We start from the raw sequence: 72,089 nt of genomic DNA on the forward strand, positions 1-72,089 counted from the left end.
CCTCTCAAACCTATCCCATTGCTCCCAGTTCTGCCTTCTGAGGCCAAGCCCTACAGATACTTGCAGATGGTTATTAGGTTTCATGCTTTCCATCATCTCTCTCATTGTTACACACACACACACACACACACACACACACACACACACACACACACACACATGGTATATTAAATATGAAATATTTACATAAAATGTTGACAATATATATCATACATATAATCACCGTAGTGAGGGAGGGCAGCGTCACTACCACCTTTTGCGGTAATTAGTTCATTAAGCTTGCAGCATACTTACTACAGAGAGTTTACTTTGATCCTGAAGCTGCCACGTCCAGTCTTCTGGGGAGCCCTCAGTTTACAGGTGTATCCTAAGTTGGGCTCCCCGTTTCTCTTTTCCCAGGTACTTCTAGGTTTTCATTGTAAGCCTGTCTGGCCATCATCTTTAATGGAAAGTGGAGCCTGAATTTGTTTTTGTCCACACTCACTGGAGCAGTGGTCCAGTGAACCACAGCTGCAGTGATAAGCAGAGACAGCACATCCTTCTTGAAGTGCAGTTCACCAGTTAATAAGCATCTACAGTGAGCAAGGAAGGGATGCAGAAGTCATCATGAGGCCTAAATCGGACAGCGCCTGGCAGTCTAGGATGTAGCTTCAGAGCAGGAAAGGACCTTACAGGTTAACTCATCTGACTCCCCTCCTGTTTTACAGATGGGAAAACAGACCTAAGCCATTAAATGACTCACCTCAGTTTATCTAACTAATCCATGCTAGGAATAGATAGGAAGAGGTCCCTGCCGCAGCCTCACAGAGCAGGGAAGGCATTTAAAGTAAGTCCCTTGGCTCCAAAGCCATTGCTTTTTCCTGTGCATGGCTGCCTACTTCTGCAACAAATTCACTCAAATGGGGAACAGAAAACAGCAAGTAGAATGTTCTAGGGGAAGAGTCAGGATCTAGATAAGGTGCCCTAGAAAAAGGTGTGGAAGGAGACAATACTTTCCTGTCCTGATCAGGCTAGGTACAGGACCTAGGCCCTTTCAGGAGCTGGCCCCTGTAGCCAGGGTGGGGGCAGGGATGGTCTTCAGTTTCTGGTCCAGGTACTTGTTCACTGCTGCTGCCCACCATGGCCGCTGCAGGGAGCTTGACTTTGATTTCCTGGCTCAGTGAGTGTGCCCACCTGTGGACAGGAAACCCTAGCCATGAGCTTCAGCATTTTGGTATAAAGCCTTGGTGTTGGGAGTTATAAGGTCTGCATTCTGGCCCTGGCTCTGCAACAGATCACTGGCCTTTGTTAGCAAATTTTTTTATCACAGAGCCTCACTTTCATCCTGTGTGAAATGGGTAAAATGACACCACAATAACACCCAAGTAGCTGCTGAGGGTGTCCACTGGGTGTCACTCTTGGCCCTCCTAATGGATTCTTTACTGGTTTTCTATTTTTCCCCTTTGTAGGAAATTTGTGTTTTTCAATATTCCTCAGATTCAGTACAAAAACCCCTGGGTGCAGATCATGATGTTCAAGAACATGACGCCATCCCCGTTTCTGCGGTTTTATCTAGGTGAGTGGGCAGGACTGGAGCAGTGGGCTCTCCTCCCAGCCAGCGGCAGACATTCTCATTGCGGGGCTGGAGGCCAGAAGCTCAGGTGTGCCCGCCATAGGTACAAACACATTAGGGCCTCGTTTTTGAGAAAATGAGAAGGCCTCATTCTGCCTCTGCCCCAATTCCTCGAACTAAGGTGCCTCCTCTTTATCACCAGGCCCAGCCTACTGTATTTTTTATAAGGCGCTTTAAGCAGTGTTCAGATTGAATCTGTGAAATGAAGCTGCCTTGTGGGGATTTTGTGGGGCTCATCTCAAACAGCAGGGCTTTAGAATGCAGGGACTGCACCGATGGGCAGTGGCCGCTCCCTTGGAAGATAACAACGTCCCTTCCTTCTCTGCTCCCCAGCCTCCACCTCCAGTGTTCCCCGGCAGTGCCCTGGGTTCTCCCTCGTATCTGTATCCCTGGCCTGGTGTCCCAGTGCCAGACATGTTGAGACTGGGCCGTGGGCTTGTGGAGCTGTCGTGGCTGGACGCCGTTCTGTGCTTCTTGTCTTCTAGATACTGGGGAGCAGGTCCTGGTGGACGTGGAGGACAAGAGCAACAAGGAGATTGTGCAGCACATCAGGAAGATCCTGGGGAAGAAGGAGTAAGTGGCTTGGTGCTTGATCAGAAGCCAGTCACCTTGTCAGCCCTGAGGGCCAGAGGAAAAGGCAGAAAAGAGAGTGGCTGGTGTGGAGAGGAATGGCAGCAGAGCAGCCAGCCATGTGGCAGGCTCCACGCAGCTGCATCTCAGCAGAGAGCACGCTGTCCTTAGCAGATGCAGGCTCCGTGTCGAGCCCCCACTGGCCCCTTGATAGGAGGCGGTCGTGCTCATAGTGGGGATTGTGCTAAGGAAGGGCTGTGTGTGCATCGTCTCATTTGCTCAGTCAGGCTGGTTAGCGTCTATTTCCCAAGTATCTGATAAAACCACGTGGCACTGTGATGCTGTCTAGCATGTTTTGCTTTACACATTTAAACTTTTGAGGAGTTGCTCATCTTAAAAAACCTGCCCAGAGCATGGAAGTGGGCCACAGCCACTGAATCAAAGCCATTAAGTCATTGGTTGATGGCATGCTTAATAGGAGATCATCATGCTTTTTCTACCTTCATTTTTATCAAAGGTACAACTCAGAGTTGTAAATTTTTTCCAGAAAGAAATGCCCCTACCATGCTTCTACCACTCCTCGTCCTAAATCTAGCTTGGAACTCCAACACAGGCTCTTCCAAGTGAATTCATCTCCTGTCTTGAAATTTTCTCACTATTAAAACATCCTTGACCTTTGACTCTTTAAAGATGATAATGAAAGGCTACCTTTCCAGCTTCCCTGATTCTAGGGCTTTCTACATGGAGCACAAGAAAGGGGAAGAGGGAGGGAAAGTTAGCGGGTGGCTTGATGCCTCCTTTTCTCTAGTTCAGAAGAGATAGTGTTCACTTAATTCACTTTAACTTTTCTTCTCCCATCAGCTTTTTCTAGCAGGGAGTGATTTGTATACAGTAGCTGATTTTACAAACTCTCTTATCCTAAACAGAATGTCTCAATTATAAGCGAAAGTTTTGTTAAAATGGATTTAAACTGGGTTGTCATAGGCATATAGGGAAAAGGAGTTGTAGGAAATGAGATTGGGCGAGATAATGCTTAGTGTTCATTCCTGTGTGCTTCAGGATTATTTGTGAGAGCTTCTAGATCACCTCCCCCAAGGCTGACACAACGTGTTTGTATCACCTCTAAGGAAGGTACCTCTGGCAGATGACGTGGTGTTCCCTGTAAACATGGGCTTGTTCCTGTGGCCAGGCAAAGACTGACTCTAGTCCTTGGTCCAGTGATAAACAGTGAGCGCTTCTACAAAGAGCGTAGTCGTTACCCTTTCTCTGACAGGGAGGATGTTGACAGGGGTTCTCATCACTATGTTTTAGAAGGGGAATGAGGCCGGGCTGTAGCAGGAGAACCTAGGGTTGGTACTCCTATTGCAGCCCCACCATCAGTAAAAACGTGAGGCTGTGGTTGGTGAGGAGGCTGCGGCACAAGGGTGCGCTTCCAGGAATGCCTCTTTTTGGTTATTGGCTCCAAGGAGAATTGTCTTCATTTCATTTCACTGGGTCTCATTGTCTTTGTTTTTTGATTAGGGAAGTCCTCAAGATGGAGGAACTAGAGAAAAAGAAGCTTTCTCACCCAGCTAATTTTGGACCCAAAAAATATTGCCTGCGGGAATGTATCTGTGAAGTGGAAGGACAGGTCCCATGTCCGGCCATCGTGCCTTTACCCAAAGAGATGACTGGCAAGTACAAAGCTGCTCTGAAAGCCAGTGCTCAAGACTGAGGGCACACAGTAGAGGCTCCTGATACCTGGGACACCCAAGCTTCTGCTAAAAGACAAAAGCCTTAAAGACCAAATGATGGAGAGGCAGGTACTCATGGGGTCTCAGCAACTGGTAAGCTCCCAGGCCCCTCCAGAGCCAGGGAAGCCCAAGCTACCTCGTATTTTGAAGGCCCAGTTTTAGACACTAGCACAAGGCAAGAGGAGCAAGAAGACAAAGGAAAACTGGGGGATTTGAGTGAAAAGACTTAGTTTGCTAATAAAACACTTCATATTGACTCGATAAATGTGATTTCCTAGTTCTGTAAGACAAGGGAACATTTACAATAAATTTATTACAATAAACATTTTCAAGAAATGTTTTATTGACTAGTGAAAATGAAAAGACTGCCCCATCACTATCCTTGTATTTAGGCTGTCTATAAGCCTCTCTTTCTCCAAAGCTCTACTTAGCCTGATTCCAAATCTAATTTTCCTTCTCTCAACTCCCATATTCTAGTCTTTATAACCACAACACTCCTGAGTTTTAAGGGCTGCAAGAGTAGCTACAAGACCAAGTAATATGGGGTTTCAACTATTACGGGACAATAGCATAAAGTCTCAAAAGTCGTCATGAAATTAAAAAATTTTAGTTGCAGGGCTGTAGGGATGATAGTCTAGTATCGGTATTTCAAGGTAAATTCAGTTTTCTCATCAGGGTGGATTTAAACTTCAGTCAGCAATATGTCACATGCTATTCCATATTACTGTTATCAGTTTGCTTTTAAAAGAGTGCTCCTTTACTCTAAGGCATTAAAACCTGACATATGTAATAAAGACAATGATTACGTTCTCTGTGATGACTGGGCATTGCCTACAGTTCCAGAGTCATCCGGAGAAACACAAAGACCTATTAGGGAAACTAGAATTGACCTGACCACTGTCATTCTAGGGGCATGACTGGAAGCCTTGGAGACCTGGTTCCTCTTTCACTGGCTGGGTTCCACCACCTGGCCTTGATCTGCCATAGGAGATAACTACTTTGAGGCCCTTCCCACTCAGTGGGAACTGTTGGTTTCAGAGTATCAGCAACAGGTAGGTAGGCCTTCCATTATATTTACCTAATCATGGCAGCTGGGTATGCATCGGAGAGCACATAAGCTTGGAGTTAAGAAGACCTGGATAAAATGGGGATGACAATAGCACCTGCCTCCCAGGGTCACTGTGAGGATCAAGTGGATAAAGTGCTTAGCGCACTGCCTGGCACATAATGAGTGCTATATCAGTATTGATGATTGCTACGTAGCAAAACAGAAAAAGGAACCAAGTAACAGTTAAACAAAGCTAGGGAAAGGTATAATGGGGGAGTGGGGCTTGATGGTGAGATGAATAGAGCTAGTGGGAAGAGGCCTGTTCTAAAAACAGACTTTTAAAGTGAATGAAGAAACAGTACTGTGTTCGGCAGAAGAGGAAAATATAAATAGAACTTAAACTTTAAACAGTCCAGTAAAATGAAAGTGACAGATTGTCTAAGGAAATAGAATTTGTGCCTTACAAGAAATATTTAAAAACAGAAAAAGAATAAAAATGAAGGTCTAGGAAAAATCATCAAGCTAATCCCCCAGAAAGCAGGAGTTGCAATCATACTATCAGACAAAGTGAAAACAGACATTAAAAAATTGAAAAGGGATAAACAAGGAAATGACATTATGCTAAAAGGAACCATGTCTGTGGAACCATGCCAATACCAGTATTAACATTCATGCTCCAAATGTCTTAGCATTTAAATTCACAAAACAAATCAGCATAAGAAGACATACAGTGATACAGTAGTGGCAGAAGATTCCAATTTTTCTCTGTCTTGGATAAGTCTAATGGAAAAAGAAAAGCGAAAGTTTAGAATTGAACAACAAATTGCTGGAGAAACTAGAGCTAAAAGATGTATGGAGTCTTCTCAATGGGACTGCTAAAGAATAAATGTATTTCTCAGAATCAATGGGATTTTTGCAAAAACATAACAGGACACAGTTGTCATAAATAGTAATCATTTCAGGGAGCACAAACAAAAGACAGCCCTCGATGGAGGCTTAAGAAAAAAAAAATACTAAATAATGACTGGGTCAAATAGCAAAGGGACAATTATTAATTATGTGAAAGAAAATGATAATGGTGAAACAACATACCAAAATTTCTGTGAATCCGCTAAAGCAGTATTCAGGGGCAAAGCTATTTTCCAACAAACAAGATAGAAAAGATTATACAATTTTTAAAAGTAAAAAGCCACTGAATAAATAGACTAAAAAAAAAACCACAAAAGAGAAGATGCTAAAAATTAATGGAGAGAGAAACCAGAAACAAAAAACTACAGGAATGAAAAATGAGTTCTAACTAAGTCTAAAAAACTAAAGAAAATAAAAGCTAATTCTTTCAAAAGATTAACAAAATTGATAAAACCAGCCAATCAGATTTACAAAGAAGGCAGAAAATCAAATTAACAAAACCAGCATAAAAAGAATCATCAGAAGCTATTACATTCATTTGCTAGGTGCACTGGGTCTTGAGTCAAAGATCTGACTATAATAGTATATATCTGAATATATCTGAATATAATATAATATAATAATAGCTATGTGACCCTAGGCAAGTCACCTATTTCTACCTCCATTTCCTCATCTATAAAGGAAGCTGAGGAAGGAAATGGTAAACCATTCCAGTATCTTTGCAAGAAAACCCCAGACGGGGTCAAAAAAGTTAGACATGATGGAAACGACTGAATGACAAAACAAGAGAAAGAGGAATACTAAAAAAATAGGGAAACATTCAAATTTCACTAGAGATCAATGTAATCTCAGAAAAAAAGAAACAGGACTAGCTGCAAAGGAACTAACAAAAATCTTACACTGATGGAATCACAGGAGAATTCTTAAAGAACAATCAGTACCAATACTATGCTATGCTAATTATTCTCAAAAACAGAAAGAAAAAAAAAAGATTCCTTTTATAAGACAAAAACGGTCTTAACATCTAAAGCAGAAAAGGAAAAATACAAAACTTATAGACCAATATCATTAATGAATACCGATTAGAAACTTTTAAATAAAACCCTATCAGACATAATACAGCAATTCATCCAGAAAATCATTAATCATGACCAGGGTGGATTAATACCAGGGATGCAAAAATGGTTCAAACATTAGAAAAACAATCATCAAAATTATATTGGAAATAAAAACACCCAAAACTGCATGGTTATTTCAATAGATGTGGGGAAAAGTCTTTTGCAAAATACAGTATTCATTTATATGGGGGAGAAACCTACCAAGTATAGAGGGACCTTTAATATTATTAAAAGTATCTAAAAAAAAGCAAGGATCGTGTACAATCTGGAAATAGACCAAAGCCTTCCCTAATAAACATGGGTTAAAAAGCAAGGGCGCCCACTCTTCCATTATTTGATACAGTTCTGGAAACACTTGCAATAATAAGATGAGAAAGAAAGGTGTGAGGAGGTAAAGAAGACATTAAATAGTTACTGATGATAGGGTGGAATTTGGTGATATTTGGAAAATCCAAGAGAATCAGCAAAGATTAGAAACAATAATTTAAACAAAGTTGCAGGCTGTAAAAATCTTCAAAGACCAACAGCATTTCTATAGAATAGTAACAAAATACGAGATACAATAAAAAGAGAAATCCCATTCTAAGTAACTACAAAATGCATAAAGTGCCAGGGGATCCACAAGAGCACACTCCAAAATCAAGAGCAAATTCAATGGCTGGACTGAGCCCTGTCAACACGATCAAAATGACAATGTTCTTAAGCCAGTTTATATTTTAATGCTATGCCAATCAAACTACCAAAGGGATACTTTATAGAATGGCATAAAATAGTAACAAAATTCAGCTGGAAAAACAAAAGATCTAGAGTCTCAGGAGAAATTTAAGAAAAGAGTGAATAGCACTTCCAAATGATAGCGGTTATCAAAAATATCTTCTATTGGCCAAAATTTAGAGGTAGGAAATTCAAAATGGAATTCAATGGTCCAGTGTTAAAAAAAAAAAACCTAAAAAAAGTATTTAGAAAAGAACTCCCTATTTGCTAAAAACTGATAGGAAAACTAGAAAGCAGCCTGGCAGGAATGAGGCTTAGATCAACACTATACCATATTTCACAATATATTCTAAATGATGTGACTTTAATATTACAGATCAAACAGTTAAAAAATTAGAAGCAGATTATCTCTCTCACAGCTGTGAGGAGATAACATTCTTAACCAAAGGGAAAAGACACAGAAAATTAAAAGGTAACTGATTACATGAAGCTGAAAAACTTGTGCACAAACAAAATTAATAAGCCTAGGATAAGGGAAGTGGCCAAAATGGGGGAAAATATACATAGAAAGTTTCTCTGATAAAGGTTTAGCATATACATACATATACCTTGTTCATTTATATATAAGACCAAAAGCCAATTCCCAGTAGATGTCAAAGGACATGAACAAAGAGTCCTCAAAAGAAAAAAATTATTTTATCAATTTGAAAGACTGTTCCACCACATCACTTTGGGCAGCTTAGGTGGCACAGTAGAGTACCGGGCCTGGAGTTAGGAATTCATCTTCCTGAGTTAAAATCTAGCCTCAGATACTAGCTGTGTGACCCTGGGCAAGTCACTTAATCCTGTTTGCCTTGGTTTCTTCTTCTACGAAGTAAGCTGGAGAAGGAGATGGCAAACCCCACCATTATCTTTGGCAAGAAAACTCCAAATGAAGTCATGAAGAGTTGGACATGTTGGACATGACTGAACAAGAAGTCACTGATAAAAGAAATGCGCATCAAAACAAACCTGGAGTTTCACTTGACACCCTGAAAATTGGCATAGTTGATAGAAGATTGGAAGTCACTGTTGAAGGGGATGCAGGGAGTGAGGCATATGCATTTTTGGTCGAGCAGTGAATCGGTATGCACATTTGAGAAGCCAATTTGGAGTTGTGCAAATAAGGTAACTAAAATCTCCAAACCTCTTTGCCCTTGACCCAGACACTATAACTTGGTGTTTTTCTTTCCAAAAAAAAATAATAAGACAGTGTCTTATTATCGGGGAAACACGGTAGCACAGAATTGGAAACAAAATTGATGCCTGTCAATTGGGGAATGACTAAATAAACCGTGTTAAATGAACATAATGGAACATTCTTTATTGTAAGAAATGACAAATATAGTGAATACAGAGAAACATGAAAATATCTACACAAACTAAGGCAAAGTTAAGTAAGCAGAGCCAACAAAACAAAATACATGATAATTATCACAATGAAAGTGCAATGAATCACAAAAAAAAGTGAGTCCTGCAGAACTACAAGGAAGCACGGTTGAAAAGAAGAGGTAAGAGCAGACACTTCTCACCCACCCCTCTCCACAAGTGTTTTGCATTGCACATATTTTCAAACTTTTTCAATATATTGACCAGTTAGTCTGATTTTTTTTTCCTTTTTTGAAAAAAATACTATTTGTTATATTTGATGGCTCTCTGAGGGAGAGTTACTGGTGATGCAAAGAAAAAACATCAATAAGAACTTATTTAAAATTGTTAAGATGTAGGAAGTGAGCACAGATGATCTTAATGTAGCAAAGATATCTTGCAGATAACACAAGACTTTTAGGATGTCAGAACGGAAAGGTACTTCATAACTCACCTAGTTATCCACTCTCCAGCTCCCAACTCCTAGCTCAGTAGTCTTTTCACTGTTGCAGTTTTTCATTTTTTTTCAGTTTGGTTCATGGTTATTTCCCCCAGAGATTCTTTAAAAGATATAGTTCATTCTTTAAATTTAAAACACACACAACCACTAAAATTTGTTACTTTATTGTTCTGTTTTTTTTTTAAGTTTCAGTACAAGGATGTGATGTAGTGCATGCAAACGTACAAATCAACACTACATGATTTCAGGAATGAGATGGCTTATTCAGCTCTCAGTCTGTATCCCCATATGGCCCAAGTACAAACAAATATGCTTCCAGCTTTTGAGATCTGTTACCTGAATGCCAAGGACTAGTCTACCACACTGACCACAATGATGCAGACCTAAAAAGTACACATTAGTGTCTTAGCAAAAATACACTGGTGCTACATGTACAATAACTATGCTTGATTAGTGTATTACACAGGAAAAATACAAGGCATAATACAGAGAAACCCAATTTTATCTGACATATAAAACCAAAATGTGTTTAACACATTCTCCAATCTTAAGAAGAGAAGCTAAAAACAAACCAGCCCCTTTGGCTCCCCACAACTCATATGTCTGCTTAGAGATGATACTGTCTTGGCTCAGATGCTTACAAAGGGGTGGAACATCCACAAGGAAGGCAAGGGCTTAAAGCTAGTTTCCAATCCATGGTCCATCACCCTTCAACCTTGTGCTGACATGGTAGTGGATTTTAAGGGGCAGTAATGGATAGGGAAAAGGATCAATCACAAAGAATTCTGATCTCCAAAATACCCCATATATATCACATGAATATGGTTCCAGAAGAACTTAGCTTTGGAGTAATATTGTTTCTGTGAGGAAACGGATTTGTTTTATTTAGTACATTCAATAAACTCAGTCTAAAATGTTCCCAATAAATGCATTTCAGTGCTCTTGGAAGTTTAGAGCCTGCTGCCAGTATGACTGATTTAAGGGGTAAATTTAGTCAATTGCTTTTAATATAAATTGACAACTAAAGCAGCCCTCTCATAGGAAAAAACAGCATCTTTATAACAGAAAAGAGGTATTTAGTTCTTGAAGGTTCTCTGGGAAACTTTCTGTCATGGAGAAATGACAACCCGAGACAGGTTATCCCTTCATTTGAAGAGTCCTGGCACCCTAAACATACATACGTATACCACTGGAAATCAGAAAGGCCCTTTTAGAGTTTACAGCCCACAATTTAAGTAACATAAAATTGAAACCTGATTAACACAGTAACAATTACTCAGCTGCTACTTTGTTCCCTAAACCACTTATTATTTGTGTTCACCCATCTCAAATCCCCCCCACCACACACACACCCCTTTTCCTCATTAATAAATCAGAATTACAAGGCAAAAAGTGCCTTTTCCTCCCAATTCTAACCCTTTTCATTGGCCAGCAGGGCCAGAATGTACTTCAGAGCTTCAACAATTGTTTTTTTTTTTTAATTTCTAGAAGAGATTCCATGATAGAAACAGTGATGAGCAACAGTTGCTCACTAAAAGCAGAAAAATGACTTTTACCATCTTTTGCAAAGAACCAGAATAACAGAAACTAGAAACTGGTTCAGCCCACAGAGTGGTGAAGGGCACTCGATTTCTGGTCAGTACTCCCAGTTTTAATGCTAGAACGCTACTTAAATCTGAACGTGGCAACAGCTCCAAGTTCTTGTTAGAGCTACGTTAAATTTAACCTTTAGAAGGTTCCATAGCCACCACTAAGGGGTAAATTAAACATCCTACTTTTTAGCCTTGACATGAGGCCTCTGACGAGTCAAATAATGCAGCTGTATTATAACAAGTGTATATTGTGCTTTAAAACATACAACTCTTGGAATACTAAAAGCAGTTGTGAAAATGTCTCATCTGCTTCACTACCTTGAGGGAGGAATGCATGAAGCTGACCAGTCTGTCCCAAAAGTTATCTGCACTCTTCCTCCATTTCAAGAAAATACTCCCTTCCCATAAGGACTAGAAGAGGCCTAAGTATAAGCAGTGGTTTTTTCCAAGTTCCATGGCAAGGATTCCCAAAGAATACATACATCATCATTATATCAGCCACTACATATAAAGAAAGTTTTAGGGTTTTATTTCCTCAGGATGGTGCTTTTGGACCAAAAAGCTTATCCCTCATTGCCTTCAAACAGTAGCAACCAACTGCTGGGGGCTCGACTTGCTGACATTGGGATGTGCAAGCCACTTTGGGTTCAGAAACAAGAAGAGGCAAGGCCTAGTTAGGAATTTTAACATTCCATTGCTCACCCCTCATTCCTACCTCCCCCCCCAAAATGTTTCCACAAAATACCCTAAAAAGAGAACTGTTGAAAGGTCTCCTGTCTCTAGTATCATGTTCAATGTTTCTATTAGAGTAAACAACTACAAAGTTGGACACAGGCCGTAGTGCCGGGGAATTTGGCCTGCTTAAATAGCTGGGCTCTAGTAAGCTACATGATGGAGCTTTAATGTGACCTATCCCCACTGAGGTCCCAGACCTCTGCCTCAGCACAACCAAGGTCTGCACTTGGGTTAATGGAAGGCCAGTTTTTAAGGCTGCCCTGTAATACTGCATAATGATTAAAAGAGAAGTAATAAAACTGACCCGTGTGACCTTAGCTAGTTCTACTCTGGCCCCCACAGACCCGCACAGCATTTAGTTAATTCTGTGGTGACTATTTTAAATCCCTTCTTAAGGGGAAAAAATACATGAACAGGAAAATAGCAACTGAATGCTCACTCACCTGTTCATGTGCCCCTTTTTATTAAGTTAGTGGAAACGCCTCAGTGAAAGTGCATAGCATAAAATTGCAGATTCCCTTTCTCAATGAATGCCCCACGTGCAGCCCCCATCCACTCCTGCTCTCTACTGCATTGCGGGGCCCCCAGACAGGCGGCATTCCTGGGCTTCCTCCGTCAGTGAGCTTTCTCTTTCTGCTTGACTAACGCCTGCTTCAGCTCTTTCAAGTTCTCAGTCAGCACCTCCACCTCATCCAAGCGGCCACACTGTTTAGCATCAAAGATGTATGCCTTGATATTGTCAATCTGCTGGAGAAGCAGCTCCTCCTCTATGAGCTCGTCTCCCTCAGTCTCACTATCATCCATCTCAAAGGGGTTGGTGGACACTGGCTCCCCAAATGGGTTGCCAGGAGTAGGAGGGCTAGAATGCTTTCGATAAGGAAGCTCGTCCACTTCAAAGGGATTGAGAGTGGGGCCATCTGTATCGCCAATGGGTTCATCTTCCTCATCTTCAAAAGGGTTATATTCTTTTTTAACACTGGGGACACCTGAATGAGGCGAGGAACCTCCATGAGAACCATCTTCAGCGAATGGGTTAGTGAAGCCTTCATCTCCAGGACTAGAGACTTCTTCCTCTTCAAAGGGGTTCAGAGAAGCTGCCTCATTTGGATGCACCCCAATGTTCTGCTGCAGCGTCTCCTGACCCAGCATAGAGAATACATGTTTCTCTTTATTTGGCTCCTGGCCTGAGCTGGGAGAAGGGCTCTTAAGAGCCGCATTGCTTCGGACCAAAGAGGGACCTCGGTCCAAAACATGTGCTGTCTGGTTCTGAGGTTCCCCTCCAGATTCCTGCTGAAAGAGCTTGTCTTTGAAGTCTAAAGAATGAGTCTGTGAGTGTTGGGCAATTACCTGGGACTGTTCCCTCTCCCACTCTTTCTCCCGAAGAACCTGCAGCTGCTCCCTCTGCAGATCCTCCTCTTCCGCCTGCCTTCGGGACAGTTCAATCGCCTTCTCTGTCTGCTGCTGGTCATACTCATCCTGGAGCTGACGCAGGTTCTCCTGAAGCATGCGTACTTCATCAGCCCGGCTAGCTGCCTTGGCCTGCTTGATGAAAGATGTGATGTTGTGGATCTGCTGCAGGAGTGGGTCTGACTCCTCACTCTGGCCTGGCCCACTGGACATGGGAAGCCAGCCCTCTGCTTTCCTCACAGCACCCTTCTGGACAAAAGTCTCTTCTCCATTCACTGTGCCTCGAGAAGCCAATTCTTTCTGCCTCTCTTCCGACCTTCGCTGTAATTCTAGGGCAGCCTAAAAAGTGCAAATGCAGGAAAACAAACAGTAAGTCCTGCACCAGAGCTATCACATTGGACTACACCTTGGAGGTTCCTGCCAGTTCCACAGTCAAAGATGTTTTATACAAGTGAATCACAGTCATGTGGGGAAAGAGAAAAATGACTACATTTATATGATCTATTTCTAGGGACTGGGAAGGCAAGGGTAGAAAACAGGAATGGGTAAGGGAAAACCCCATAAGCTGGAGAACAAGAAAACAAAGAGTGAGCTTATCTGCTTCCCTAAGTCTATGAGAAGGAGTGCTAACATGGGCACCACAACCAAGAACTCCCAAAGAGGCAGCACAAACCGGGCCAACCCCCAATCACGGGCCTCACCTGTCTTTCCATGATCAGTTTCCTTTCAATTTCCTGCTTCCTTTTCTTTTTTAGTTCTTCATACTGTTCTTTGGTTGGCAGTGACATCAAACCAAGTAACTTTTCCTACAAAGAATCACAGATTCCTTTGAAATAAAATTATTTGGCTGAACATAAACACTTAACTGTAAGGGACCTTAGATTCTGAACACAAGGTATAGCCTCCCTTAGACCATAGAGGGAATTCAAAGACATTAACTATATCAGCAGTTGGAACGAAAACATTTAACCTTAAATCTCTGCTTCCAAATACAGAAGTCTTTTCCTTACAAAACCATACAAATCATACGTAAGTTATTTCTCTTTCAAAAAGCTTTTTAAAATAAATTACTAAAACTCTACACTTCCGCTTATAATTAAGAATTTTGTCACTGAACTCCCCAGAGAATGGTTAAAGCATTTCTGTCTCTGAAGGAACAGCCACACTGATGAAAAAACATTTAGCAATAAAATGCCTGAAAACAGCTCTGCTAAGAGTAGGGCTTTACCTGTACAAAAAGCGTAGCTGAATATCTTATCATTCTCTGGAGCTGCAAAGCTCTGGGATGTGGCTGAGGCTCCTGGTTCAAGCCTAGTGTTAAAATCTTCTTACTGAATTAAAATAAACACATTAATGTAATGTGCTTCACCATCAATGAAAACACAAAGGCAGAAGCTTATTTCGCAAAGAGCAACTGAGGGAGCAAAGGAGGGAACCAATAATGACAACAGACATTCCGCACTTGGAAAACAGTGCCAGACATACAGACACTCAAACCACACATGCAACACTGACCAATGGAGTTATTACTGTCTCAGTTCTCCCAATGGATAGCTAGCTGTGTCCCTCCACATCTCACAGGCTCTCTTTGCTTCCTGACAACAAAAGCCCCAAGGTATGTGTGTGGGGAACTCATTATTCATAAGCCAAAGAGCACTCTTACAAAGCACCTAATTGGAAGCTGTCAGGACATGAAAGTATGAAAGTGCTTATCTTCACTTTTAATGGCACACACTGCCAGCACACAAACACCAGAAAAGCACTCCTTTCACTGGCCTTATAACGTTTAATTAAGTGCAGAACACCGTCCACGCAGACCAGCAACTAAATTATAGCCTAAGTGCCTCATTCTTGACACCTCCCTCCAAATGGTCCTTACCTTAAAGCATCTATTAACTCATACACTTTCTGCACTTCCACTCGGAGGTCATTAGCATGTTCCAGACTGTAGGTCGTCTCCCCAGCACTGAGGAGAAAGCATACATTCATCTACATCAGATCACATCTTGTCAACAACAAAAAAAACTACATAAAAAATTAGAGGTAACATCATTAAATGAACCACCCGAAGGAAAATTTCAAGGTGAAAGTGATGTTTCAATATATTTTATGTAAGTAGAATTTCTTTGCTGAAAAGTAAATAATGACTAATCATTTTAGAAGTGAGCCTTCAATTTATAACCCCCTAGTGGAATATACTCAGGCTTAGGCCTTAAAACAAAATCCATAAAAACAAAATTTAAGTGATCTAGTTTGAACTCAAAGGATCATATCCAAATGCCAATTTTACAGATGAAAAAACTGAGCCCCAGAGAAGTTGAGTTTTCTGAGAACTTATACAGAATTATGTAAGGTAAAGCTAAAAAGAGATCTCAGGCTTCCTGAATGCCCCATCACACTGCCTCCCTGAGCTGGGTTAAAGCTAGAAAATTACATGATGTCCTATAAGACACATGGAGAGATGCTCTGAAACAAGTTCATTTAAGTAAATAAGATTTGAAGGAAACTGTTATTTTCCCTCTTAGAGGCTGCCCAGCCTAGAAACAAGCCTAATCAGGGCAGTGCATGCTACTAGTAAGAAACAGTAGGGTAGATAGAAAGAAGGTAGGTGGAATCAGGACGTCTGTGTTAGAATCCTGGCTGACAGTAACTAATGGTGTGACGTAACATAAAGACTAAGACCAGCATTAATATCACAGTGGGAATGGTGCAGTGGATGGAGCACTGGTCTTAGAATCAGGAAGACTCATCATCCTGAATTCAAATCCAGCCTCAGAAACTTACTAGCTGTATGACTCTGGACAAATCACTTCATCTACTTGCCTCAATTTCCTCATCTGCAAAATGAGCTAGAGAAGGAAATAGCAAACCTCTGCACTGTCTTTGCCAAGAAAACCCTAAACGGGCCATGAAGAGTTGGACATAACTGGAACGGGTGAACAACAAAGTGCCTCAGAGTTGTGAAGAAGTATTGTGCAAGACTCAGGCTATGTAAATGTGGATCAATTATCAGAGCTGGAACAGCGGTGGAGTCTGACTTAATCTAACCTCTTGTCCAACAGAAAGAAGGCCCTCTCCAACCTCCCTTGCATACTCCTAGTGAGGGGAAGCTCACCACGTATAAACACAGCTCATTCTAGAGCTGGTCAGCTTTCATTAGTAAGAAGGAAGCTACCTTTGTATACTTTTTATTACTGATTCTTGTTCTATCCACTGGAGTCTCAAAGAACAAGTCAACTCTTCCACATGGCAGCCCTTTAAGAGAATGATCATGTCTCCCTAAGTCTGTTCTTTTCCAGGCTAAACCTCCCTAGTTCTTTCAAATGTTCCTCATATGACATGGTTTTTAGAGTCTTTGACATTCTGGCTGTTCTCCTCTTAACAAAAATCTAGCTTGTTAATGTCCTGCTTGCAGAAAAAGAAACACATTTCAAAGATCTTCCAGCTAATGAAGGCTTGAAAATGGCGACTCAGCTACTACTTGCTGAGTTTATGCTGAGCTTATGCTGAGCAAACCCAAAAAGGCTGCAGTTTTCTTTCATTTTATGGCCTAGAGGGCAAAGCTGACTATTTTTTTTTAATGGGAGTTTTAGACTTATAAATAAATCTGTGTAATGGATTTATATATATTTCATGATGTGATAGAAGAGTATACTGAGAATTAGGAGACCTGAGTCTTAGTACCAGCTCCTCCCCTCCCTGAGCCATAAAATAAGGGGTTGGAACAGATGCCCTTTTGATATTCTCTGAGTCTTTTATACTTGCAAATAGCCTTTGTGAATGTTGTGACCTATGAACTAAAAGTCTTTTTTCAGTTCTCCAAAGACATTAGTTATTAGAGAGTCAATCTGAAGAGATAAAAAAAAATCTCATCCACACTTATTTTGTCCCTCCAGAAAGGGGAAACTAGGGAAAGGTAAGGGATGGGTGTCAAGGGACCTAGAGGTGGAGAAGAATGAAGAACTGTGACAAGAAAAAAGCAAAGCCAGGATGGAGCAAGGGAAGACTTGGAAGCAGAAATGGTAAAAAGTCTCAGGGCTGAAGATGCTTCTGAGGGTGAAGTGAAAGGGGGCAGGGGTAAGTGGTGCAGAATAAAGGCAGAAGAACATTCCCAGTCTCCTTACCTCTCATCTCTTCTCCCTCTCCCTGCACCTTTTCCTTTCCTCCTCTTACCAAGCACACCAACAGACAAAGGCAAGAGGAAAAGGAAGCACAATGGTGAGCAGCAAGGAGAAAGAAGGCATGCCAGGATGTGCCTTCTCTCCCATCATCCCTTGCCACGAAGGACCCTATTCCCTACTAAGACACTTTGGTGAGATGAGAAGCAGGGAAATGAGGCTGGGGAGAGGCAGGGGAAGAATGTCTCCAGGGGCCACAAAGTCCACAGCAACAGAGTGTGGAAAGAGGTGAGCTCTTAATCCATATGATATCTGTAAACAAATCATTTCTAAAGGCCTCAATTTCCCCATCTGTAAAATAAAGGAATGTGGAATAAATGACCTCTAAGCACCCTACAGCTTTAACATTCATGAGCCATTCTATGCTGTAGTACTTCCCCATACAAACACACACATTAATTGTACATAGTTTTTTATTATTATTCTTATTAACTGATCTAATAAAATTTTTAGTTTTCAAGTACTGAACTTTATCTAACATAGAAAACCCAAATGTACCACCTTACCAACAAGGAAAATAGATAGCAAGGTGGCTTACTTCAGTGATGCTGCCATTTTAATGTACTCAGGAGCTTTCTGGTCAACTTTCTCCATACAAATTCGTAGTTTCTGAAAGAGGGGAAGAAAAAGGGGGGGGAGGAATGGAATTTTTCCATTTCAAGAAAAATTTACTTACAAACAGATCTAGGTCAAGAGGCTAAAATGTGCCAATTTCACCCATGATGAATACAAAAGCTATTTCTTTACCAACTGACTCAACAGGGGAAGAAAACGGGAGGAGTTTTGTAGCCCTGAGTAAAGCAGAGATGACTCAATTGATAAACTAGTTTGTTCAGCAGCATGGAAGAACTGATTCTGTCACTCCTCAACAATAACCATTTCCAGTGCTCCTGTCCCACCCTGAAGCAGGAAGATTATGAAGAAAAATTATGGAGTCCCTATTCACCTTTTATCAAAGGGGAGTAAAAATCTGAGTGGTTATTTACAGAAAAAAAAAAAAGCTGAGTTAAAAAGTAACAGAAGTAATAAAGTCCACGACAAGAGACAGACTGGCCAATTTTCCTTTTCTGCCAAAAAAAAAGAAAAAAAGGAAATCTGCAGCTCCATACAGTGATTAACACAGCATTTCCTCCCACAAGGATTTAAAAAATGTTTTCAATGCAAAAAACACAAACCCTAGAAAGAGAAGTGCAACTGCTGGCAGATGGGTTTCAGCTCTCTCTGCACCAAAGGGTGGTACAAACAGGGAAGACCACACCACAAGCTTGTCTGCTACTGGAATCATTAATAACCTTGAGAAATGAGGTATGTGGGCAACCTTAAACACGACCACCCCAGCATCTCATAATCAGTCCTCTGGCCCAGTGTTCCTTAATCTCTGCCCACAACCAGGAACATTCCCCCAGAGCCAAACCTCCATCCAGCCATGCCTCTGGCCCTCCATCACCTTCTTCTTCCCATGCATCCCAGCCATCCTGCCACCATTTATCATTGTCACCAACATATTCACTTTCCTAGTCACAAGCTGGCAAAGTGAGGAAACTCAGGATGTTGCAACACACCCAGAAGCTTAGCTAGAAACAGGACCCCAACCCTGCACCGGAAATCCAGAATAACTTGAAGAGAGGAACCTGCTGCTTAAAGAATCTGGGGTACAACCAAGAAGCATACACCACCATCCTTCTGGCCACAGCCCAAGAAAGTGAGCAATGTCCACCTCATAGAGCTTCACGATGTCAGGAGTGTGCTCCTTCTCATCAATCTGCTGCTCTCTCTTAAGCAAGGCATCTTTACAGTGTCCACAGCAGCGGATCCGCTCATCATCCTTCTCATCCAACACAGAGCTAACACTGCTCATGCTACTGATGCTGCCCCTTCGAGAACCATGGACGCTATTAGGTGACTGGTTGGGACTTGTATGGGAGGTCAGGGAGGCCTCTTTGCTGGCACTGGTGAGCTTGCCTAGAAACACACAAATCACAAGTAATTCAGTAATGACCCTAAATCAGATTTCCCCTTCTCCCATTCTCATTAAGTTTCACACTTGTGCATTCATATTTGGGACCTGAAAGTTTTCCAAGTAGTTCAATTACAATAAAACAAATGTACTATTCAAATCCAGCCTCCCCAGTTCAGCTTTTGTGATAAACTTCATGGGGGTCATAGGCTAGACTTGTGCCTGGCTCCCCACTGCCCACTAAATAAAATCCAAATAAACTTCTCAGCTTTGCATTCAAGATCTTCTCTGGTCTTGTCTCAATTTACTTTTTAGCCATATCTCCTTTGACTCTACAGGCCAATCAAAATGAACTATTCAGTATTCACTGAATATATGCTCTCCCACCTCTTCACCTTTGCTCTTACTGTTTTTATCTCATGGACTACTCTTCTCATCTCAAGGACAAAAGTCTAGCCATTCTTCAAAAACTTCCTCAAATACCACCTTCTTGAAGGTTTCCTTAATCACCACCCTCCTTATACCTGGTTGAACCCCGATAGTATTTTGTTCCTCTAATGAAATTCATTACAATCCACCTTAGTACAATCATCTCTCTTTCCATGTCTTATCTCCCCTAAATTCCTAGGGGCTAGGAAGCATTTCTCAGCATAAGCATTGTAGCAGCATAAGCATTGTAGGACCACAATAAATGTAACATGTTAAACAAATAAATGGGGAGTAGTTTTCCTTCAAAGTCAGGAAAGCTCAAGTACAGTATGTACTTTGTCTCAGAAAGAAGAGTGCAGAAGGTTAGAATAAGACAGGATGAAACCAGCAGGCTTACCCAATTATGAAATTCTCAAGTTCTCTTCTACCATTAAAAAAGCGCAAGGTACATTCTTGCCAATTATACACAAAGGAAAGATCAGCAGCATCTGATCAATCAATTAACTTTTAAGAAACACTGTTCTCTTCTTTAGCTATTTTTATCTGGTTAGTATGCATTCCTGATCCTAATGGAAGGATCCAAATATAAAACCAAGTTCTTAAATCTGGACCACCAATGACAAGGCTCTAAACGTAAGATGTACTCAGCAAGGTAGAGTCCCCCATAAAGTTCAACCTGAATGGCCAACACAGCTACTCCTTCACTCTCTTTACCATCATCTTAGCTACAAAGGACAACAAAAACACCTCATCCATCCCATGTTACCTACTTGCCAAGGGAAGGCTTATCAGCTCCATACACTTCTTGCACATGATTGATCCACAAAGGCGGCAATGGTGACGGCGGTTACGGATGCTGAACTTGTTTCCACAGTCAGGGCAGAAAGGAACATCCTGATCATTGACCCATGGCACAACCGACTTTTCTATCGCTTTTATGGAAAACCAAAAATACAAATGGCATCCTTGAAACTGATTTGGTCAGTCAAATACATATATGACAAATGAACTTGGAAAACATTCTGAACCCACCTCTTACTTTAGCAGACTCAGTATTTGTTCTGTCAAAGGCTGTAAGCTATCAGAGAAAATGGTTCCAGATGGAAGAAGTCAGGTAATGAGCATACTTTAATTAAGATAATCATTATGAAAGTTAGAACAATTCAACTGTCCCCAGAATTCTGTCTGTAATCTATAACCACCTAATCAAAAATTACTTCTCTGTTCAACAGATTCAAGTGGTTTCTGCAGTCAATTCTATGTCCCCTGCGGACACAGGGTAACCTCTTCCCCATAATAATTCCCACTATACCCAAATTCCATTTCTCAGTTGGCAAACTGAGACTGTCTTCTCCTCATCCCTCCCTCCCTCCTAAAAAAAAATACACAAGGATTTTTGCATAGAGGCCAATAAGTGCATGTAGTTGAAAATAAATGATTTTTAGGAAACAAAGATAGAAAGTATATATGTATTATATAAGGATCAGCCTTCATCACCAACCTAGCTGCAAGCAATTTTTTTTTTGGTCACAGCAACACCTATAACCCATTTATTAAGTTGTAGAAAAGTTGGTATCTACTCTGGTAATGAGAGCATTCACACAGATGAGACCAGATCATTGGAGCACTGAAGTTAAGGCAAAAAAAAAAAAAAAAGCAGAGGAGAGCTCTCATATCAAACAACAGAATGGTCTATGTAAAAATGTGTTACTGCATGATGTACATATCCCAGTCTAAAAAGTCCTCACAGAAAAAGTTCCTAATTCCAAAGGTTTTTCAGGGTCCCACCCTTCAGATGAAACAACATAATATAACCAATTACAAAGTTATCAATTAGGACACCTAAAGGAAAAGCAATTGGGAGAACTAAAAAGCTTTTTAATAAAAAAACTGTTATTGGTGACGGTTTTAGACACAAAACAGAAAAAAGAAGCCAAATCTGTCAAATTTGTCTATACAAAATGGACCTACGGGAAGTATCTAGTATAGTCTAATTCCCTCATTCTGTAGATAGAACTGAATTAATATGGTCATTTAAATAATTTAAGACTTGTCCAAAGCCACAACGCTAGTTGGTGACAGACCCAAGGCTAGAAGTCATGTCCCCTAATTTCCAGTCCAGTACTCCAAGTATTTTTTCTGCTATACCATGCTAACATTGCTGCATGAAGCAAATCCTTTAGCAAAATCAGCCTATTTTTTACCAAGTGACCCTTGGCAAATTACTTAACCCCTCTATCTCAGTCTCAGTTTCCTCATCTGTAGAATGGGCATAATAGCACCTACTTTACAGAACTGTTGTGAGGCTCCAATGAAATAAATTATATATATAATAATATATATAAAACACTTAGCTATTATTATTATTATTATTGCTAAATTCCAGTGATTATATATCATAACCTTCTTGAGTCTGAAGTGAAATATTTCTACATTAGCACCAGTCACCCAAATCATACACTGGCACATTAACTTTTCCTTGCCTCTATTACCAAATCTACATATATATTTGCCCAAAAAAAGGGGAAAATTCTTACCTTTTCCAACCTGATTATTAATTTATTGACTTCGACAACATAGTGATCAATTCTGGCAGCTCGGTGTTTTTTGAAGTCAGAAAGATGACTTCTCACAGCACCTAAGGGACAGGAGAGAAAAGAAATAATATCAATTATGTATAGGAAACTACTCATTTCTTTACACTGTATTTACTATCTATCTCAATTCCAATGAAATTTTAAACGCAAATTTTAAAGACAAAAATACCTAGGTTTTTAGCAATATTTAAATTGGAAACAGGACATCTGCTCTGAGCTTACTAGCTCCAGTGATTATCTTCTTATAACCCTGCATCCAAAGAGGGTCTCTCCACCACAGTCTGGCCCCAACCTCCTATCCAACGTCATCACATACTACTCCAACACAAACTTTACTGTAGGACAAGCTAGTCTAATCCCTCATAGTTCTGAATCCTTGTTCGTGCTCTTCCCCCTAAAATTCCTCAATGATCTCCTTTAAACAAATCTCCATGATGTTTCCCTGACCACTTTTAAGTTATAATGAAAATTTCCTTCCAAGAGTTCTTCCTCCTTTAACCTCCTGGTACCAATCACTTAACTCTTTATCATATGCTGAATTGTATGTCAGTGATTAAATACCTATATCCAGAGGCAGCAAGTATATAGTGTGCTGCACTTAAAATCCAGAAGACCTAGTTCAAATTCTGTATATCTGAAATGAACCAGCTGTGTGACCACAGGCATCTCTGAGCTGCCTTGATTTCTTTACCTGTGACATAGAGATACCTCACAGGATTGTTATAAAGTTCAAATGAGAATTATGCAAAATGCCTTAAAAATCTTGAAGTTACATAAATGCCAGCATTCTTATCATCATTTTCCCAACTATACTATAAGCTCATTTAAATTATATTTACCTCGGTGAATATCAACTTCCAGAACATAAAACACACCTGATTTTCCAACACTGTTTGCGAACAATCATGAGCCAATCCATTAATTATCTAATAGATTTCCCATGGCTACAGTTTTGTATCTGGGTTTCTAATGGGCTGTTTTAGGCTTTCAAATCTGACTTATTTTAGAATGGATTCTGGCAGGTTCTCTCCCCCCCATACTCCCCATCTCCATGTAAAATTTCTATCTTCATTCGTACTTTAATCTACAATTTTACAATTCAGAGTAATACCTCCTGTGGTAAGACTGTACAATGTACCTGGGAAACATACCACTAATAACCAACATTAATTACTATAGGCTATATCATACTGGGGCTTCTTCAGCTTAGTGAAGTATAACTCATTTGAAAAAGAAATCAGTAGTTATATTGTCATTAAACATCTCAGTAAAAATCAACACAAGTTGCTACCTCGGTGTACTGGAACAGAGCCTTTTCTTACCAAGTTCCTGTGGTTCCCACATGTATGGATCTACCCCTCCATAGCTGAAAGACTCATATCCTTGTGTCCCAGCCTCTGACCGATCATCTTCTCTTTTCAACAATTTATTCTTTGCTTTCTTAGCCTTCTGGACAAGACCTTGGAAAAAAATGAACCAAGTAACACAAGTGAATTGCTAAAGCCTACGTAATAAGATTCAAGTTTTGAAGACAACCTCTGAAAAAAAGTCATATTTTAAAACTATTTTGCCTGATATAAAATCATTAAGTATCTCAACAGGATCAGAAAAGGGACAGAGAGACAAAAACATATCATTACAGAAAGACAAGTGATGTTTTAGAATTTTCTTTAAAACATTCTACTTAAAAATACATTATTATTTAGCAGTTAAAAAAATTAAACTTTGGTTAATTCCATTAAAAATTTTTCTGGCCAAAATCAACGCTAAAATATAGTAATAAACAAATATAATAAATACATTTATTAGGAGTACTAAATAAGCTGAGCACTTAATAAATGGTGAGAATTAGTTGATTTAGTTGATTTCCAGTGCTAAGATATGAAATCTTTACTAATGTAGTAAAGCACTTTGTACCTTTAGAGTTCTTGCTTTGATCTATTCCAAAGATACAAACCTTTTCCATACATATTAAACATAAGGGCGTATACTTGCCCTCAAAAACTTTATATTTTAATAATCTTCCTTAAGTTTTTCTAAGATTTTTTTTGGAGGGCAGTTGGGGTTAAGTGACTTGCCCCAAGTCACATGGCTAGTGTGTCAAATGTCTAAGGCTGGATTTGAACTCAGGTTCTCCTGACTCCAGGGCCGGTGCTCTATTCACTAAGCCATCTAGTCACCCCTAAGATTTTCTCCAAATAAGAAACTGGATCTAAGTTAAATGCTTTCAATAAGATAAAAAAAAAATCAAAACTGCTTATTATTTCCTCCATGAGTCCTTCCCTGAACTTCCCAACCCAGCCAGAAGTCATCTGTCCCTTCTCTGAATTATAGAAATTTGGATGTCCATTACTGCAATTTCATAATCTATCTTGTATTTTACTTATATACACATCTTATCTGTCCAACTTGACTGTAAACTTCATGAGGGCAGACACCACAGTTTCATTCACCTTTGTATTCCCCATAACACCTCACTAGCACAGTATTCTGTACATAGTAGACAATCAATATATATTTGTCTTATGAATAAACTAATAATTAACATACCAACACTATTATAGCCACAGAGATGTTGTTCAAAATCTCAAATAAGAAATTCTACCTCCATTGCTTTGTTTAAAAGTAACTTCCTCTTGGTGATTATAACTGATATCTACTTAAATGTTAATTTTAAAATAAAATGATAGGATTAATATAGTCTTTCTAGTAATATAAAGTATTTTTGGAGATATATTAATAGCAACAAATGGTGTACAGTCCACCTCCATAGCTCTAGATGCTTTACAAGAAAACATCTGGGAAATATTGGAATTTCTAAAGCCTGCATAAAGGCAGCTATGACCAGCTGGTAAAACTGATATGACTGATAATGGCATAGAAACTTCTTTTTTTGATATAGTGATGCTAATAAAGCAATCATCCTAATTATCAGTCACCCTACAGTATTTTTTCAAATAGGTGGAAAAATAAGGCCCATAAGAACTAAATAAAGCTGTTTTAAAAGTACTGTGATCATCCTTACTAATAACGAGGCAAAGGTTATAGGACAAAAATGAACAAAAAGTTGCAAGGCTGAAAACTGGAAATATTAACGCACTTTGCAAACAAGGCTAGATGGCTCCACTCTAGAAAGACTGTACCATTTCATTTCTATTGAGTGTCCCTGAAATACTTCCTAGTAAACTTCTCAAAATGGGTGTGGCCCTTCATCAGGAAGCTAATTAGAAATAATTCTACTGTATTTATTTTTAAATCATCTTTTCCAAAATAACTGAGAGGCAATCTCAACTCTACACTACACCTTCCCCTATTTAGGCAAAATTACCATTATGATAACTAGGTCCATGTCAATAAATCAAAACCCAAAGGTCCATACAACAATGAAGTTTTCTTAATCAACAACTGGTGCTACTTTGCCATATAACTTTTCCATGAACTCCAGGTGTAGCAGATCCAAAATTAGCCCCTTTCAGTTCAATATCTGTTATTAAGCTAACCTTCTTAAGCCAGCCCTGTGATGTTTGTGATATAAGAAAAAGTGTGGTATCCTCTGACAAGGCCTTTCATTAACCTTCAGTGTCACAAACATGATTGTTAGCTTCTAAAATTGGAACATCTGTCAAGCTGGGTCCACACAAAGGTCACCCTTTCCATTCTACAAAAGACTCCCTGGGACCTCTAGAGGACTTTATAAACTAACCTTTTAACTATATAAAAATTAAAACTCCAAAATGGGAAAATAGAGGAAATTTAAAGGATTCTCAGGGTTCCTTTAAATAATGTCTCATTTCATCTATTTTAAATAAATCACCTGAAATACTCTGTAGATATAAACAAACTTTTTTTTCTGGGACAGAGTGTAAATGAAACAATCTAAGAATGTTTTGTTGTTGTTGTTGTCTAACTCCCCCCCAAAAAAATTCTGGGAAGTTCTGGGTAAATTTTTATCAAAAATGACACTAGGAAGCAGAAAGGCGATATGATGAGAATAAATCTTACCAATAATCTAATATATAACCCTAGGCCCAATTCACACTCTCAGTGACCAGTGGATGAATATTATGGAAGTGTCTGTTGTATCAAGTACCAAAAACTAGGAACAGACATACATCACTACACACTACTTCTTTGTAGAGAATAGAGGTACACATTGTAAAATGGCATTAAGGACCTTGAACCAAAATCGCCAGGTTAAAGATGTTACTGATCACATTCTTTTTAAAGCTTTCTTCCCCCCAGCAACTCTAGTTCTGCTCTGTCTGAAGTCAAATCATCCTTCGTGATCCTAACGAATACTTTGTTGTTGGTATTTTGACAATATGGTGGTCAATATATAGTTAGGGAAAGGAGAGAGAAAGAGAAGAGGTCAGTGAATCCATTGGTATAGGGAGCTCCTTGTCAGAAACTTCTTCCACCAATTCAGGCTGGCACTTTCACTGCCAACTTCTCTGCCAGACTTAAGAGTAACGTAGAGCACTGAGAAGTTAACTGACTTGCTGCTCCCCCCACCCTCCAGGCTGTAGGTGTCAGAGATGAGACTCGAACTTGTCTTCTAGCCAATTTTTTATACCCTATGCCATGCTGCCTCTCTGTGCTAGGGAATATATTTGCTTTTCCCCCATTCCCATCACCACCCTTTCTTACCTCCCCGCCCTCCATCACCCTATGCAGAATCTTGTAAAGATAAAATGTAAAATTAGCATCTTATTTCCTCTTGTGTGCAAGCTGCCCTGATGAGAACAGTTTGCTGGCTCATTAGATTAAGTGGAAAACTGTCAAATAGAAAAGGAATTCTACTCTCTAGCAATACTTACAGGCTTACAGAACCAAAGGTAGTGCCAGCTGATGACTACAAAAACAAAGCCTGTGATGTGAAATATCAAAGCATTCTACCTCTCACTGCCCCACAGTCCAATGAAAACAGTAGCTTCTTACTTTTTATCTGCCCTTTGACATCCCGGTCCTCACTGGAGTGTTCTTCTTCATAATGTGACTGAAGCTGATAAAAAGACTGTAGGTCCTTTAAGCAGAGAGGGCAAAGGAAACCCTCCCTCACTTCCCCAGGATCATCAAGAGATGCCATGACGGTCCTATCACTTCTAGAGGACGAGGAGCCGCACAGGAGCTCAGCAGCACAGGCTGCCCCAGGAGGCTAGCTTAGAGAAGCAGGCAGTGCAGGAGAGCCTTATGCCCTCCATGAGGGGTTTCGTGTCAGCAATTTAAGAATCCTGAAAAATAAATGGGGAAAAGCCAGGTGAAGTAGCTCCACTGGCCTCCAGAATGCATTTGTACCTCTAAGGATTCGCAAGAGCGCTTGACATGAAATCAGAATTCAGAACAAGAGTGATTTCTGAAAGCTCTGCAACAAAGGCACGGGCCCGACATAACCCAAAGGACCCCAATAAACAAACACGTGACCCGTGAGCTGTATCGGAGCTTCTAGACTTCTCCGGCCTCGGGATCCTTTTACACCCTTAAAGACTGGAGGCCCCGAAGAGCTTGTGTTCACGCTGGTCACATACATATCGGTATTTACTGCAGTTGGACATTTCAAAGTCTTAGCTTAATGTGGAAGCAGGTGTGAGCTCCGATACCCCTTCCAGAGGTTCCGGGGATCCCCACGAGTCCTCGGATCGCACCCGGAGGACCCCGATCTGGACTAAATCCAATCCTTGACGCCACCCAATGAAATAAAAAGCTCAAGACACTGAACTTCAGAAGGAAAGATAAAGACCAGCCTAAATCAGCCCGCTCCCTGCGCGCTGCCTCCGGACCCTCGGCACGTCCACGTTACATACAAATCCTATGATTTCCGTGGAAAGAGACCCCCGGGGTCAAGGGCCCCACGCCCCACTGGGTGGGCAGCCTAGTCCTTCTAGGGGACGCGGATCCCCATCCACCCACACAGGGCGCCGACTCGGGGGGCCTCCCGGCCCGGAACGAGCTCGGCGAGGCCGGCGCCGGACCGGCCGGACCTCGGACGGGGGGCCCCCGGAGCGCCCCAGGCACACGCGGAGGACCCCATCGGTCAGCAGCTGCCAGGACCGTCAGCCCCCTCCCTCCCGCGGCCCCCTGCCCCCTCCCCAGGCTCCAGCCCAGAGCTAAAGGAGTGGTGACGGCCGGACCCTCCCTCTCCCCCCCTCCCCACAGAGACACCCTAGCACCGACACGCCCCCTCCCCTCCCTCCTCCCAGAGCTCCCCTCCCCCTCCCTCCAGCCTCACCTCCCGCCTCCCTCCCCGAACAGGCCACGATGCGATGCGGGGAGGGAGGGAGGGGCGCACTCAGTACCGCTGCGGGCTGGCGGGGGTCCCTGGCTCGGGCCGGTGCCACTGACGGGGCCGGGCGGCTCGCCCCTTCTCAGTCACTCTCCCCTCTCGCTGGGCCCAAGCGGCCATCACACATCCATCCTTTCGGCCCTCGGCAAGAGAGCCTGCGCCGCAGGCAGGGCAGGCACGCATTTATCGAGCACCGAGCTATCGAGTCACCCCAGGCGGGGAGGGAGCGGAGCGAGAGTCGCGTGAGATGGGCATCTGCGCAGGCGCCACGGAAGAATGGGAGACTGGGAGTGGGGAAGAGGAAGAGAGAATCAGGTAGAAGCCAGCCCCTCCCCCAGCCGCATTTTACAGATGGGGAAACTGTGTATCTATCCACACACATGTGCTTCTGTAATTATATGGTTACTGCCTCTGGTTCTGCAGTCTATAATTATGTATAGGCACATGGTGACCGTGTAGTTAGAGCGTGGTTCTGCGCAGCTCTCTATGTAGTTACGTAATTCTACAGAGGCGTATGGCTATGGGGGCTTGTAGCTATATAGGCGTGATGACAGATGTGTACAGGCACATCATTGCAGCTGTAGTTACCTAGTCTTACAGTTAGATGGAGTTTTAGATGCAGAGTTATAGTAGAGGGGTGTCGTCACTGTAGACAACTCTGTGGATAGGTACTTCTAGTTAGACATGTTTACAGGTGTAGTAGGCCTACACATTCAGCTCCACCTCTTCCTGACCCCCATTTGGGGTTTTCTTGGAAGAGATACTGGAGGGGTTTGCCGTTTCCTTCTCCAGCCCATTTTACAGATGAGGAAACTGAGGCAAACAAGGAAGTGACTTGCCCAGCAACTCTCTGCTAGTAAATGTCTGAGGCTGGATTTGAACTCATGAAGAGGAGTTTTCCTGATTCCAAGCCTAATGCCACCTAGCTGCCACTATATGTAGTTATATAATTAAATATAGTTATGTATAGTAGTTATATAATATGTAACTGTTTATAGTTATATAATTATGTAATTATATGTAGATATTCATATATATAGTTATATATAGTTGTGTAGTAACATAGTTATATAATAGTAGTTATCTATAGTTATGTAGTTACAAAGTTATATAAATATATAGGTATATGTAGGTACATAGTTATATATAGTTAGGTAGTTATAGTTACATATAATTCTTATAGTTATGTAGTTATATAGTTTTTATATAGTTATATGTAGGTATATAGTTAAATATATAGTTATGTAGTTATACAGAGTTATATATTATATGTAGTTATTTAGTTATAGATATATAGTTATATAGTAACATAGTTTTATATATAATTATAGTTGTATATGTATAAATTCACATATATAACTATGTGTCTGTGTATACACACATACACACACTGGTCAGTTTCATTTATGGCCTAGAGTCTCATAAATTCAGCTCCATCTCTTCCCCTCTTTGGAATATCTTTCTGGACCACTCTGGGCTCTACATCCTATCATCCTGTGACCCCTAGTAAGCAGCCCCTGGCTCTCTGTAACTGACAGAAGCTGTTTGCCCTTCACTGAACAGGAAACTTTAGATCAGGTCTTTTTCCTGTTACCCAGATCTAGAAACATTAACCTATACTAAAGAGCACCTGACTGGCCAGCTCCAGGTTGGCCCTGTGCATTTCAGTGCCCTTTTTGGGGGCACCTTTTCATCTTTAAACCTGGACTAGACAGACATCAAATGGCTTCAATTTACATTTCACACTGATTCACATCTTCCTATAAGGCAAGCATTTCCCCAAAGAAGGCAGCTTCTTTTCACAGTAGATAGAGCATCGGACCTGGAATCAGGAAGATGCAAGTTCAAATCTCACCTCAGATACTATGTGACCCTGGGTAAGTCAGTTGACTTCTGTTTGCCTCAGTTTCTTCATCTGTAAAATGGGGATAATAATCACAACCACTTCCCAGGGTGGTTGTGAAGATCAAATGGAATGTATTTGTAAAGTACTTTGCAAACCTTAAGGCACTATACAAATGCTAGCAATTATTACTATTATTGTAATGCCCCCACATATTTCATGTATATATTAATAACCATACATAATTCCTGTCTATAGTAAGAGAAGAACCATTTCTTCATAGTAACCTAGTGTAAGGCTAGTGCAGGATGGAATTTTTGTTCTATGACTTATTGCCTTGTGTGATCTTGGACAAAGCCACATACTTTTGTTAAACCTCAGGTTCCTCCTCTTTGAAATGTGGAGGTTGGACCAGTTGGGAAGAAGTATGATAGAATAAATAAGGCACCATATTTGGACTTGGGAAGACCTGGGTTCAGATCCTGTTTTAAACAGTAACTCCATGACCCAGGGCATATCTCTTAACCTCTCTGTGCCTCAGTTTCCTCATCTGTAAAATAAAGGAATTGAACTTGATTGTTCCCAAGGTCCTTTCTGGCTCTAAAGCACAATCTACAGTTTCTATCACTATCTCATGATGTTTAAAAGGTCCCTTCTGTCTCTCAACTCTATGATCCTTGGAATCAGAACTTCTGGAAAGCTTATCTCCCTCATTCACTTCATCTTCCACAATGTAAATAGAAGAATTTAAAGCCAAATAAATAACAGCAGGCTAAATGAAGAAGCCCCAATTGTCACTGTCTTGAGGGTGTGCTTTATTATCCAAGTCTATCACAAGCAGCATAAAGCCTTTTGGCACAGGGTGAGAGTTGCTAAATGAGAAAAGCAATGTTCTATGTAAATTCAACTGGAAGGCTTACAAGCACATTATGTTCATCCCTATGGCATCTTGCCATCTCCAGGATTGATGAGAAGAAGCATGATGCACCTGCCATCTTCTCTTTTAGCGTACAGGTTGTATCAGTTCCACCAGGATTGGGCTCCAGTGATGCCTGATGAATGGTAATGTCCAAGGTGCTGAAGGTGACGAAACTACTCACTGGTTGTTAAGGAAATGTGCAAGAGAACGTGATGGGAAATAATGTCTTGTGCAGCTGAAGGGAGAGAACTACCCGAAGTTTTTATACATACGAAGATGAGAGGGGACATTGGAACTTTGGCAAAGCCTCTGAAACAGTCACCAAAAGCTCTTTTCTAGGTCTTTACAAAGGCAGTCATGGAGAGCAACAAGGCATCAAGATGAGCCTTTAAAACAAAACAAAACAAAACTCTTTCAAGGAAGAATAGGAATCCTTCCCTCCCACAGAAATTCCACCTAGTGGTCTGCACTCTGGGAATGCTTTCCTCTCTATGTCTACCCACTGAAGATCTACTTGTTCTTTAAGACACCTCCTCCATGAAACCTTCCATGATTATCCTCTGCCTAAATGTGCCTTTCCCTCTTCCAGTCCTCTGTAGAACTTCCTTTGAATCTCTCTAATATACATATCACATTTTCTCTTACAGTATGAGATAATCTGTGTAAAGTGTTTTTACAGCTACATACACGCTAATTATTATCTGGATACAAATTTTGCCCAGTTTTTCATACTTTAAACTCCTCAGAGTGAGGGATGTGCCTTGCCTTTCATCATCATCATCAACATTATCATCACCAATAAACACCACCATTTGTTAAGCACCTACTCTGTACTAGGCACTGTGATATGCTCTGGGGATACAGGTAAAGGCAAAAACACAGACCCTGTCCACAAGGAGCTCATATTCTAGTGGAGGAGGAAACAGGCAAACTTCCATCTGTATAAAGATATATATATGTATAGTATAAATGGGAGGTAATTGCAGAGGGAAGATACTCTCTTTGCTTCTTCACCCCACCCTAACAGAAGAGCCCAGGAATTGCAGAATAGCCACTCAGTAAATGTTTGCTGAAATCAAAATGAAAGAAATAATGAAATGAAATGAAAGAATAATTCAGAATGTGATAAGAATATGGAGAGAGGTCAGTGCTGCTGGTCTACATCATAACAATAATCATGACTGAAATTTACAAACCATTTTAAAGCTTGCAAAATAAAAGTTTTTATACATACGAAGCTAAAGCTTTCCCTGATTCCTCTAGTTCATAGGACACTATGAAATGACCATGAAATGACCAATATGTACAAATCTATTTATATGTTGCATTCCCTCAACCAGAATGTCAGTGACTTAAGGGCAGGGATTATTTTTGTTTTATTGTTGTATCTCCAAGGCCCAGGACACTGTCTTGCATATAGTGAACACTCAATAAATGCTTGTCAGCTTGGATTTCTCATTTTCTCATTAACAACTCATAGTATGTATTTTACAGGTAAATAATTCCTTTAAAGATACAGTGAACTTTATTTTATGGTTTTCACTGGCTTGTACCTTGTTCTCATAAGTCTCAGTATGTGGGTAATCCCTCCAATGGTGAAGATCACACAACCCATCTATGCCTTCTCATCCTAGTCAACACATCTTCCTATAAATCCTGCAGAGGGTTCCATTCAACCTGCTGGGAACTCTTCCCTAGAAAGTTTGTATATAATAAATACTTGTTGATTGATTAACTAATTTTATAGGTTACTAAAGGGGCATCAAAACTGCCTGTCAGTTATCCCTTAGCCTACTGACTTTTCTAGTCATACACCTCTCTGATTATGTCCTTTACTCTACCTCTCCTAATCAATTATTCATTGGTAGTATGCTGCAACTTACTCGTCCCCATCATTCCTTTCCATTGAACACTGGGAATGACCTCTAACCTTAATTCTTGCGAAATTAGGGTATCCCATGACACAGCCATAGAACATCACCTTAAGAATATTTTATGATCTTCTACCTTTAAATTTGCTTTGGGCAAGTCACTGAATCTCTCCAAGTCTCAGTTCCCTTATCTATAAAATGGAAATAATAATTGCCTTTCTCACAGAATAGTTGCAAGGATCAAATAAGATAATGATATAAAAGGATTTTTTTAAATAAAAGTTTTGTCATGAAAGTAGCACAGGATTTTTCATGAACACAGGTAACATTTTTGTTATTTATTCTGTTATAATTATTGTTTCTTCCCATAGGCACAGACTAGAGAAAGACTTGGGACCAAAGAACAAGAATACAAGATGATGAATTTAGAGCTGGAAAAGACCTTAGGGGTCATCCAGTTCAATTCCTGCTAAGATTGTAGATTATAAATCAAACCATCAGTGAAGAAGCATCTATTATCTATCCTCTATGTGCTAGGCACTGAAGATGCAAAAACAAAAATGAACATCTCTGCCTTCAAGAAACTCACTTTATATTAGAGGATCTAACATGTATGTACATCCATATTTAATTAATTAATATAAGGTATTGGGGGGGGAACAAGCAAATAGAGGAACCAAAAAAAAAGGCCTCATAGAGAAAGTGGAACTTAAGGAAAACAGGAGTTCTTAGAGGCAAAAGTCAGGAGGAAATGCATTCCTAGCACAGAGTCTAGTCAGTGCAAAAGCATAGAGAAAGAGGGATGGAGTGCCTTGTATGAGAGCTCTTAAGAAGATTGATGTAGGGGCGGCTAAGTGGTACAGTGAATAGAGCACCAGCCCTGGAGTCAGGAGAACCTGAATTCAAATCCGGCCTCAGACACTTAACACAAAAACTAGCCATGGACCTTGGGCAAGTCACTTAACCCCAATTGCCCTCCAAAAAGCATAAAATGAAATTTTTAAAAGAAGAAGATTAATTTAGCTGGATTACAGAGTATGGAGAAGAGAAATAGAATAAAGCTGGAATTAAAGATTGAAGCCAAATTGTAAAGGGTTTTAAATGTCAAAGAGAGGTGTCGATACTTGATTCTAGAGGTAATAGGAAGATACTGGAGTTTACTGAATAGGAAAGTGACACATCTTATACTTTAAAAAGAAAATTACTTTTACAGTTGTATATAGCATAGATTGGAGGGAAGAAAAAATTGAAGGAAGGTTAATTAGGAAGCTATTTCAATAGTCTGAGTGAGAGGTGACGATAGGCTAGCCTAGAGTGGTGGCCATGTGAGTAGACAGAAGGAGACCTATGCAAGAGTATTGTGGGGGTAGAACTCACAAGACTGGCAAGTGGTTGAATGATTCCAGGGTTCAGAATCCAGGTGAAGAGCAGTCAGAAAGAGAGAATTTAAGTACTGAGGAGACACAGTCAGAATCACATATATTAGCAGCCACCACTCTGTGAGAGCAATGATAGTCTGCAATGATGGTGTAGAAAGGAAAGACAGCCAAGAATGACTTATGTGGAAAAACTCAGCATAAACTTAGGGAAAAATGGATTTTTAATGAAATAGAGGATTTCTAAGCATTACTGATGAAAAAACCAGAGATATATAGAAACTTTGAAGTTCAAATACAGGAGTTAAAAGAAACAAACACAAATGAACAATGATGGACAAAACAAGGATAAACTGCTTACGTTCTGACAGAGATGGTACATGTGTCCCCTCTGGACCCTAGCTAGCATCGTCGGGTGTCACAGAGGGAGTATAATGAGACAGAAGGCCTGGCAGCGGTTCTGTTGATGATCTTAAAAGAATGGAAAGTGGGGGAAAATGAATGTATAGAGGTTGAGGGAGAAGGGAAAGGAAAGTTAGAGAAAATTATCTCACCTTATCAGGAGAGAGAAACAAAGGAGAAGTCTATACAAAGAGAAAAAGGTGGCGGAAGCCACTGATACTTAAACTTCACTATCTTATGAAGGAGGGAAGAATGCATACATACATACATATATATATATATATATATATATATACATATATGTAGTTGGGCAGAGAAACATTTCATTCAACAGGGAAATAAGAGGGAAAGGGGAGAAGGAAGCATAAGAGGGAGGGCAAGATTAGTCCTAAGCATATTAGGGATAGGATTACTCCTAAATAAAACAAACTTTAACCTAGGATATACAAAAGTATTTATAACTTTTTGAGGTGGCAAAGAATTGGATTCTGAAGGGACTGCACATTAATTGGGGAATGCTGGACAGGTTACAGTACATAAATGTGATGAAATATGATTGTGCTGTAAGATATGATGAGGGGGTTGGTTTCAAAGAAACCTGAACAGATGTCTATGAACTGATGCAGAGAGAACTAAACAGAATCAGGAGAACCATCTATACAGTAATAAAACAACTTGATAAACCTTGCCAATTATATATGCCCAACCCTGGATTACTCCCACCATCCTTCTAGCCTATTCATGTGCCGCTGACTAGAACTAGAGAAAGTCACGAAAATTATATTGACTGGGTCCATACAAATTTTTAAATTTAATAGGGTTTTCACTGTACAAATTCAATCCTTTTACTTCTATTTTATTCTCTGTCAAACTCCCCATTGTCATTGTTTCAAACTTTTTCTCACATCCTCTCAGTTGAGGACCCTGCTTCTTATTTCACTGAGGAAAATAGAGGCCATATTCCCCTTGACCATTGTGTTTTCTTCTTCATCTCCCAACATCATCCCTCATCATCTTCTTCTTCACTGCATTCTCTTATGAAGAGTTGGCCTTTCTGTTCACCAAGGTCAACCTTTCTACATGTATCCTTGCTCATATGCCCCCCTGTTTTCTTAGGCAGATTGCCCCTACAATCACCTCCTCTTTCCAATTTTCAACATCTCCTTATCTTTGAATTCTTTCCCTGTTGACTATAAACATGTCCCAGTCTCTACCTTCCTTTAAAAAAAAACAGCCCTCACTTGTTGCTAATATCTCCTCAAGCTTTTCTTCCCTTTCAAGGCCAAACTCTTATAAAAAACCTATCTGATCATTCAGAGTCCACTTCCTATTCTCTCATACACTTCATTCTGGCTTCTGATGTCATCGTCCAAATGAAAGCAGTCCCACTGATCTCCCAAGCACCATATCTGATGAATAGTGTTTCCTTAGTCCTCATCCTTCTTGACTTCTCTGCAGTGTCCTTCTTGGTTGACCATCCTGTAATTCTAGGTAGGCTGTCCTCTCTTAGTTTGCATGACATTACTCACTCTTTGTTCTCTTCTTGCCTTTCTGACTGCTTTTCCTAAGCCTTCTTTAATGGATCATCACTCATATCGTAGCCCCAGATCCAGAGAGAATAAGTGACTTGTCCAAATTTACACAGGTAATAAGTGGCAGACCTATAATTTCAAACTCAAGTCCAGGGATTCCAAATTCCAACACCATGTGCTTGACCTCACTGCTATTGCAATCATCCCTTTCTCAATAATAAACCTAAACCTAGCCATTCTTTTCTCTTGGTGGGACCTCTACTAGTACAATGTATTTGAGCCATTATCTGAGGAAACTCCTGTGTCAGAGCAGTCCAGCCCTGACTGTTGCAAGTGATTATCTGTGTTCTTAATATATGCAAAAAGAATCTGGGGAGACCTCACCCTTAGGGAATAGGAAAAGACATGTTTGAAAGGTGAGTCATTAAAACAACCTGGAGAAATAGATTTCAAATACTGAGTCAGGAAAGATGTCATCACTCATTAGGCACAGAGCAATGCCATCATCCCTGAACTTTGAATAAGCTGATTACTAGAGGAGTCTATGAGTAAGAGCTTTAACACAAAAAGATGAGGCAGTATGTTCTGGATTTTGGAGAAAGAAGGCTGTTCTGAAGCAGGACACAAGTGTGTGAATGTAGAACCAAAGAATTTGATTAAGATGTGGAAGAGATCTTGGAGATAATTTAGTTCAACTTTCTCTTTTTATAGATGAAAAAATAGGCCCATGGAGGAAGAGATTAACCCAAGGTCACACATTTAATGGCAAAAGCCATAAAAGCTATGTGACCTCTACAGCAAATAAGACCAAATATTATACTAAGACAGAAGGTGAATGAATGAGCTTCCTAATATAGCCTTAACAACTCACCTGGGGGGCAGCTAGATGGTACAGTGAATAGAGCATCAACCTTGGAGTCAGGAGGACCTGAGTTCAAATTTGGCCTCAGACACTTAACACCTACTAGCCGAGTGACCTTGGGCAAGTCACTTAACTCCAATTGCCCTTCCAAAAAGCAAAAGCAAAAAAAACTCACCTGGAGGGAGAAAATAATGGGTTAAAAAAAGGGACAGGATATGATGGGCCCAATGCCATAGGGTCCTCCAAGGAGAGAAGAGTTCTAATTGGCCTGAAGCCCAATGAAGGAATCTGGTGGACCAGAAAGAGGACGTTTCATATGCATGGAGCCTGGATAAGGATAATACTTTTCAAAGCAGAAGGCACAGAGATTGGTATGAAGGATGAAGGAGGCTTAACAAGAAGGCAGTGACTGCAAGGAAAGGCAGAGACCCAGTGAAAGTCATTTACATTCTTGGTCTTATCTTTATCACCTACAAAATGGCAGCAGTAAGAGCAGGGGCAGCAATTAGACTGGAGAACCTTATCCAGAGACAAAATGAGGAAGCAAGTTCAAGAAGGGACAGGGAGTGCTGAGAATCTTTTGACCTAAATCTATCTTGACTTAGGAGCCAGAAACCTGGGCCTAGTGTGCAACCTAGATGGGAGCAAAGAACAAAGTGAATGAAGGGGAGCTTAGAATGACTAGACCAAGCTCTGTTTATGTTTCATGGAAGATCAAGTTTAACTCTGAAGATGTAACTTCAATCAATCAATTGATAAACATCCATTAAGCCCCTACTAAGGCCCAGATATTTTGCTAAGTAATAGAGATACAAAAAGAGGTAAAAGATAGTCCTTGTACTCCAGGAGTTTATAATCTAATGGATTAATTTAGTAACTTTCCCTTTTTGTTTGTTGTTCCCCATCCCCAGTTACTTTAGTAAGGGAAACTCCCAGAGTGGAAATGCTCCTCCCCAAAGTCAATCAGCAACCCTTCCTTAACATAGTCTTAGAGAGTTGCCAGGAACACCAAGAGGTTAAGTTACTAACCAGCAAGGGTAAGAGTCCCTGGGTTAAAGCAAAAGAAAAGAACAGTGGAAACGTAAAGGAGAAACTTCCGATCTCTCGTAGTTATAGTTTTAACTCCTGCTTTCTCTGTCCCCCATTCCTGGTATCATAGAAAGGGCATTGGACAGAGAATTAGGAACCTTGAGGACTAGATCAGCCTCTACTGCTCAATATCTTGCTATGTGACCCTAAGCAAGTCACTTTTCTCTAGGTCTCAGTAGGTCCAGAGAATGAGGGGTGTGATGCCAGGACTGAGGGAGTGAACTTTAGGGACTGTTTCTTAATCTGCCACCAGGTGGTGCCATCAGCTCACACGAGAATCCTTGGATCTCCATCATGGCCCCCCCCCCCAAAAAAAAAAAAAAAAAAAACAGCTCAGCTCTGTCCCAAGCTTGCCCAGCCCATGTCTTCTCACCAGGTCTGCTTTGGAGTTTCTTTGGCAATCTTCCACGATGTCATTCTCACACTCTCCAGAAGAGGGATGGAAGGCACAGTGCCCCAGGACAGTCAGTCAGTGCCAAAGCCTAACCATTCAGACCCCAGCACTGACTACTCTGCCTCTCCAGGCCTCTTAATTATCCTGATTCATTGACAGAGAACAAGACAGAATGCAGTGAGAACACAATGGGGGCTCCAACTAGGTGATGAATAAAGCTCAGAGACTGGAGCAAGGCTCACTGGTGCAAAGGAAGCCATTCAGTTTTCTCTCCTGTAGCACACAAGGTGAGTGAGAAGTGGGAAGATGAGAGCAGGATGACTGAGCTTTGACCCAATAGTAACTAAAAGGCGCAAGTGTTAGACTGGCCAGTGAATGAGAGATTCTGGAGCTTCTGTCTTTTTCCCCTGCCCTGCCCCCCATCCTCAACTCTTCTTCAATTAGGATTTAGAGGTGGAAAAACCCTCAGCATCACTATAGTCCAGCTCTTTCATTTAAATGAGACAAACAGAAAGACTAAGAGAGAGAGAGAGAGAGAGAGAGAGAGAGAGAGAGGCTTTTGTTTTCAAATCACCTTCACAGCTGAAATATATCTGAGGCAGGAGTTGATTCCACTACTTTTTTCTTTTTTTGTTTTTTTGCTTTTTGGAGGGCAATTGGGGTTAAGTGACTTGCCCAAGGTCACATGGCTAGTTTTTGTGTTAAGTGTCTGAGGCCACATCCAAACCCAGGTCCTCTTGACTCCAGGGTCAGTGCTGTATTCACTGCACCACCTAATCGCCCTTCACTATTTTTTTCTACATAAGTTCTCCATCCTCTTACCTTGTAAATAGTAGGTGCTTAATAAATACTTACTAAATTGGGATTGGAAATACCAAGAAGATGTGGAACTGGCATGCTGGTGAGAAGTCAGTGAGGTCAGACAAAAAGAAGGCTTCATGTGTGTTAGGAGGTAGGGGTGAGTTTTTGGAGGTTGGGGTGATCAGGAAACAGAACCTTCACTGGAAATGAGCTGTGCCAGATAGAGAAGCTGTGACTATGGGCAATGCTGAACCTGGTTAGTACGAGATGATGTCATAACCCCAGGAAACATCTTGGTTAGAAATAAGGCCTTATTGGAACAAAGGCAGGAAGGGGGTGCCGGAGAGCTGGAATTGTAAGGAAGCAAGTGCGATTTTAATGCAAACATTCCCCAAACCCGGAGTGCAATCTTGAAACAATGGGAAGATAGAAATCAAAATGTGTGTGCAGAAGACGGGGCACTGAAAACAATCCAGGTGTGGATTGTCCCTACATCCTTTTGGGGCATCAAAGCCTGTGTTTTCAAAGTTCTTCCACATAGAAGAATTCATTTAATCAATTCAATTCAGTAAACATTTATTCAGCAACAAAGAGATACAAAGCTGAAAATAAAAAAGTGCTTGCCTTCGAGGAATTTACTCTTCAGCCATACCATATGTTAGCAAACAAGCAAATACAGGGTAATTTGGGTAAGGGCATCTCACTAACAATTGAGGATGCCAGAGAAGATTTATAGAGGAGATAGCATGGAGCCTTGTGAGGTTGGCAGAGAGGGAAGTATTAACCCATTTTACAGATGAAGAAACTGAAATCCAGGCTAGTGACTTGCCCAAGGTGATATTATAAGTTGGAAGCAGGCTCTGGATGGCACATCAGAGATTCAGATATCCACCTCAGTCCCTTGCTGGTTGTGGGACCCCAGGCAAGTCTCTAGCAAACCTCTATCTCTGTCTGGGTCTCAGTTTCCTTCCTCACCTGTAAAATGAGAGGGCTGGACTATATGACCTCTAAGGACCCTCCTTGCTTTGAATCTTTGATCCTTTGATTTTTTTGCCAGAGCAGAAACTGGGAAAAAGAAGGTGGCTATTGAGGTGGCATCATTTAAGGAAAAAGAGAAAGAACCACGTAGTGCAAAACTACCACCTCCACGCCTAGAAACTGTCTGGGATTCTACTGTAAAGATTCATTTCCTTGGGTTAAGCATTTCCCTCTCTAGGCTCTTCTTTTGAAATACTAATCACCCCAAAGGAGAAGTTGATCCTATGGGACTGGAGGGATGGCAACATCCTGAGAGCCTGGATCATGGAGAGGGAGGAGGTAGGGGAAACCCAGCAATGGTAGAGGAAGCAGATCAACCAGAAGAAGACCCCCCCCCCCCAAAAAAAAACTGAGGTTTTGCCCTACTCAAGGAAAGTTTAAACTCTTGACCCTGGCATTCACCTCTTGACATCCTATTCATCATCCTTAGGTTAAGAACTCCTAGATTAGATAATCCCTAAGATCCTGTTCAGGTTTTAAAATCTATTGCTCTAGCCCAAGGTAATCTATCAATATGCCCCGCTGAGAGGTATGCACAGATTGAAGGTACTCTCTAGGTCAGCATCTATTCAAAACCACAGTTCAGGAGCCCCCATACATTAGTTTCCTTCTACCAGACAAGTCAAACCAGAACATGCAGTAATTCAAAAGAAGGGTATTGAATTATACAGTCTAGTAAGGTAAATAACAAGGAAGAATTATATCCTCATATCTACAGAGCCACACTCTCCCACAGATTCCCATGCAGACAAGAGGAGAAACATCTATAATCTGGACAAAGAGTATCTCTTTGCCACAAAAGCTGTTTCCCCCCAGAGCTGCTAATGTCGTTTGCTTGATTGCATTCTCTGCTGGTTTATCATCCCACTGAATTGACATTGCTAGCTGAGGCTTCTCTGATGAATTGCTGACGTGTTTGACATCTTATGCTTCTCCACTGAATTACAACTTCTATACACCTTCTTCCTGAGAGAGAATGTTACTGCCCTTTTGTGAGCCAGCCTATAGCCTCAGGGCTATTTCAACTTTTTTTTTTTTGGAAGCAAGATGCACAACTATACATAGATGGTACAGCAAAAAGCTCCCCAAGTCACATCTATTTCTTCGACAGTTTCTGCTACCCCTCAATGGGTACTCTTCTAGACCCGTTTGATCTTTGGGTCCAGACAAATAAATTCTTTTCCAATCCTATCATGCACTTGGCCGATTATACCTGGGCCATCCAGGTGGCCCTGGAGCTTCATCCATCCACATTAGAGGGAATAAGGTAGAGGAGCAGAAGTAGTTCTGGATTCTTTCAGATCCACCTAAATCACTGCCCCCAATATGTTTTTATTATTGTTAAAACTTGTGAGTTTTCATGAGTTTTTAATGTTTTCCTAAAATGAGTGATTTGTCTGTTCAAGACAATACTTTTCTCTGCTTTCATTAGAATTCATAGGATTTGGAGCTGGAAGAGACTTCAGAAATCATTTAGTTTAATGCTCTCATTTTACAGAAGGGGAAACTGAGGCCCATAGAGAGGAAAAGTTATATGGGAGTAAATAGCAGATCGAGGTCTTCTGAATCCAAATCCAATATTCTTTTCGCTCTACTAGACTGCCTGCTCTGAGCTGAGACTCTTTGATGAGTTCATGCTTTTCTTTCTAACTCTCCACTCAGTTCTTTTAATAAAAAGCTACAAACTGTTTTACAATTGCATTTGTCTGAGATCCTTTCTTCTTTTTAAAATTAAATTATTTGTTTTTAGTTTTCAATATTCACTTCCATAAGTTTTAAATTTTCTCCTCCTCCCTACCCCCTTCCACTCCAAGATGGCTTGCAATCTGATATGGGCTCTACACATGCATTCCTATTAAACACATTTTCACATTAGTCATGCTGCCAGATTCTTTCTTCTATCCCAACCTCCTCCCCAACCTGGCTGAGCTTCGTCTATCAGAAATACATTAACCTGCTGAGAAAATCCATACTTTCCTCCTGCCCTAGTTTCCCTGACAATGTTCTCACAGAATTAGCATTCTTTAAAGTATAGGTGTATGTGCAGTTTTTTTTTTACCTCCATCTCTTTGTTCTGTGGTCTTCCATCATGCCACAGAGATCTTTTAGATGAAGATGGGGATGAGGAGTGAGAGATTTGTTGCACTAATGACTTTTCTCTGTCTGCCTAGTAAGCTACATAATAATAATCATGTAGTAATAGCTAGTATTTATATAACACTGTACGTTTTGCCAATTTGCTTTACAAATATCATCTCATTTTATCCTCACAGTCCTGGGAAGTAGGTGCTATTATTATCCTCATTTTACAGATGAGGACACTGAGGCAAGCAGAGGTGGAGTGACTTGACCAGGGTCATACAGCTAGGAAGTATCAGAGGACAAATTTGAATTCAGATCTGCAGAACTCCAAATCTATCACTCCCTGCACTGCACCCCTAGCTACCACAATGTGATAGTTACAACCACCCAGCTAACAGTGATCAGGCTGCTTAAAAATGAAAATTAATAAGGCTTTGGGCTGTATCAATAGGATATTGTCCAGAATGGGAGAAGTGATGGTCCCACTTCATCCTGCCCTGGTCAGACCCCATCTAGAGTCCCCGTCTAGGTCTGAGCACTATATCTCTTAAAAGGAACACTGACAAATGATGAAGGGGAAGGAACCCAGCTTACATCAGACAGGCAGGCAATCAACAAGCATTTAACAAGTGCTTACTGTATGAAAGATACCATGGTTAGTGCTGAGGATATAAAAATAAATAAGAAACAGTCACCCACCCTCAGGTTTCAAGAGGAATCATTGAAAGACTTAGCAATGTTTAACAGAGAAGGGCTATCACATTCAAACAGGAACGGACTTATGACTCTACCTGGTGATGCTCTAGACTGAGAGTCAAGGACGAGTTCAAATCTAGCCTCAGATTTTTACTAGTTGTGTGATCCTGGGTAAGTCATTTAACTTCTGCCTCAATTTCCTCAACTGTAAAATGGGGGTATATAATAGCGCCTACCTCCCAGGGTTGTTGTGAGGATCAAATGAGATTATATTTGTAAAGAGTTTAGCAGTGCCTGGCACATAGCAGAACCTTTATAAATGTCGATCCCCGTTTCCCTTCCTTTCCTCTGTGGACCAACTAGGCTTAATGGAAGCTAGTTATAGGAGGCAAAGTTAAGCTCAACCAAGGAGCTTTGTAAAAATCAGAATGGTCTAACAATATAATGGGTGGCTCAGGAGGTAATGAGCTAGAATCAGTTTGTACATGCCTTCACACATTTTCCTGAATTCCTCCTGTTTGTCATTTCTTGGAGCATAATATGATTCCATTATGTTTTTGTACTAATATTTGCTTAACCGCTGCCCTAATTAATACTTCTCATTTTTTCCTAGCATAAGAAACACTGCTATGAATATTTTGGTTACACATGGGACTTTCCTTTCTCTCACCGACCCCGTTGTGGCCAGAATATACTTAACAGTGGAATCATTGGGTCAAAGGAAACAGTTGGGTGACCTCTCTTAGATAATTTTACCTTGTTTTCTGGAATTCAAAGCTTTCTGAACAATGTGTTAGTATGCCTATCCTCCCACAGCCAGTCCCACATGAACTGTTTCTCTATTTTATCATCTCCTCCAATCCAGTGACTGTGAGATGAAATTTGAGAATTGTTTTGGGACATTATCATCTCACTTCCTTGAGAGCAGAAGTCCGGGTTTGGAATTGGGGGTGGAGGAATAAGGAAGGGTTTCACTTCGGGGGAGAGCTTTGCATATAGGATTTTGTTATTTGTTTGCTTCAAAGCAGGCTTCTCTCCACCTATCAGAAAGACATGCTATCTGGGCAGTTTTTTTATTCCTTTTTATGTTCATGGCCCTCAGAAAACTTGAACACAGAGCAATATGCCATCAGGGTGTCACTGTTCTATCATTATAGAAAGGACCCTGAAGGGTGGGAACCCTGATTACTTGGTTCTTCCCCAATGCTATGGTAAGCAAACTCCCTGCTCCTCTTCCCCTTATCCTTGAAATTCAGAATTACCATCTTTTGAAGTAAATATGCCTCCCCCACTACTACTCCTCCCCAGCCCCATCCACCTCAGCCTTATCCATCCAGAGCTCATCTTTTCCTCTCCCCTTACATTCCATTGTGCTCTCTCATGTAATATCTCCCACTGTAAAGTGGGAATAATAATATAATTTCCTTTACTAGGTTGTTGAAAGAATAAAATGATCTAACATAGGCAAAGTGCTTTGCAAACCTTAAAGCACTATATAAATGTTGGTCGTCATTACAATCATCATCATCATCTCAACCTTAGACTCTTTCATCTTCTGATGTTAATTTCCATTTCTACTATTAACAAAATACCCTTCCTGTCTTCACCTGACACTCTATCACATGGCTCCCTCAGAAGACAGAGACTGCCTGGGCACTCCCCCCAGTATTCTGCTACATCCACACACGTAAACACAGGGATGAGAAAGAGTATTCCAATTCCTTGCTCCTCACTTCCACCTCTGGACCCACACTCACTCAACAGCCTCTCCTTGTCCTAGGCTCATTCTATCTATCAATGAATCAAAGAATCAGTGTCAAAGTGACTATTCTCAGAAGCAAGGGCTCCAGGAGGGGACTTGGGCAGGAATCAATTCCTTATAGGAGCTATAGTGAGCCCTCTATTAACTGGGATTCAACAAAGCACAACCCTCAACCAAAAATCTTCCCTAATTCACTCCACATGAGAGAAAGATTTTAGAGGTCAAGAACAGGTATATTATGACTGGTGGAGGTCACTGACATAGAACTGGAAGAGACTGAACAGTAGGTTGACAGGGATCCAAGGTCATTTCTTCACCTTTCTCAAGGAGTTTGTTGACATCCTCAGGTATTCCAATGTGCACTTTCATGCCCCCTTGAACACCTTCTATTCCCATCTTCTACCCCCCAGTTCATTAACTTTCTCAACTCCCATTACCTAGATTTTTGCTCCATCTGGGAGGGCATGCCTTAGACTTCCACCAGTTAATCCCAGTTAATAGAGGGCTCACTATAGTTCCTATAAGGATTTGATTCCTGCCCAAGTCGCCTCCAGGAGCCCTTGCTTCTGAGAATAGATGTGTTTGCACACAAGCCTGGGCAGGAGCCAAGGGTTCTGCCTCCTTCAGTTATTCCACAGTCCTGTTACACAAGCTTTTGCTTATATGTGAATATTAGGGCAAAGGAGAGCCTGCCAATTCCACGGCCCCGGGCAGGGAGGCTCTATAGAGTGAAATATCTAACAACACAACAATGACACCCTCATGGCGTGTTGCTCTAGGTTCTGGCCTTCCGAGGGCCATTAGCACAAATAGGAATTTTAAAAAAACTGGCCAGATAGCATGCCTTGCTGGTAGGTGGAGAGAAACCTGCAAACCAACAATAAAATCCTGTATGCAAAGCTCTTCCCCTCAGTGAATGCCGCACCCCCCCAACTCCTCCACCCCCAATTCTAAACCTGGGCTTCTGCTCTCAAGGAAGATGATTCCCTCCCAGACAACTCTCGGGTTTCATCTCACACTCATCCGACTGGAGATGATAAAATATAAAAACAGTCCATGTGGGACTGTCTGTGGGAGGACAGGCGTACTAACACATTGTTGAGAAAGCTATGAATTCCAGAAAACAAAGTAAAATTACCCAAGAAAGGCCACCCAACTGTTCATTTACTTTGAGTGATTCCACTGTTGAGCATATTTTGACCACAACAGGGTCAGTGACAGAAAGGAAGGTCCCATATGAACCAAAATATTCATAGCACTGTTTCTTCAGCTAGGAAAAAATGAAAAGTATTAATTTGAGCAGTGGTTAAACAAATATTAGTACAAAAACATAATGGAATAATATTATGCTAATATCAGTATTATTTATAGCAAGTCATTTCAAAAACAAGTGAGCCAGTATTAGGGGGTGGGAGAACAGAAAGGGTAAAGTTATATCTGAGCTTCTGGGTCAGTAAATAGTTGGTGTTCAGGTCCTCCTGACTGGACTGAACTCACGCTTGGTGCCAACTTTCATTGATCCCAACACTGCCTGCCCCACAAGAGCTCAACTCCATCTCTTCTGACAGCTCCTTCCTCCCACAACCACTTTCAGGAATCTTTAATAAAAGGATGCATACAATGTTGATCTGTATCTTGCCAATTCTCTTCCCCCAGCTGTCTTTATTTTTCATAGGATTCAGAGCTAAGGGGACTTTAGGCCTAATTTACCCTACTGCACCCATTTTACAATTGAGGAAATGCAGCTAGAGAAGAAGAATTAATTTGCCCAAGGTCACATAGTTTTAGAGATCCAGGATTTGAATACAAGTTCCTTCTAATTGTTTAACCTGTGTGCTAATGATTATAATTCATGAGCCACAAACTACAAAGACTGAGCACAGAAGAACTAGGCTGGAGATATGGCAGCTACATCCCACACCAGCTCCCAAGAGGCAAATGACAGCTGATCTAATGACACCTAGCCAAGAAAAGGCTGAAACTGGGCATACTTTTTCTGAACAGAGTTCTGAGAAAAGGATGGTGCTTCCTGGACAACCGCCTAGGGAGTAATCCTCAAGAGAGTCCCATACCCTGAGAACAAAGGAAATAGGTCAATGATCTGTCCTAGAACAGGAAAGTGAAGATGCTCAGTCAAGTGGGGACTGGGTGAGGCAAAAAGCTTCTTCCAGACCCTAGTGACTGCTCTGCAATTCCAGAACTCAGAAGATTTTTGTCCCCCAAAAAGGAATCTAAGGTTTGATTGCTCTGCTTGCTTTGCCTCCTTTGCTTGCTCATGTTGCCATTCAATTACTTGACTTTTGAGCTCTTTGCCACAGTGGAACTCTGCTTCTAAAGAGGAGAGCTTTGTCCCAAATTGCTGGGGTTTTCACAGCTGCCAGAGCTATTAGTTGGGAGCCCTCTCTATAGCCCCCACAAGCTCTGGCACATGGTCACACACCCCAGGACCACCACCCAAGACTGCAATCCATATCCAGGCAGCTCAAAGCAAGAGCAATTACCCTGTGAATGGTCGCTTGGTCCCCCTATGATCTGCAGGCCAGGAGCTCTGAAAGCAGTCATGCGACACCCTCCCTCACGCTTCCCCTGCTTCTTGCCCCAGAGGCAGGGCCAGACCTTGCTGTTCCTTCACCCTTACAACAGAGTTCCCAACTGACCTTTTATTTTTTCTTTGGTGGTTATGGTTTGAGAAGTCTGGAAGCCACCACAGCTGCTGGAGATTCACTCTCTTCTTCAATTATTAAAAAAATATTATTCTGAAGAGTCTCCAGACTGCCAAAGGGTCCATGACAAGAAAAGGTTCAGAACTGTGTTCTAAACTCTTTGTTAAGATCAGTCATCCTGACAGAAGGGAAAGTTAGGTGAGGGGTCAGGAGAGGAGGTGAAGGAAGGAACACACATAGGAATATAGGGGAGGACTGAATTAGTCAGTGTAATCTATTGGATTCTGTCCACTAGAGGGCAATAGTGAAGATTCAAGGTCTTCTGGGGTAGGGGTGGAGAGTAGGTTAGAGATGGTATAGAGAAGAGTTGAGAAGGTATCAAAAATACACTTTAGAACTTTGTCTAGGGTTGACTCTTCTCTCCTCCTAGAGGGCCAGATAGGAAGAGCCTACAAATGGGAGTCTAGACTGTTGGGGCATAGGGCTAATAAAATTGCCCTGGGACATGAGCCTGCTGTCACCAAATGTGCTGACAGACTCAGTCTTAGATTATTCCCATTCTTAATCATCTTCACTCTACTCTTCATAGTGAATCTTCCAGACCTTTTCATCCCCCTTCAGACCTTTCATGGCTAAATTTGTTTCATTGCTCCCATTACCAACTGCTCCAATTTCTGCCTTCTGAGGGTAGGTACTTATTTATATCACTGTATCTCTCAATTTATCTCTGTGTATCATTTATCTCTGTGTCTCTATATCATTTATCTGTGTATTTATCTCTATGTCTGTATTATTTATCTCTAGCTCTGGCTCTCTCTTAACACCTAGCATAGTGGTCAATATACATTAGGCGTCTAATAAATGGTTGTGAATGAATTCCTAATCAAATCAAATTCTGTTAGAATTTTCTTTTTTTCTTTTGTAATTTCTTTTATTTTAAACTTAAATACAAAATGAGAAAAGAAAAAAAATTCCATGTACACAGCAGACCATAAGAGAGGATTCAAAAATAAAACAATTTCTATTTCAAGAAAACCTATATAATTAATACTACATATTATTTTCAAAGCTGCCCAGCTTTTCTTTGCCTCCTTGTTGGTTTTCTTTTGTTTTCTGCTGTGTACTTTTACTTTATTGTTCCCCCTTCATCTCCCTTCGTTCCCACCATAAAGCAGGCTACAATTAAGCATGGATATGTATGTGTGTGTATATATATGTGCATGTGTGTATATGTATATACATACACACATAGATAGCTATAAAAATACATATACATTCCTACACCTATATATAAGACCATACCATGCTTATTTCCTCTTATCATCTGTTTCTCTGAAGATCAGTAGCATCTTCCTTCATAAGTTCAAGTCTTTCATGTTTTTCTACATCAACCACCTCATCATTTCCTATACCACAGAAATACTTATCCAACTCAATCACATCCTATCTGAGAGATTGTCAATGAAAGTTTTTTCCCCTCAATTTCCTGTATTTCTTCTGTTCTTGGCTACATAGGTTTTATATATACAAGAAAAATGTAATGGAAAATCATTGAAATTATCCTTTTTCACACTTTTACAATGTTCTCACCTTATAAATATAGTTTAATGTCTGATACTATTGTGGTTTCATGGTGTGTTGTGGGGGTCATCTCAAAGAATTCAAAGTCAGACCACTTCTAATGCAAGTATTGGTATTTATTGAGGATTGACACACCTTGGAAGTGAGCTAGATTCTGAAAGGAACCAGCAACTTTGTAAGACAAGACAGGCAATTTTATAGTGAATGATGCTGATTCCACAACAGAAATTATGAATATTAAAAAGGATTTGTTAAGGGATTAGGTAATGGGGCGGGGATCCCTTCTATGGTTTGGTGGTCAAACATCCTAGTTGAGCTGCTTTCTGATTGGCTAGCTCTTGTGATCCTGTCTGGTCAAGATGGATAGTTAGGTATTGTGGTCCTGTCTTGGGTTAAAAAGATAATATGATTGTGTTTGAGCACAAGAACACACCTGTTCATATATGTGACTTGGACCTGGGGGCAGTGGCTAACTAGGGGCAATGACTGTATCGAGTCTGGGGACCTGTGATGTGGTTAAAACCAGATTATGTGGGGGCTGCCAGGTGGCTCAGTGAGTAAGAGCACCGGCCCCAGAGTTGGGATGACCTGGGATTGAATCCGGGTTCAGATACTTACCACCACACCCAGAAATAACTGGTCGTGTAACCTTGAGCAAGTTACTTAACCCCAATTGCTTAAAAAAAAAAAAATAGATTATGTGGTTAAATCAGGACATTCCTGCTTTTCAGTGGAGCCCATAAGGGAGTTAAAATGTTGGGGCTGGGGGCAGCTTTATTAAGATTCCATCAGTACTGCTGAATCTACTTCCTTTAAATTAACTTTATTATTTTCTTTAACTCTGTAAAATTTTTAATAATTTAATTGGGATGACATTTAATAAATAGATCAGTTAAGTAAATTGTCATTTTAAAAATTATATTGGCTTTGCCTACCTATGAACAATAAATATTACTTCAGTTATTTAAATCTGAGTTTATTTGTATAAAAAGTGTTTTATGTTTATGTTCATATAGTTCCTGTGTGTATTTTGACAGATATACATTCATGTATTCTATAATGCCTAGGTATTTTAAATGGTTGTAACACCAAGCACCCATGGAAGTTATGAATATGCTGGTGTAGCTGTGAATCACAAAATGTAACAGACTCTCCACATGGAGGATAGAACCAAAGCATTTATTCAAACACCAGAAAACTGAATCCCAAAACCAGAAAGCCAAATTCATTATAGGAACCACAAAGTTGGTACACATAACTAATGCGGTCCAAGCCTTCCCAACTCTTCCCTCTGTCAGACCTTCAAAACAAAACAGACTCCCTTAAGCAAGAATGCCCCTCTCTCACTTAAGGTAGCTAGCTACTCAGCCTCCCTGAGGAGCTCCTGCTTGCTCCCAACAGTTCTGACTCTCAGCTTGTGCTCAACTTTTTATCTGGTCATTAGCTCCTCCTCCCTGTTCCACTGCTTCCTGTTGCATCAGCAAGTTCCTCCCCCTGTGGGATTCACAAGTTCTGGTTAAGGCTGAACTTGAAACAAGGTGCTAAGTATTTGTTTGCTTGACATTACAGGGGCAGGGAAGATCTTCAAATCTCCATTACCATTACAGTGGTCTAAAGCAATGTTGAAATAATATTGCTCACAAGCATAGTGTAGTTTCTCTATTTTTCACTTTTGATTAAATCTATCTTAACTTTAACTTTATCTGAGATCGTGATTACTATCGCTGCTTTTTTTACATACTAAATTCTACTCTTGCCCTTTATTTTATCTTTGTGTATATATCTAATTTTTATAATGTTTCCTGAAAGCAACATATGTTGAATTTAAATTTTTAATCTGCTATCCATTTCCATTTTATGGGTAAATTTGTCCCATTCAAATTCTAAGCTACAATTACTTGTTGTGTATTTTCCTCCTTCATATTTTTCCTCACTATCCTCATCATATTTGCCGTCTCCTTCCTCACTCCCCCACTTTACTTCTACCCACTACCTTGCCTTCCTCTTCCTTAACCTCCCCATCCCTCTAAGAGTTCCTTCCTTATCTTTTCCTCTCACCCTATCCCCTTGCCCTCTTCTTTCTGAATTTAGAAGAATTTTATATCCTTCTAGACATATATATTGTTCCCTCTTTAACCCATTCCCAATGAGAGTAAGGTTCCAGAACTACCTGCCCTTCCTCCCACTATCATCATCTTCTGTATCACTTTTTCCTTTTATGCCTCATTTGTATGAGATAATTTCTCCTTTTTATCTCTCCCTACAGTTTTATTTTCTTTGAATCACCCAATCATACTCAGCTCAGCCCAAGCCTTTCTTTCAAACTACCTAAATAATGATAGCAATCATAAGTGTACTGCTAATATTTTCACATATATGAACAATTTGACCTTGTTGAGTCCCTTATAATTGGTCTTTAATGTTTACTTTATATTTCTCTTGGATGTTCTATGTTGAATTTTCCCTTAATTTCAGGGGCTTTTGTCACAAAAACCAGAAAGTCTTTGAGTTCATGAAATATCCTTTTTTAAATTCAGGATTATATTTAACTTTGCTGGGTAAATTTTATCCTTGATTGTAATCCTTAGTTTGTTCAGAATATTGTATTCAAAGACCTACTGTCCTTCAACATGGTGTAATCCTTATTGTAGCTCCAGGATATTTAAATTGGTTTTTTTTTTTTTGGCCTGTTGTTTCCAATATTTTCTCAACCTGGGAACTTTGAAACTTGGCTATGATATTCCTGTAAGTTCCCTCCTTGGATCTCTTTCAGATGGTGATTGGTGGGTTTTTTTTTTTTCTATTTCTACTTTGCCTTCTTGCTTTAGAACTTCAGGGAAATTTTCCTTGTTAATATCATATCAAGATTCTTTTTTTAAACATAATTTTTAGGTAGTCCAACTATGCTTATTTTATTTCTCCCCAATCTGTTGTCCAGATTAGTTGTTTTTCTGATGAGATGTTTCATTCGCTCTTCTATTTTTCATTCTTTTGATTTTGTTTTATTATTTCTTGGTGTTTTAGAATATCATTAGCTTCCTCTTGCTCAATTCTAGTTTTCAAGAAATTATTTTCTTCCTTAAGTTTTTGACTTTCTATTTCCAATTAGTTGACTTTCTTTTCATAATTTTCTTGGATTTCTCTTTTCCCCCCCTAATTTTCCCTTGTTCTCCCTTATTTAATTTTTAAAGTCCTTTTCAAGTTCTTTTCAAGAATGTTCTTTTGTGTTTGGGACCACTTGACATTTCTTTTTTTTTCTTTTTTTCTTTTTTTTCTTTTTTTTTTTTTTTTTGGAGGGCAGTTGGGGTTAAGTAACTTGCCCAAAGTCACACAGCTAGTATTTGTGTTAAGCCGCTTAGCCGCCCCCACTTGACATTTCTCATTGAAAAAGGGCGGCTTTTTTTTAGCTCCATTATCTTCCTCTGAATATGAACTCAAATCTTCTCTAGCCCCATAGTAACTATTTGTGGTTGGAGTCTTTCTCCTTTGCTTATTCATTTTTTTTTTTATTTTGTTTTTAACAGCTATTAGTGTAATCAAGCTGTAGTCCAAAGGTATGGGAAATGATGCCCCAGTCGTCAGGTCCTTCTTACTGTTATTTTCTGAGATCTCTCTTGGGGCCTAACCTCAGGCTCTCTTCACTCCTAAGCCACTGCTAGGGCCCCCAACCACACTGTCCAGCAAATGAGGTTACTCCCTGTCATCCCTTTGGTCCTCTCTGCCCTGGAACCCAAACCAGGGATTCTACTCTCCTGCAAGTGTCCACAGTCAACAGAGTCTCCACCTCTCAGCTACTGCACACACCAGATGTATGATAGTTCCTTCTCCCTGCAGCCAGAGCCCAGGACCTGTCTGGTCAGCACAGCTGTGCTTAGCATCCCTTGACGTGGAAGGTCCTTCAATCTTCTCTTCCCCAGTTGTCAGACCCCCTCACAGTCTTAAAGCAGAAAGTTTCTAAGGCTGAGGCTGCCTCTCCCCCAAGCTGCCCCCAGGGCAGGTTTTTTGTTGATTCCACAGAGTTGGCCTGGAGGTGTTTGCACTTCACTCAGGCCCAACCTCCACCCCCTGGAGGTTAACTCTTTCCTAGGGTCTTCTCAAATTGCTTTAGGAGGACAACTACTTGACCCCATGTTTATATCTGCTGCTCTGAGGTGGTTTTGTGTGTGTGTATGTGTAGAAAATTTGGAAAACCGAATGTTTTCTGACCTACCCCACCATCTCCCCAGAATCCTCTTTCTGCTGGCATTTTTCTAGGATGATTAGTATGAGGGATAAAGTCCATTCACATTCATAAGGGATTTTTTAAAATTATCAGAGGAAGGAAAGCCTAGAAATACTAATTGTCATGATCACTGATTTATCTCTTCCGAGATCTGATGTAGCATTCAGGAATCAGGAGGCAATGGTCTCATTATACTCTGCCCCAGAATTGTGTCCAGTTGTAGGTCTTGTGCTTTAAGAACAATGTTGATAAGTTAAAGGGTGACCATCGAGGTAAGGGCAAGAGGATGGTGAACAGCCTTGGTCCATAAAACTTGGGGATTTGTTGAAGGAACTGGAGATGTTTAAGCCAAAGAAGAGAAGGCTGGGGCAGGAGTGAGGCAGGGGTAGTGATTGAGGATGGAAAAGAAATTAGATTTATTGAGTTTGGTCCCTGGAGGCAAAACCAGGAGAAACTAGTGAAGTTGTAAAGAAGGAAATTTAGGTTTAAAGTCAAGAATAATTTTCTGATGATGAGGATTATCATTAAACCGTCCAGGTGGCCTCAGGAGGTGTTGGCTGGCCCCTCACTCCGGCTTTCAGCAGAGGCTTCCAGATGACCACTTGCCAGGTGTGCTTGAGAAAGAAGGGATGCTTGGTGAAAGAGTTGGACTAAAAAGCCATTGCATTCTGTTCCAAGTCCGAGATTCTGTGATCAGTCCTTGGCACTGTGTTTGAGAAAGAAGCTGTTTTTATTCAGAAAATGAAAGGCAGCCTTGGTCCTTTCAGCTCAACAGCCCCAGAAGTGTGATGTTCCTTCCCTGCTGTAATCCTTTCTTTTTGAACAAAGGAGTCAGAAGCATCTCTCAAATCCTATTTTCTTTTTCTTCTTCCCTCCTCCCCATCCCATACCACAACTTGCCAGGGAAGGAAATAATTAAGGGTTTTCTTAATACTAGCAAACTACCAAGTGGACACTAATGATAGTGTTTGATGCTAGAAGCCAGAGACAGGGCAGCACTGTTATGTCACAGGGACTACAGGAGGTGGAGGCCTGTTGGGCAATGGGAATAGGCTTAAATTTATTATAAGCAAGTCATACTCCCATGCCCCACAGAGAAGATCTCAAGATAAAAAATAATAAGACATCAGCAAAGGGAATCAGCACCTCATTAACCAGGCTTCAAATCCTGAGGTTCCCAATAATTAGCTGCATGACCTTGGGCACATTATTTCTGTTCTCTGGACCCTTCTGCCTTCATCTATTCAATTAGACTGCTAAGCTGGATAAAATTTCCTGGATAAAAATTCTAAAATTATGTGGCCTAATTTTTCATTTCATGGTCAGAATCTGGAAACTCATTACACCTTAAAGGATCTCAGTTCTGGGAAGCTGTCTAATCCATCTCCCTATCTCCAGGGAAGCCTTTGTAAGCCTTTGTTTGATAGATGCGATGAATGATGAATGCAGAGGAAGAGGAGCAGGAGGAGGCCCAGTGGACTAGAGCTGTGATTTCATTGGCATCGGGAATTCCTAGGTGGGGAAACTCCCTCTACAAAAGCAAATTAATATCTTTGCTTTGACTTATATTTTAGAAAGTTGCCTAAAACATTGTGAGGTTAAGTGACATAATCACGGCCACACAGCTAGATGGATCAGAGGCAAGACTCCAAGCCACCTCTTCCTGACTTTGAAGACAACTCACTATGCCACACTGCCAACCAGTGGCCTTCTCTCCTGTTGTTAAAGACACGATGGGAGGGAAACATGGAGGATGACTATGTCAAGGAGGTGCAGGAGGGGGGGGCCGGGGAGAGGAGGGAAGAGATGGAAACCTAACTGACTTTCACTTCATCTGCTGGGGATGGAGGAATAAGCAAGTCCCATCCATGGAGATACTTGACTTTATTTTGCACATCTCACTGGCAGGGGCACTAGAGAAGGCTTCGGTAACAGAAAAGGTCAAGTGGGCATAGGGAATCTTCTGGGACGCAGACTCAAGAAGCACATTAAAGACAGTGTAGTGGATGCTAGGCTGGGAGTCAGGAGACCTATGATGTAGACCAGAGGAGTCATGCAGCCTACAACACTCTGTGAGTATACTGGAACCAGATTAAAACATAATTTAACAAATAATAAGTTAATAAACAACAAGTAAAAATACAATGAAACAGCTAAGAGTACACTTTAAAACCAAGCCAATATGTAGCCCACATAAGGATTCAGGGATCCTTTCACATTATGGTTCAGTGGCCACTATTTCTATGTGTTTGACACAGTTGGTTCAGACTCAGCAATGCCATTAACTTCCCATGTGACCAGGGGCAAGCCACTTTCCTCTCTAAATCTCAGTTTTCTCATTTTTAAAAATGAAGGTGGGGGAAAGGGGCAGAGCCAAGATGGAGGCATAGAAGCAGGAAAACCCCATGAGCTCCCCCCATAACCACTTCAAATACCCATAAAATATGACTCTAAACAAATTTTAGAGCTATAGAACCCACAAAGTGATAGAAACAAATCTCTCGCTGAAGGCAGCCTGGCAGGTGGACAGGAAGGGTTCATTGCAGCATTCTGGGAGCTGAGCCCAGACCCATGTGAGCCTGTGGTTTTAGCCCCAGGATGGCCCTGATCAGCAGCGGCTAGAAGGGACTTTGGGAAAGTGGATCATCAGCAGTTGTGGTAGTTTCCAGAAATATCAACCCATACCTGCCAAAGAAAAAGTAAAATTACAGTGTAGAACTCTGTTGGAACTGGGGGGGACAGAGGTGTGGTCTGGCCTCTGCCCCTGGAATGAGAAGTGGTGGAGGCATGGCAGCCATGCAGCTGCCTCCACATGGCTGCTTCAGAACTACCGGCCTGCATATCATAGGGGGGCCAAGCGACCATTCAGAGGGTAATCACTCTTGCTTTAACTTGCCTGGATCTGGATTGTGGTCTTGGGTGGTGGTCTTGAGGTGTATGACCAGAGTTTGTGGGGGCTGTAGAGATGGTGCCCTCCTAATAGCTCTGGTAGCTGTGAAAACCCCAGCAATTTGGGACAAAGCTCTTCCCTCTGGAAGCCAAGTTCTACTGTGGCAAAGAACTCAAAAGTCAAGTAATTGAGTGGCAATATGAGCAAGAAAAGGAAGCAAAGCAAGTGCAGCAGTCCAACTTTAAATTCCTCTTTTGGGGACAAAAAGGAACAAAGCATTGAACAGGAGGAAGACAATGAAGTAAGAACTCCTGCACCAAAAGCTTTTCAGAAAAATATGAATGGATTACAGGCCATGGAGGTGCTCAAGAAGGATTTTGAAAATCAAGTAAGAGAACTTAAGGAAAAATTGGGAAGAAAAATGAGAATGATGCAAGAAAATTATGAAAAGAGAGTCAACAACCTGACTGAAGAAAATAACACCTTAAAAAAATAGATTAACTCAAATGGCAAAAGACGCCCAAAAAGCCAATTAGGAGAAGAATGCCTTAAAAAGCCAAATTTGCTGGATGGAAAAAGAATCTCAAAAGCTCAATAAGGAAAATCATTGCTTCAGAATTAGATTGGAGCAAATGGAAGCTAATGACTTTATGAGAAATCAAGATACTATTAAATAGATCCAAACAAATGGAAAAATAGAAGGCAATGTGAAAAATCTCATTGGAAAAACCATTGCAGGGGCGAAGTCAAGAAGCAGAAGCAGGACCTCCCCACTGCTCCAGCATCCACCTTCCCCAATCCATGTAAAAAGGGGACTCTAAACAAACTTTGGAGCTGCAGAAGCCACAAAATGACACAGAGAAACTAACCTCCCACTGAGGACAGCCCAGCAGGCCAGCAGGAATTGTCCAGCACAGTGCTCTGGGAGCTGAACCCAGCCCCAGGCCCCAAGGCTTTAGCCCCAGGGCAGGCCTGACCAGCCACAGGCAGGAGGGACTCCAGATCAGCAGTAGCTGTGGTTGTTTCCAGATTTATCAACTCATAGATGCGAAGGACAAAGTGAGAGGTCAGTGTAGTCTGGACTTTGGGAACCAGTGAAAGGGAATGCGTGGCTTTTGCCCCTGGGGCAAGAAGCTGCTGAGACACCTGCACAGCCAGCCAGCACCACGTGGCAGCTTCAGCTCCTGGCCTGCAGAGTGTAGGGGGACCAAGCACCAGTCTGAGGGGTAATTGCTCTTGCTTTAACCTTCTTGGATCTGGATTGCAGTCTTAGGGTGGAGTTCCTGGGGTGTGTGACCAGCTTGCCAGAGCATGTGGAGGCCTCAGAGAGGGCACCCATCTAATACCTCCGGCAGCTGAGAAAACCCCAGCGTTTGGGACAAAACTCCCCTGTTTGGTGGCAGAGTCTTACTGTGGCAAAAAGCCCAGGGGTCAAGTGACTGAGGGGTGACATGACCAAGCAAAGAAAACAAAGCAGACAGAAGATTCCAACATTAGACTCCTATTTTGGGGACAAAAAGGAGCAAAGCATGGAACAGAAGGAAGACAGTGAAGTCAGAACTCCCGCACCAAAAGCTTCAAAGGAAAATACAAGCTGGTTACAGGCCACAGAGGACCTTAAGAAGCAGACAAGAGGAGTGGAGGAAAAATTGGGAAGAGAAATGAGAGCAATGCAAGAAAATTACAAAATGAGAGTCAACAGCCTGACTGAGGAAAATAACACCTTAAAAAATAGACTAACTCAAATGGCAAAAGAGGCTCAAAAAGGCAACGAGGAGAAGAATGCCTTAAAAAGCCACATTTGCCAAATGGAAAAAGAATCTCAAAAGCTCAATGAGGAGAATCGTTGCTTCAGAATTCGATTGGAGCAAATGGAAGCTAATGAATTTATGAGAAATCAAGAGGCTGTTAAACAGATCCAAACAAATGAAAGAATAGAAGACAATGTGAAATATCTCATGGGAAAAACCACTGACCTGGAAAATAGATCCAGGAAAGAGAATTTTAAAATTATTAGACTACCTGAAAGCCATGATCAAAGTAAGAACCTAGAAATCATCCTCCAGGAAGTTCTCAAAGAAAACTGCCCTGATGTTTAAAACCAGAGGGCAAAATGGAGTTTGAAAGGAAAAACCATTCACCTGGAAAATAGATCCAGGAGAGGTAATTTAAAAATCATTGGACTACCTGAGAGTCATGATCAAAAAAAGAGCCCTGATATTTTAGAACCAGTGGGCAAAATAGAAATCGAAAGAATTCATGAATCACCTCTTGAAAAAAGATCCCAAAAAGAAAACTCCTAAGAATAATATAGCCAAAGTCCAGAATTCCCAGATCAAAGAGAAAATATTACAAGCAGCCAAGAAGAAACAATTTGAATATTTTGGAAACACAATCAGGATAACAAAGGATCTAGTAGCTTCTACATTAAGGGATTGAAGGGCTTGGAATATGATATTCCAGAGGTCAAAAGAGCTAGGATTAAATCCAAGAATTACCTACCCAGCAAAACTGAATATACTGTTTCAGGAGAAAATATGGTCATTCAATGAAATAGGACTTTCAAGTATTCTTGATTAAAAAAACAGTGTGGAATAGAAAATTTGACATTCAAATACCAAATACAAATGCAAGAGAAACATGAGAAGGTAAACAGGGAAAAGAAATCATAAGGAACTTATCAAAGTTGAACTATTTACATGCCTACATGGAAAAACGATAATGTAACTTATGAAACTTCTCAGTATGAGGATAGTTTAAGGGAATATATATATATATGTGTGTGTGTGTGTGTGTATACATATATGTGTGTGTATGTATGTATACATATATGTCTGTATAGGAAGGTATATATGCACATGAATACATATGTGAGTGTGTATATATGTGTACAGGTATTCATAGACAAAGGGCACTGGATCAATTGAATAGGAAGGGGTGATATTTAAAAGGTGAAATTGAGAAATGAGAGAGGAATATAATGAGAGGAGATGGGGAGAGCAAGAATGGAGTAAATTATCTCATATAGAAGAGTCAAGGGATAACTGATACATTGGAGGGGAAGAACAGGAAGGCAAAAGGGAATGAGTCAACCTTACTCTCATTGAATTTGGCTTAGGGAGGGAATGACATATACACTAAATTGGGTATCTCACCCTACAGGAGAGTAGGGGGGAAGGGGATGAAAGGGGGGATGATGGAGGGGAGGGCAAGTGGGGGGGAGGGAAGTTAGAAGCACACACTTTTGAAAAGGGACAGGGTCAAAGTCGAGAATAGAACCAATGGGGAGTGGGATAGGATGGAGGGAAATATAGTCAGTCTTTTGCAATATATCTACTATGAAAAAGTTTTGCATAGCTATACATATGCAACCTATATTGAATTGCTTATCTTCCCAGTAAGGGTGGGTGAGGAGGGAAGAAGGAAAAGAATCTGGAATTCAAAGTTTTAAAATAAAATGTTTAAAAATATATTATTATTTTACATGCAACTGGGAAATGAGATATACAGGCATTGGGGTATAGAGATCCATTTTGCCCTACTGGAAAGTAAGAGGGGAGATGGGGGAGAATATAGGAGAGAGCAGACTGGGGGAGGAGGTATACAGTAGGATTGCTGTTTTGGGGTGGTGGGCAGGGGAAAGACAGGGAGAAAATTTTTAACTCAAAGTCTTGTGGAAATGAATGATGTAAACTAAAAATAAACATAAATTTTAATTTTTAAAAAAAGGTCATTTCTGAGGGAGCTAGGTGGTGCAGTAGATAGAGCATCCAGTCTGGAGAATAAAGACCTGAGTTCAAATCCAGCCTCAGATAAATTTTTTTAGAGGGGGTAAGGTAGGGCAATTGGCATTAAGTGACTTGCCCAAAGTCACACAGCTAGTTTTGCATTAAGTATCTGAGGTCAGATTTGAACTCAGGTCCTCCTGACTCCATGGCCGGTGCTCTATTCACTGTGCCATCTAGCCGCCCCCCCCAGCCTCAGATATTTACTATGTTACCCTGGGCATGTCACTTAACCTTTGTCTGCCTTAGTTGCCTCAACTGTAAAATGTGGTAATAATAGTACCTATCTTCCAAAGTGACTTTGAGGATCAAATGAGTTAATATTTGTGCAATGGGACTCTTGCCTGGGTATACCTGGATCACCTAACATGGGGGCTTCCTTCATCACCAACCACAGGGGCAGATGAGGCTTCCTTTGATTGGCAGGGCGACCAGAACAGGCTATGTCTCTTTAAAATTGGCTAGACTGCAGCAGGTTTTTTTTCCTCTGGCATACTCCTTCATGCTGCTAACAGAAGGTGAAGATTGCATCCCACCAACAGCACAGACACTGTCCATCGAGAGGAGAAGGACTTCTTCCCCTGCTCCTTCTCCTCCCCTTTTACCAAAGCTATTTGCAATAGGCATGGATTTTTTTCTTTTTCTGTTCTGTATAATTTTTCCTCAGCTTCCTGTACAGGTAGTGATCTCCACTGGACCCAGGAGCTCAAGCCATGGTGACCTGAAAGATGATAGACTTTTTCCATACCTAGCCTAAGAGTTATTATCCTATCTGATAGAACACAGTAGCACTCCAGGGGAAAATTAGCATTAGAACCCTCTACTTGAAGACAGTACAGTATCACTCAGCCTGCACACTAGATGAAGTTAGTAAAATGAAAAGCCCAGGGAGTCCAGAAGATCAACTCATCCCTCAGAGATTCAATGCTTTGAGAAGAGACCAGTGGCCGAGCAATCTTCCCAGCCCTGCCAAACCAATCCAGCAGCACGGCCCAGTGATAGAGTGTCCTACCCATTCCATTCCACTAACAGTCATGCCCAGTGACTGAGTGTCCCATCCCCTTTAGTGTAGTAGCAACTAAGCCTGGTGAGGATCCAACTGACCTTCCTGACCCAACCCAAAAGTAAAATGAAAAAGGGGCAAACCCAGCTAAGAAAGAGTGACTCATCCTTCACCGACCCCATGCTCCACAGAGAATTTTGTGAGAACTCTCTTGAGTAAAAGATGTCAATGAAACCCTGAAGTTTCACATGTGTATTGGCCTACATTATGCATTAAGGACTCTGTGCCTCTTAGGTAGGCAGATGGTACATCTTCTTGAAGTGATTCTCAGATCTAGGGAAATTTGATTAGCTAAAATCATTTAGTGGGGAGGGACGGTTCTATTAAATGAGTATAGGAAGATATACCAGGCTTAAGTGAGAGAGATCCAAGAAGAGTTGAGCAAAAACCAGGGACCAAATTCATGAGGACAGTAATTGGTGCCTGATGTGGGCAGGGGTAATGAAGGCTTGCTTTGGTTCTGGGAGTTATGATGTCTATACATGCATTTCCCTACTCACCCTCAGAGATGGCAGCCATACAGAGGCAAGGGCAGAGCATCTGTGAGATGATAACAGCCCAAGGATAATGGTAGAGTGTCAAGAGTTCCAAGACACTAAGTTTATGTACACTGAATTTAAAATATGTTTAAGAGGCAGTGACAGGCATTTTACAGTTATGTGTATTTTCTGTTTTAATTGTTTTATTTTGTTATGGCTTGTAAAGGATATATTTGGTATTTCTAGGTTTTTTTACACTTATTTATGTTTTCTTTATTCCCTAGCAAATGGTCTGGTTTGGGGTTTCTTTTTACCTAATGTTCTATTTTTGGTACCATATAGTCCCAAGTAATATATATTATATATAATGTTACCAGTCAAAAATTGTCATAAGCCTTTTAGTTCTAACTTCTCTAACAATTTGTTCAGTTCTCTATTTTCCTTTTGATTATTTTTCTGTTAAATTTATCCTCTGAGGGAGAAACATTAAAGTCGCCTACAATTTTAGTCATGTCATGTCTTTTTGAAATTCAGATAATTTTTTCTTTATGAATTTACATAGTATGCCATTTGGTGTGCATTTTAAAATATATTTTAAAAATTTTATGTTTTGGTTCCATTTTAAGTTTCAACCTATCTCCCTCCCTTCTTCCCTCTGCATCCCATACTAGAGGCCACCATTTAAAACACACACACATGTACAAACATACAGATGGATATATATGTACATATGTATATATATATGCATGTTTAGATAACATATATCATGTATATATACATATACCAGATATATATGTGTAAAACCATACTATGCATACTTCTGTTTATCAATCCTTTCTCTGGAGGTGGATGACATCTTCTTTCATAGGTCCCTTGTAGTTGATTTGAGTATTTGTAATACTCATAATAGCTTAATCTTTCACAGTTATTCTTCAAATAATATTGTTGTTACTGTATACAACATTCTCTTGGGTCTGCTCATTTCACTCTTCATTATTTCATGCAAGTATTTCTATGTTTTCTAAAATCAACCTGCTCATAATTTCTTACAGCACAGTACTATTCCATCACAATCATATACCAAGGCTTGTTTAGCCATTTCCCAATTGATGGGCATCCCCTTAATTTCAAGTTCTTTGCCACCACAAAGAGAGCTGCTGTAAACATGTTAATACCTATAGTTTCTTTTTCTTTTTCCCTGATCACCTTGGGAAGCAGATCTAACGTGCGTATTGCTGGGTCAAAGGGTATACCTTTTATGTATCTTTGGGTAAATCCAGATTGCTCTTGAAAATGGATGGATCAGTTCACAGTTTCACCAACAATGTATTAGTATCCCAATTTTTCCACATCCGCTCTAGTATTTGTCAGTTTTCTTTTCTGTCATATTAGCCAATATGGTAGGTGCAAGATGATATCTCAGTTGTTTTAATTTGCATTTGTCTCATCAATAGTGACTTAGAGCATTTTTTCATATGATTATATATAGCTTTGATTTCTTCACTGAAAAGCTACTTATGCATATCCTTTGATCATTTGTCAATTGATGAATGACTCATATTTACATAAATTTGACAAAGTTCTTTACATATTTGAGATGAGACCTTTATCCTAGAAACTGTCTATAAAAATTTTCCCCTAATTTTCTGCTTCCCTTCTAATTTTGGCTACATTGGTTTTATTTGGACAAAAACCTTTGAATTTAATGTAATCAAAATTGTCTATTTCATATCTCACAATGATCTCTATCTCTTGTTCATTCACAAATTCTTCTCCTATCCATAAGTCTGATAGGTAATATATTCCATGTTCTTCTAATTTACTTACGACATCTTACTTTATATCTAGGACATGTATCCATTTTGACCTAATCTTGGAAAATGGCATAAGATATTGATCTGTACCCAATTTCTCCCAGACTACTTTCCAGTTTTCCCAACATTTTTTTTTACCAGATAATGAACTCTTATCCCCAAAGCTTAAATCTTTACATTTGTCAAATACAAAGTTACTATAATAATTTGACACTGTCTTTTGTATGTCTACTTTGTTACACTGATCCAGATTTCTATTCTTTTTTCTCTCTTTTTTATTTTTTAGTTTACATCATTCATTTCCACAAGATTTTGAGTTACAGATTTTCTCCCCATTTTTCCCCTACCCACCTTCCCCAATCTACTCTCTCCCATATCTTCCCCCACCCCCCCTCCAACTTTCCAGTAGGGCACAGTAGATCTCTATGCCCCAGTGCCTGTATATTTCATTTCCCAGTTGCATGTAAAGTAATAGTAATAATAGTGTATATATATATATGTATATATATACACACACACATACACACATATATACATATATTTTTTTTAAACATTTGATTTTAAAACTTTGAATTCCAGATTCTTTCCCTTCCTCCCTTGTCACCCACCTTTACTGAGAAGATAAGCAATTCAATATAGGTTGTATATGTACAGCTAAGCAAAACTTTTCCATAGTAGATATATTGTGAAAGACTGACTATATTTCCCTCCATCCTATCCCATTCCCCACTTGTTCTATTCCCTACTTTGATTCTGTCCCTTTTCAAAAGTGGGTGCTTCCAACTTCCCTCCCCCTGAGGCTGTCCTCCCTTCCATTATCCCCCCTCTCATCCTCTTCCCCTCTACTCTCCTGTATGGTGAGATACCCTAGTTAGTGTGTATGTCATTCCCTCCCTAAGCCAAATTCAATAAGAATGAGGTTGACTCTTTCCCTTTTGCCTTCCTGTTCTTCCCCTCCATTGTAAAAGTTTTCCCTTGCCTCTTCTATATGAGATAATTTACCCCATTCTTTCTCTCCCCATCTCCTCTCATTATATTCCTCTATCACCTCTTAATTTCACCTTTTAAATATCATCCCTTCCTATTCAATTGGTTCTGTGCCCTCTGTCTATGTATACCTGTACACATATACACACACTCACATATGTATTCATATGCCCATATACCATCCTATATAGACATATTATGTATGTGTGTGTGTGTATATATATATACACACTTCTATTCCATCCAGCTATTCTCATACTGAGAAAAGTTTCATAAGTTACAATTATATTTTTTCCATGTAAGAATATAAATAGTTCAACATTGATAAGTTCCTTATGATTTCTTTCTCCTGTTTATCTTCTCGTGCTTCTTTTGCTTCTTGTATCAGAATGTCAAATTTTCTATTCCACTCTGGTTTTTTAATCAAGAATGCTTGAAAGTCCTCTATTCCACTGAATGACTATATTTTCCCCTGAAACATGACACTCATAATTGCTGGGTAGGTGATTCTTGGTTTTAATTCCAGCTCTTTTGACCTCTGGAATTTCATATTCCTAGCCCTTTGATCTCTCAGTGTAGAAGCTGCCAGATCCTGTGTTATCCTGATTGTGTTTCCACAATATTCAAATTGTTTTTTCCTGGCTGCTTGTAATATTTTCTCCATGATCTTGGAATTCTGGAATTTGGCTATAATATTCCTAGGAGTTTTCTTTTCGGGATCTTTTTCAGGAGATGATTGGTGGATTCTTTCAACCTCTATTTTACCGTCTAAAATATCATGGCAATTTTCCTTGAGAATTTCTTGAAGGATGATTTCTAGGTTCTTTTTTGATCATGACTCTCAGGTAGTCAAATGATTTTTAAATTATCTCTCCTGAATCTATTTTCCAGGTCAGTGGTTTTCCCAATGAGATATTTCACATTGCCTTCTATTTTTTCATTTTTTTTTAATCTGTTTAATAGTATCTTGATTTCTCATAGTCATTAGCTTCCATTTGCTCCAATCTAATTCTGAAGGAATGATTCTCCTCAGTGAGCTTTTGAGATTCTTTTTCCATCTAGCAAATTTGGCTTTTTAAGGCATTCTTCTCCTCATTGCCTTTTTGAGCTTCTTTTGCTATTTGGGTTAGTCTAGTTTTTTAAAGTGTTATTTTCTTCAGTCAGGTTGTTGACTCTTATTTCATAATTTTCTTGCATCATTCTCATTTCTCTTCCCAGTTTTTCCTCCACTTCTCTTATTTGGTTTTCAAAATCCTTTTTAAGCTTCTCTATGGCCTATAACCAGCTCATATTTTTCTTGGAAGCTTTTGGTGCAGGAGTTCTGACTTTGCTGTCTTCCTCCCATTTCATGCTTTGATCCTTTTTGTCCCCAAAAGAGGAATCTAAAGTTGGATTACTGTGCTTGCTTTGCTTCCTTTGCTTGCTCATGTTGCCACTCAATTACTTGACTTTTGAGCCTTTTGCCACAGTAGAACTCCGCTACCAGAAAGGGGAGCTTTATCCCAAATGCTGGGGTTTTTGCAGCTGCTGGAACTATTAGTTGGGTGCACTCTCTGAAGCCTCAACATGCTCTGGCAAACTGGTCATGCACCCCAGGACCTCCACCCTATACAGCGATCCAGATCCAAGCAGGTTAGAGCAAGAGCAATTACTCCTCAGACTGGTCACTTGGTCTCCCTACAGTATGCAGGCTAGGAGCTCTGAAGCAGCATGGCCATGGAGCCTCAGCTGTTTCTCACCCCAGGGACAAAGGCGGGATCACACTCCCAAACTCCTTGTTCCCACAAAGTCTACACAGACCTCTCACTTTGTCTTTGACATCTATGGGTTGATAGTTCTGGAAACTGGCACAGCTGCTGGTGATCTGAAGTCCCTCTAGCCAGTGGCTGGTCAGGCTGCCCTGAGGCTAAAACCTCTGGCTGGAGTGGGGCCAGGCTCAGCTCCCAAAGTGCTGAGCTGGCCCCTTCCTGCCAGTCTGCTGGGCTGTCTTTAGTGGGAGGTTAGCTTCTCTCTGTCCTTTTGTGGGTTCTGTAGCTCCAAAGTTTGTCTAGAGTAATTTTTTACATGAACTGGAGGAGGTGGAAGCCGGAACCACATGGAAATCCTGTTTCTACCCATCTTTCTATTCTTTAGCCAGTACCAGATAGTTTTTATATTTACTGCCTTAAAATATAGTTTGATGTCTGGTACTGCTAAGTTTGTTCATTTATTTAATGTTAATTTGCTCCTTCTCTCTGCTGATAGTTTGAATCTTTTTTTTATGGTCTGATATCATGATTGCAGCTTCTGTTTTATCATCTTCACCTGATGAATAGACATTTTGTTCTAGTCTTTCATTTTTATTATCTGCTTTACTTCTTAGATGTGTTTCTAGAAAAAATCAGATTGTTGGATTTTGTTTTCTTATCCATTCTATGTTTTAAATTCTATTAAAGGATTAATTTATGACCTGAATTCACCCCCAGATTATTCTTTAATGAATTACATTCTCTTTTGGACCAATATGGAGTTATCATTTGTCTTCTAAACATACCCTAGATGTTTTATAGGTGTCTTAAAATTTAGTATATCTAAAAGAAAATTCATCAATTTTCCCCAAATCCTATCCCTACCTCTCTAACCTTTCTATTCTATCCTTCTGGAAACCTAATTTCACAACCTCAGAGTCATTTTTGATAATTTTCCCTCAGTTCCCATATCCAATCAGTTTCCAAGTTTTGTCCATTTACTTTCCACATCATCTCTGACATCAGTCCCATTCTCTCAGTTTATGCAATCTATACCCTATTTCACAACCTCATCTCCCACTTGGACTATTGAAATAGCTTCCTAATTGGTCCACAGTCTCCTAATTTATCCTTTCTCTAATCAATATTCCACATTGCTGCCAAACTGATATTTCTCCTCTTAAGTTTTTCTTGACTCTTCTGGTTCTCCTCTGATCTGCCTGACCATTCTTTTTCAATCTCTTGCTAGATCTTCATATAGGTCATACTAACTAACAGTGGGTATGTCCCAGGGATCTGTCCTGACTCCTCTTCTCCATCTGGACTATCTCACTTGGTGATCTCATCAGCTCCCATGGATTCCATCTCTATGTAGATGATTCTCAGGTTTATTTATCGAGTCCTAACCTCTCTCTTGATCTCCAGTCTCACCAACTAACTATTGGACATTTCAAATTATATATCTGATAGACATCTTTAACACATGTCCAAAACTAAACTCATTATCTTTCCCCAAAAAATACCTCCTCTTCTGACCTTTCTTCCTACCATCTTCTCAGTCACCTGGGACCAAAACCTAGGTGTCATTCTTGTCTCCCCACATATCCAAACTGCTGCCAATTCCTGCCATTCAGCACCTCTCACTTATGTTCCTTTCTATCCTGTGACACTGTCACCACCCTGATGTAAGCCATCATCACCTTTTGCCTGGACTATTACCAACAGCCTGCTGGTGGGTCTGCTGCCTCAAATCTTCCACTCTACCAATATGATGTGGTCTGACCATGTCATCCCACTACTCAGCAAACTCCAGGTCTTATTGTTACCTCTAGGTTCAAACAGAAACTCTTCTGTTTGGCCTTTAAAACCTTTTACAAGCTCAGCTCTTTCTACCTTTCCATACTTACACTACACTCCTTCCTGAGGATTCTAGGATCCAGCAACATTGGCCTTGTAACTGTTCTTGCACTATCTCCCAACCCTGTTCCTTTGTACTGTTTGTCCTCCATAACTGAAATACTCTTCCTCTTCACTTTCACCTCCTGGCTTCCTTGGTTTCCTTCAAGACTTGACCTCACTTCCACTTTCTTCAAGAGATCTTTCCTGGTCCTCCCTAATTACAGTGCCTTCCCTCTGAGATTGCCTTATATTAATGCCATCTATATCTTGTTTGTATGTTGTCTCCCTCATTAGAATGTGAGCTCCTTGAAGGCAGGGGCCATGTTTTTGTCTTTCTTTGTACCTCTAGTGATTTAGCGGGTTACTTGGTATATTGTTGCTGTTTGTCCCTTGTGCAAGGGCCAATATGACATCATCAATATGAAATCATCATAATAATGTGGCTGATAATACCAATACAAGCTCAAAAGGCTCTACCATAGGTAGGCCCAAATAATCTGTATGACTTTTGGGGAGATAAAAGTCTCTAAACTTGCTCATTTCACAAGTCTTTGAGCTACCACAATTCTGTTTTGCTCATAGAACACAGCACCTTCTTAGATGCATGCCATGTTGGGTGATCCTGTGCCAGTGTCTCACAATCAATACCAGAAGTCTTCAGAGAAACCTTGAGAATGTTTTTGTATCACTTCTTCTGACCACCATGTGAATGCCTGATTTGTGTGAGTTCCTCCATAAAATAGTACAAATGTACATTTGGCATTTGAACAATGTGACCAGCCCACCAGAATTGTGCTCTCTGCAGTAGGGTTTGAATGCTTGGCATTCAGCTCAAGAAAGGATTCGATGACTGTACTTTATCTTACCAGGTGATCTTCAGAATCTCCTTAAGACAAATTAAATGGAAGTGTTCACTGGCATACAACAACGATGTCAGCACAATGACTGTAAACCTTCAGCTTGGTAGACTTCCCAATACCTGTTCTCTCCCACATATTCTTTCAGGGTCTCCCAAACACTGCTAGCTCTGGCAATGCACATGTCAGCCTCCTTACCCCAGAAAAGTATCATCCACAGCATTCAGAATTTCTCCATTTGATGTAACCAATGGTTCCACATGTGGATGGTGCACTGCTAACTGGTGGAGAACCTCTGTTTCCTTGGTGTTAATTGTCAGGCCAAAATTAGCACAAGCAGCAGAGAATCAGTCCATACAATGCTGTATCTTAGTCTCAGAGGCTACATTGAGAGCAGTCATCTGTGAGCAAAAAGTTTACAAAACATAGTAGTTTAATGAATGCTTATTGTTGTTGATGAGAATGAATGGATATAGTACCAATAATAGTTGATTTGGAGTGAGAAAGCCTGATTAAGTCCACTTATTAGCTGTTCAATCTTGGGCAAACTTTTGCAACCTTTGTAGCTTAGTCTCTAAAATAATTTTTGGACTGAATGATCTCTAAGCTGCCTTCCACATCTGATATTCTGTGATACTATGAAGTGGGTTTTCTAGGTATTAAGCCCTCTAGAAACATGAGCCACTGAGGCCCATTTGAACCTGGATAAATATGTTTAGATCATGGAGAAGGAGTAGCACACACAGTATGTTTTGTCCTAGGCCCCTTAATCCCATCAGGAGTAACCAAAAACCCACGTGGTGGGCTCACCCAGGTGTCTTCCTTTCCAGTTGCAAAATCCAGCACAACCATGCCATTGTGTCAAAAGATTCTGAGTGTACATGGTGTGCCTGAATCAGAGCTGAGAAGATTTTCTCCACAGCTGGTAATTAGAAAGTCACTATCCATAATTAATGCTGGGCTAATCAGAGTGCCAATAATTATATGGAGCAGAATGTAGCAATTATTCATGAAAGATTATCCCCAAAGACAGACACCATTTAAATCCTGGCACGGATCACAGGTCACCTTGGTAACTTGTAACTTTCAGTGATATTTAGCAGGGGAGTTAATTGTTGTTCTTTCTCCAAGGTAATAAACCTGCAGTGGGCTAATCTGGGACCTGTCTAACTGGTCCTGTCCTATAGGTAAGAAAGCCCATATGCATTCCAGGGAATGGGAATTAGCACTCTGTAGTTAAAGGACTTTGATTGGATTAATTAGTCAAAATAGAGTTTGCAGAAAGAATTAATTAAAGAGCACATCCAGAGATGTAATGACATGGAGATGTTTTACAGCAGAGTGGAAAGAATGATTTCCCTCTGTTCTGACTTGGTACCTACTTCAGAGATGTTTTCCACCAAACTAGTTCTGGTTTTTCATTCAGGGCTTATCTGAAGTCCCACCTTCTTCATGAAGCCTTTCTAGAACAATTCAATTCACGGAAGTCTCTCCCTCCATGAGCTTTGCCTTTGTCATAAATAGCAGCTCAGGTCTGCAAGGGATCCTAGGAACCATTGAGTCTAACCCCTCCTCCAATCCTGAATCTAATCCATGATGTTCTTGTGAGGTCTTGCTCAGTTTAAAGACTTCCAGTGATGTGTAGCACCATGCCCCACCTTCAGGCTGGCTTCCAACCTTATTTCCTGTAACTCCTCCATCATAACCTTGGTGTTTAAGACAAATTGGATCATTCGTTGTTCCCCTCTCTCACTTCTGTGTTTTCATACAGGTCATCTCCAATGCAGAGAATGCAGTCCCTTTTCCTTCAAACATTCAAACCCTTCTCTTCCCTCAAGATTCAACTTCAGAGCCATATTTTCTCTGTAGTCTTCTGTGATGGCCCCAGCTTAGTCTTTTCCTCCCACTCAAACATACTTTTAAAGGTTATTTTAATTATTTCTTTGGGGGTATAGCTATATTGTTCAACCCACACAAAGGAGGAGTAGGAAACATTTACTACCCAAACATCTTTAGGGAAATTTATCTTGATCTTCCCTTTACTTCCACAACTTCTAATCTTACATAAAAGATCCATGGAGTGTCTATATTCACTGTAGCACCCATTGCCTCTCACTTGGGTCTACGGTCACCTATTTACTCTCTGTATTGATCTGTTCACTTTAACATCTCACACTGTCAGTTCTAGATTTGTGGGGAAGGACCATTACTATATGGTTATATTCAAACTCTCTCATGGTGCTAGGGGCAATCCTATTGAGGGGAAATATATTTCTTCTACTCATAACTCTAGCTTTTGTACCCCCATTAATGTATTTCTATTTGCCCAGCCAGCTCTTCACAATTTTATAGATCTTAAAAATGACAAAAGAAATCATGATATCAAAGGTTATATATAAAAGTAAATTCATAAATAATAAATATATCACAATCTACAGATAACATGGGATCACACTTTCCCATCAATTCATTTAGTATCCTGTAATGTTAATGGGATTTAAGATCTTCTCACCCAGCCTCACATGGAATCCATTAAGGGAAGCTTGCTTAGGGGAGGCTTGCTTGTAGGAAGGCTTTTTACACCTTTTTCTAATTTCTAATTAGGCACTGAGTCATGAAGGTTGTGATGCCTTCTGACTCTGAGAAATGTATATATACTCCGAGTTGGTATTTTACTTTGGGGGCTCGATTATGAGAAAGATCTTGTGA

The 72,089-nt window shown here is 40.6% G+C and overlaps 2 protein-coding genes across 4 annotated transcripts in view; one reads left to right on the forward strand and one right to left on the reverse strand.

Moving 5' to 3' along the window:
- MRPS25 (mitochondrial ribosomal protein S25) overlaps positions 1-4,238 on the forward strand; it is a 7,167-nt gene extending 2,929 nt beyond the window's left edge. Inside the window, exons 2-4 of the mRNA XM_069083875.1 lie at positions 1,449-1,555; positions 2,098-2,185; positions 3,704-4,238. Of these exons, the coding sequence (XP_068939976.1) occupies positions 1,449-1,555; positions 2,098-2,185; positions 3,704-3,896 (388 nt within the window). The 3' untranslated portion in view covers positions 3,897-4,238. The remainder of the gene's footprint in view (positions 1-1,448; positions 1,556-2,097; positions 2,186-3,703) is intronic.
- Positions 4,239-9,719: 5,481 nt separating this feature from the next.
- Positions 9,720-28,959, reverse strand: RBSN (rabenosyn, RAB effector). Of its 3 annotated transcripts, none has more exons than XM_069083872.1 (12): positions 28,760-28,959; positions 27,405-27,697; positions 23,789-23,926; positions 22,407-22,507; positions 20,902-20,947; positions 20,640-20,801; positions 19,201-19,445; positions 18,022-18,092; positions 15,185-15,271; positions 14,534-14,636; positions 14,007-14,111; positions 9,720-13,644 (listed from the first exon to the last, which is right to left on the reverse strand). In XM_069083872.1, the coding sequence occupies exons 2-12, from the start codon at positions 27,550-27,552 to the stop codon at positions 12,514-12,516; spliced, it is 2,337 nt and encodes a 778-aa protein (XP_068939973.1). In that variant the 5' UTR covers positions 27,553-27,697; positions 28,760-28,959; the 3' UTR covers positions 9,720-12,513. The 3 variants fall into 3 exon arrangements, with proteins under 3 accessions (XP_068939973.1, XP_068939974.1, XP_068939975.1); XM_069083873.1 differs by having other exon boundaries at positions 28,693-28,959; XM_069083874.1 differs by lacking the exon at positions 28,760-28,959 and adding an exon at positions 28,183-28,390.
- Positions 28,960-72,089: the final 43,130 nt, after the last annotated feature.

Source organism: Petaurus breviceps, unplaced genomic scaffold (genome assembly GCF_028583685.1).
Source record: "Petaurus breviceps papuanus isolate PSGF00001 unplaced genomic scaffold, PetGlider_PUasm1.0 174, whole genome shotgun sequence".
Taxonomy (NCBI): Eukaryota; Metazoa; Chordata; class Mammalia; order Diprotodontia; family Petauridae; genus Petaurus; species Petaurus breviceps.

Bases quoted from the DNA above. Each gene is read 5' to 3' on its own strand.
- RBSN (XM_069083872.1), bottom strand. From the start codon at position 27,552: ATGGCATCTCTTGATGATCCTGGGGAAGTGAGGGAGGGTTTCCTTTGC. The intron at 20,948-22,406 runs GTAAGAATTTTC...TTTCTCTGATAG, and splicing joins TAATAATCAGGTTGGAAAAG to CTTACAGCCTTTGACAGAAC. The intron at 20,802-20,901 runs GTGGGTTCAGAA...TTTCCATAAAAG, and splicing joins TGAGTCTGCTAAAGTAAGAG to CGATAGAAAAGTCGGTTGTG.